General features: G+C 41.5%; 1 long non-coding RNA gene and 31 other non-coding genes across 32 annotated transcripts; 23 read left to right on the plus strand and 9 right to left on the minus strand.

Moving 5' to 3' along the window:
• Positions 1-15,225: 15,225 nt before the first annotated feature.
• On the plus strand, positions 15,226-15,298 carry trnav-cac (transfer RNA valine (anticodon CAC)). The gene has a single exon. It is a non-coding gene; the product is annotated as a tRNA-Val (tRNA).
• Positions 15,299-15,772: 474 nt separating this feature from the next.
• trnaq-uug (transfer RNA glutamine (anticodon UUG)) lies at positions 15,773-15,844 on the minus strand. Its single transcript has one exon. It is a non-coding gene; the product is annotated as a tRNA-Gln (tRNA).
• A 151-nt stretch (positions 15,845-15,995) lies between these two features.
• Positions 15,996-16,067, plus strand: trnad-guc (transfer RNA aspartic acid (anticodon GUC)). Its single transcript has one exon. It is a non-coding gene; the product is annotated as a tRNA-Asp (tRNA).
• Positions 16,068-16,648: 581 nt separating this feature from the next.
• On the plus strand, positions 16,649-16,721 carry trnav-aac (transfer RNA valine (anticodon AAC)). The gene has a single exon. It is a non-coding gene; the product is annotated as a tRNA-Val (tRNA).
• A 599-nt stretch (positions 16,722-17,320) lies between these two features.
• Positions 17,321-17,393, plus strand: trnav-cac (transfer RNA valine (anticodon CAC)). Its single transcript has one exon. It is a non-coding gene; the product is annotated as a tRNA-Val (tRNA).
• A 468-nt stretch (positions 17,394-17,861) lies between these two features.
• On the minus strand, positions 17,862-17,933 carry trnaq-uug (transfer RNA glutamine (anticodon UUG)). The gene has a single exon. It is a non-coding gene; the product is annotated as a tRNA-Gln (tRNA).
• A 151-nt stretch (positions 17,934-18,084) lies between these two features.
• Positions 18,085-18,156, plus strand: trnad-guc (transfer RNA aspartic acid (anticodon GUC)). The gene has a single exon. It is a non-coding gene; the product is annotated as a tRNA-Asp (tRNA).
• Positions 18,157-18,737: 581 nt separating this feature from the next.
• Positions 18,738-18,810, plus strand: trnav-aac (transfer RNA valine (anticodon AAC)). Its single transcript has one exon. It is a non-coding gene; the product is annotated as a tRNA-Val (tRNA).
• A 599-nt stretch (positions 18,811-19,409) lies between these two features.
• On the plus strand, positions 19,410-19,482 carry trnav-cac (transfer RNA valine (anticodon CAC)). Its single transcript has one exon. It is a non-coding gene; the product is annotated as a tRNA-Val (tRNA).
• Positions 19,483-19,950: 468 nt separating this feature from the next.
• trnaq-uug (transfer RNA glutamine (anticodon UUG)) lies at positions 19,951-20,022 on the minus strand. Its single transcript has one exon. It is a non-coding gene; the product is annotated as a tRNA-Gln (tRNA).
• Positions 20,023-20,173: 151 nt separating this feature from the next.
• Positions 20,174-20,245, plus strand: trnad-guc (transfer RNA aspartic acid (anticodon GUC)). Its single transcript has one exon. It is a non-coding gene; the product is annotated as a tRNA-Asp (tRNA).
• Positions 20,246-20,826: 581 nt separating this feature from the next.
• trnav-aac (transfer RNA valine (anticodon AAC)) lies at positions 20,827-20,899 on the plus strand. The gene has a single exon. It is a non-coding gene; the product is annotated as a tRNA-Val (tRNA).
• Positions 20,900-22,028: 1,129 nt separating this feature from the next.
• Positions 22,029-22,100, minus strand: trnaq-uug (transfer RNA glutamine (anticodon UUG)). The gene has a single exon. It is a non-coding gene; the product is annotated as a tRNA-Gln (tRNA).
• Positions 22,101-22,251: 151 nt separating this feature from the next.
• trnad-guc (transfer RNA aspartic acid (anticodon GUC)) lies at positions 22,252-22,323 on the plus strand. The gene has a single exon. It is a non-coding gene; the product is annotated as a tRNA-Asp (tRNA).
• Positions 22,324-22,904: 581 nt separating this feature from the next.
• On the plus strand, positions 22,905-22,977 carry trnav-aac (transfer RNA valine (anticodon AAC)). Its single transcript has one exon. It is a non-coding gene; the product is annotated as a tRNA-Val (tRNA).
• A 1,129-nt stretch (positions 22,978-24,106) lies between these two features.
• On the minus strand, positions 24,107-24,178 carry trnaq-uug (transfer RNA glutamine (anticodon UUG)). The gene has a single exon. It is a non-coding gene; the product is annotated as a tRNA-Gln (tRNA).
• A 151-nt stretch (positions 24,179-24,329) lies between these two features.
• trnad-guc (transfer RNA aspartic acid (anticodon GUC)) lies at positions 24,330-24,401 on the plus strand. Its single transcript has one exon. It is a non-coding gene; the product is annotated as a tRNA-Asp (tRNA).
• A 581-nt stretch (positions 24,402-24,982) lies between these two features.
• On the plus strand, positions 24,983-25,055 carry trnav-aac (transfer RNA valine (anticodon AAC)). Its single transcript has one exon. It is a non-coding gene; the product is annotated as a tRNA-Val (tRNA).
• Positions 25,056-26,184: 1,129 nt separating this feature from the next.
• trnaq-uug (transfer RNA glutamine (anticodon UUG)) lies at positions 26,185-26,256 on the minus strand. The gene has a single exon. It is a non-coding gene; the product is annotated as a tRNA-Gln (tRNA).
• Positions 26,257-26,407: 151 nt separating this feature from the next.
• Positions 26,408-26,479, plus strand: trnad-guc (transfer RNA aspartic acid (anticodon GUC)). Its single transcript has one exon. It is a non-coding gene; the product is annotated as a tRNA-Asp (tRNA).
• A 581-nt stretch (positions 26,480-27,060) lies between these two features.
• trnav-aac (transfer RNA valine (anticodon AAC)) lies at positions 27,061-27,133 on the plus strand. Its single transcript has one exon. It is a non-coding gene; the product is annotated as a tRNA-Val (tRNA).
• Positions 27,134-27,732: 599 nt separating this feature from the next.
• Positions 27,733-27,805, plus strand: trnav-cac (transfer RNA valine (anticodon CAC)). Its single transcript has one exon. It is a non-coding gene; the product is annotated as a tRNA-Val (tRNA).
• An 8,510-nt stretch (positions 27,806-36,315) lies between these two features.
• trnad-guc (transfer RNA aspartic acid (anticodon GUC)) lies at positions 36,316-36,387 on the plus strand. Its single transcript has one exon. It is a non-coding gene; the product is annotated as a tRNA-Asp (tRNA).
• A 581-nt stretch (positions 36,388-36,968) lies between these two features.
• trnav-aac (transfer RNA valine (anticodon AAC)) lies at positions 36,969-37,041 on the plus strand. Its single transcript has one exon. It is a non-coding gene; the product is annotated as a tRNA-Val (tRNA).
• Positions 37,042-38,170: 1,129 nt separating this feature from the next.
• Positions 38,171-38,242, minus strand: trnaq-uug (transfer RNA glutamine (anticodon UUG)). Its single transcript has one exon. It is a non-coding gene; the product is annotated as a tRNA-Gln (tRNA).
• A 151-nt stretch (positions 38,243-38,393) lies between these two features.
• trnad-guc (transfer RNA aspartic acid (anticodon GUC)) lies at positions 38,394-38,465 on the plus strand. The gene has a single exon. It is a non-coding gene; the product is annotated as a tRNA-Asp (tRNA).
• Positions 38,466-39,046: 581 nt separating this feature from the next.
• Positions 39,047-39,119, plus strand: trnav-aac (transfer RNA valine (anticodon AAC)). Its single transcript has one exon. It is a non-coding gene; the product is annotated as a tRNA-Val (tRNA).
• A 599-nt stretch (positions 39,120-39,718) lies between these two features.
• On the plus strand, positions 39,719-39,791 carry trnav-cac (transfer RNA valine (anticodon CAC)). Its single transcript has one exon. It is a non-coding gene; the product is annotated as a tRNA-Val (tRNA).
• Positions 39,792-40,259: 468 nt separating this feature from the next.
• On the minus strand, positions 40,260-40,331 carry trnaq-uug (transfer RNA glutamine (anticodon UUG)). Its single transcript has one exon. It is a non-coding gene; the product is annotated as a tRNA-Gln (tRNA).
• A 150-nt stretch (positions 40,332-40,481) lies between these two features.
• On the plus strand, positions 40,482-40,553 carry trnad-guc (transfer RNA aspartic acid (anticodon GUC)). The gene has a single exon. It is a non-coding gene; the product is annotated as a tRNA-Asp (tRNA).
• Positions 40,554-41,134: 581 nt separating this feature from the next.
• Positions 41,135-41,207, plus strand: trnav-aac (transfer RNA valine (anticodon AAC)). Its single transcript has one exon. It is a non-coding gene; the product is annotated as a tRNA-Val (tRNA).
• Positions 41,208-46,032: 4,825 nt separating this feature from the next.
• Positions 46,033-51,137, minus strand: LOC146378303 (uncharacterized). The gene is made up of 4 exons (XR_014801702.1): positions 50,807-51,137; positions 49,928-50,019; positions 47,862-47,952; positions 46,033-47,778 (listed from the first exon to the last, which is right to left on the minus strand). It is a non-coding gene; the product is annotated as an uncharacterized LOC146378303 (long non-coding RNA).
• Positions 51,138-60,948: the final 9,811 nt, after the last annotated feature.

Genomic DNA, 60,948 nt, shown 5'->3' on the forward strand with positions numbered 1-60,948 from the left:
TATTTCCAGTTAGAAGAATTCATAATTAAATCTACCAGAAGATAAAGTAGGTCAGCTGTAAGATGGGTTAGTGGGTGGGGGAAGGAAATCTGTTCCACTTCAAGATAATGGAAGTAATTTACAGCATTTTTTAACTGGAAATGACTGGAATAACCTAAAAAAAAGACACAAAAGAATCTGCACATGTAGTTGTCTGTGTCTATCCACTGGAAAGGCACAGAGTGCTACAGCGTGTGGTGCCAAAGCAGGAAGCCAAAGCTATTTTTTAAAATATAAATACACTTGATCTCCTTCAATGCCACTGCTAACCCCATTGAGGCAGAGAGGCAGCACAGCTCCAATGTTAAAAGAGGCTAATTACTCCCAGTATCTCCCACACTCCAGGGAGGCGAGGTCATGCAGAGGACAGGCATGTGAAACATTCCTACAGCCTGCTGCTGCTAGACCTCCCTCCCACCTCAGTCTTCCCCTGTCCTCCTTTCTTTATCCATCCTCCCCCGCGCCGCTTCTTCTCTCTTTCCTATGTCCCACTTAGCATCACTTACATTTTTTCTTACTGTCCATCTTCCCAATATTCATTTGTTTTCATTTGCATGTATTAAGCCATCCATCATTGATTATTGTGGCATAGGGCCAAGATACAATGATCTATTCACATTAAGTTAGCAGGCTATGACTCTATAGGCATTTATAATTATGCCATGTAACAACTGTGTTGAGAATATTAGTATCTGATGTAAAGCAAGTTTAATGTTAACCTGTTTACCATTTTAGTTTAACATGTAAGCATGGTAAGATTTGCTACACATCAATAAACACACAGTAGAGCTGAATCTGATAGCAATACAGATATTTAGCCATAAATCAGGGCACTTGATACATTTTTGCCAGATGATGGTGCTCTAAGACAAGCTGGGTATTGACCACATATATCTTAATACTACACACTGTATCTTAATGTGTGGATAGCACTACTCATAGAATACTATCTGCTCCAAATGTGCCAAATACCTAAACCAGTGGTGTCAAACTCATTTTAGCTCACAGTGAAACTATAAATACCGCCCTGCCAAAAAGTCACCACCAGGGTTTTAACGGGGCAAACAGTAAAGAGCTCTAGATTGGATAATTACTGTAGTGGCTGGCAACAGGTTATTTAACCAACTTCTCTTAAACAACCACACCTGAAGACAGATCCTGTAGTCATGGAAAAGATATTATTCTGTTTCAAAAGAGACAAATTATTGACTTGCATCAAGGAAGGAGGACAACTAAGGAAATTCTATCCAGTGCATTATTAAAGCATTTAAGGATAGTATAGTGAATCCATCTTTTTTAATTGTTTTTTTGTTTTTTTTAATGATTGTGAATAGAGCTCACTTTAAGGTCTGGTGAAATGAAATTTTGTGCAAAATGAGAAGTGCAACTCATGCATATGTTAAATAGAAAAGACAAAAGAGCCTTTCCGTATGGACAATATGAAGGGATCTGAAGTAATTCGGATTTAATAGCTATATAGTCCGAAGATACCAGTAGCAGTGAGGCTAATCTGGGGAAAAAAAAGGCTTTGGTTTACTAGTAAGCATACATGTTAGACTCATGAGCAATAGAAAATGTTAATGTGTTCTAATGAGTCCAGATTTACCCCGTTCCAGACTGATGGGTAAAATGTTCAAAACAGAAACTGATGGTGAGATTTCCAAATTGGTGAACAGAATTAATTTACATTACAATTTACACATAAAAATGCACAAAACTTTAACACATTATTATTATTTTTTTTTACCACTAAACAACAGTTTTGTTTTACATCTGCAAGAATTAAACAACTTTTATACCTTTAAAACATATTTTTCCTTCACTGTCGTTTTGCGAAATATATTGCTCCACCAGCGCCCAGGCCGTTATATTTCTTTCCAAAGAACATTGTCACAAGAGTCATGAAAGTTTTTATATTCTAGATCCCCATAAATGGGCAGGTCTTTTTATTTGAATCTTAGCCATGAATGACAATTGCAGTCAGCATACTGGATCGGTAGGAGTGGTACATAAATGTATCTCCAAGTTATTGTACAGTGCACCACTTGAGTGAATGTACTCAAAAACTCTGACAGCACATGTAGCCGTTCAAGGAGGTGTTGTATTCAGTATTGTGCCTTTTTGCAGCTTGGAATGCTTTCCCACAAAGTTAATAAAACCCATTTTGTGCATTTATGAGTCTCCAGCATTTAGTTCAGGATATTGCACCAAATGGCAAGTGGGCCCTAAATGACCAACAGTCAAACAGATCCTCAGCATTCCTTTTTGCATCTTTACAACCAGTTGTAAACCCTCACTTAAAAACTTAACACCACGGAGGGGTAATTTATTAGTGCAATATATCTCTTTATTTTTACTGTCGCACTAGATGACAGAGGCAAAGTCCTCTTTGAAGTTATATTTGACTTTCTACAAGGTTTTACTTGGTAAATACAAAACTATTCTCGCTGCTTGATCTGTGATTTCTGTGATTTTTATAATATGAAACATCTGTGCAATGTCTCTTCTTGTATATGGAGTATTTTTCACCTTCACTGGACAGTGCAGTATACAAGAAGAAGGAGGAAATAGAAGAAGAGAGAGCAGGAGAGACACACAGACTTGATGGCAGCCATGTGGCATAAGGTCACCTGCTCAGCCAGTGAGCTAAACTGACACAACATGAAAGAGCATGCTTTAACCCAAACTGCAAACCTTTCTCAGCCATAACCAAGTTGTGTTTATTGACTAAACCTAACCAACGAGTGCAAGTAAAAAGGAAGAGGAGGAAATGTCACATTGGGCACCCATAATTCAATTACATTTTTCAGTTCCAATCACAACCACAGTTGCCTCAAGGAACTTTGTATTGTAAGGTAAAGACAATATTGAAGAGAAAACCACAACAATCACATGACCTCCTAACAGCAACCACTTCCAGTGGGAATGAAAAACTCACTTTTAAAAGGAAGAAATCTCCAGCAGGCTTTGAAGAGTGATGCTCAGCCCTGGAGTACATGGCCCAATTTAATTTGCATTCATATCTTTTTTCTTTTCTTTTGAACAAAAAAATGTAATGCTGCAGTTGTCATGATCCTGAGTCCATGACTCAGTGATTTTGTGTTTGGTGTATTTATTTTTATTATTTTCATTATTATTTGTGGGCTGTTTTGGGATGGTTTGTGTTTTGGGATTTTAGAAACTGGGTTTCTGGGTTTGTGCTCCCTCTGTTGGTCCCTGGTGTTAGTGTTCCCCTGTCTCGTCAGGTTAATCAGGTCCAGCTGTGTCTCCCACCTGTCTGTGAATTCCCAGTATCCCTCTGTGTATTTATAGTGTGTGTTTGCCTCTGTTCCTCGTCGCGTCGTCTGTGTTCATCCTCTGTGTTACCCTGCGTACTCTGCGAATCCCCTGCGTGCTCTCCCTGCTGTCCTCCCTTCATGTTCAGGTTTGCTACTCTTTGGTTTAGTTTCTCCCAGTTTAGTCCATCCGTAGTTCTGTTTTGCCATCCCCACTTTATGTTTGGTAGTCTTAATAAACCACCCTCACATCTGAATAAGTGCTGCATTTGAGTCCTCCTTCCACACATCACACGGCTGCTGCCCAGTCGTGACAGCAGTTAAAGGAGGGATGAAAAACAGTACTGTCTGTTTTGTACATGTTATTAACCGTAGTAAACCGAATTCAGTTGTTAAAAGCAAGCATTTTAAAAGCTGTTTAAAGTAATTTTTAAAAGTTATGTAATAGAAGGAAGACTGCTGTACTCATAAATATACATAGACTGCTGTATAGTTATGTATTCCAATGATTTGACAAATAGATGGATAAATAAAACTTCATTGATCCCTCGGTTTGGTTCTTCTGGCAAATTCAGTAAATTTTCAGAAGCTTAGCATTAATCCATTAAATACGATGCTGTTGTTGGGCATCTCTGTTCTGCCTAATCACATTTTATGTATGTTGCTGGAGAGCGGCTAAAAACATTACACCTTATAATTTACTATTAATTTAAAGATCACAAATAGATCTTTCAAACTACATATAACCATTTAGCATTTGTACATCATCATCTTAATGTCTTTCTTCTCCTCCACCATTTCTCTTTTGCTTCCCTTATTTATTTCCAATATTGTGGCAAATGCTTCACGTTAGCAGATTAGATATGAGACTCTCCCATCTACGGATAGCTGACAACGAGCCAGCTAACAAACAACAGCTGCTTAAGTTGCCACATCAAAGAGGGCACGGCAAATTCTGTCATGGCCCGCAGGTGCCATTTAGGATGTGATGCCTTACAAGCTTATAACTGAACAGTAGCAAGTAGTGGCAGCTGATTAGGCAGTAAAACCTTTAAAATATTTAATGACACACAACACATTTTACTGATGACATTTGTTGGTGGCGGGGTGTGGTTTATAGCTCAGCTGCAGGGGAGAAATGGAGCAGCAGGTTGTGGTGTCAGAAGAGGCTGACTCACACACCTGACCTCCATACTTGAATCATGTCTTCCCTTTAAAGGATGTTGCTGGAACTGGAGGGGACAACAGTGTGGCAGCTGGAAAGTTGCTCAGACAGAGAGTGTAAAAATCTATAAACAATAGAACGCAAAGCAATTTGCAACGCCGTGTGTGTGGGTACTCATTCATGTCACAGTCGTATTGAGTGTTGCTAAATGGAAAATAGCTGATCACTGGACTTTAGCTCTAAACAGATGATCAAATTAGACATTAGGGAGATGTTTAGGGACGTTTAAAAGATTAAGACACTTTTCTCTGATTTGACGGTGGCCAACCATGTTTGATTTATTTATTCTTCAATGCTGGAAACAAACACACTAAATCCCATAAAAGCAACCTTACAATGTGATTACATCATGATTAGGAAAGTTAAGTTTAATAGATACATCAAACATTTCTAGTAATAAAACAAGCCAATGCATTGTGTAGCATATTTGTAGAGCAGTTTTCAAAAATAAGATTATACAAAGTGACTTATAAAACCTAAATGATTTCTTCTATAAAATATAAGGTAGATAAAGACAAAAGAGCCATTTTACTACAATTATTAAAATCAAATGAGTGTTGTTTGTGCAGTGTAGTGTAAATGTATGAATAATGAAGGAAAATATGATAAAATGTTACGTCAAAATGTCAAAAGGTTACTTTTGACTAATTATTTTTGTTTTGTTTTCAGATTTAAATTCCAGGTTCATTCAACTATTAAACTGCAACAGTGGCACTCCAGGTTAAATCTAGGAACAGACTACTTTTAAAAATGATATCATATATTTAAAAAGATTTAAATCCAACTCAAACAAACTCAAACTAATGGCTATTAATAGGTATATGACTAATCTAAGTTATTTAACTTTCCAATCATTTAGCCATAAAAAGAGTCAAAAGAAGAAAAAATAATTCCACATGGCTTATTGCTGCTTATTGATAAACCAAGAGATGTCACGTGGTTTCATTTATAAATAAATAAAACCTTTGAAAAAACAAAATCTAGGAGAATTTGTTTATCAGTCACAAGGCACACAGTTTTAAAGACAGGCTAAAAACATATGCAGTTACTACCATCAAGTTTTTTACTTAGTAAATCATTGTATTAATAAAGTATCCATGTGTCATTTACTTGACCTTTATCTACTAAATATATATTACAACAAAATTTCTTAACACAAACCATGTGTAAAATTTTGTCAAACATACTTATTCTTATCAAAATAGGGTGACCAGATTTGTTTGGCTCTGGTCACCTTAGAGATAATGTGACAGGTTCCTCATTTGAAAAATAAGTTATATTGATTAACTCATTTAGTCATAGTTGTCTTTGTCAAGGGAATGAATGTTGTACAAGTCGTTTGTGTCATGTTGACTGTCTCCTGTTTTCTGGGCTGAATCTTCCATTGCAGCTTGATGTCAGCTGGTTCCTCACTTGCTAGTTTTGCACTTAGCTAAGAAGGAATAAAATAATTGGCATTTTCTGGCAACATTTTCTTCTGTGTTAAATTCAATATAACCTCAAATCAGAGTTTTCTTCTATTGTTCCTACTTCTAAAAAACAATGGAGAAGAGAAAACAATTACCTGTTGGAGGACCTGGGTGTGAATAGTGTGATCTGTCAAGTTAGTGTCAGTTTGAATCCTTATTTTAACCACAGTTTTATGCACCACTCTATCTGAAGAATATAAAATATAAAATCACAAACAAGTCAGATGCACAGTAATTAAAACAAAAACAGAAGAAAAGCTTCTTTGGAGAAGGGAACAGTCACCTTCCTCGCAGATGAAAGCTTTCTTAAGAGCACAATCATCATCGGTCCATTGATGTTGAGAATATTCACACACACAAAAGTCGTTAAAGTCAGCGTTATTTGGTTTTCCAGAAGGCCAGTTTCTAAATAAGCTGCTGCTGTTATCAGACCAAGTCCACGGTTCTCTATAAAGACCAATCCACACTCCATTCGAAGGCGATTTTTTTTTTGAAAGACCTTTGTATTTTCAACAGAGCTCTCGATTGTAACCAAGTCAGTTAGTATGCTCTACAGTGAGCTTGTGCATCCAACCATATGTGCGCAAATATGACATACACATAGGAGTTTGTTGTCTCTGCAAAGGACAAAAGTAAAACCAGTGCCAACTTAGTGAAGAAACTGAATCAAATGCTGATCAATTAAAAGATGGGCTTTTCAATTACACAAATACAAACATAATAACTGCACAGAAGAGGAGAGATACATGTGCGCTTGTATGTTGTGACTGACAATGTGTTGGATATGGATTAATGGACAAGTTTGTATCTTGTTGTTTAATAGGTAAGCCAGTAGGTATAATCAATACAAATAATTCCTTACCTGTGTAACAAACAAAAGGGCTAAGAAGAAAACAGTTTTTATCAGACCATGTTCCATCAGAGTTCATAAACCCACAGTATTCAGAACTGAAAGAATTATCTGGCTCACGCCAAACTTCATAAACCGTTTTACTTGTTTGACCAGTTGCTGACCATCTCCAGGAGTTGCTATAATTTTTCAGTGTTCCCTTCCAGGCTTCGGGGTCATCTCTTAATCCGATCCATGCTGTAGTGGTTGATAAAGGAGGTCTGTTCAGTCTGTCGATGGTGGCCAGGTCTATGTATTTCTCTCTGCAGTAATTTTGAGCATCAGTCCAATTCATTGTCAAATTGACATAGTGGAAGTACCTTATGTGGTAGGAGGCAAGGCAAGGCATGGCAAGTTTATTTGTATAGCACAATTCAACAACAAGGTGATTCAAAGTGCTTTACAGAGACATTAGAAACAAAAACAAATAAAAAGCATGATTTAAAATTGATTAAAACAAGCAAACAAACAAACTAACTAATTAACAAACAAACAAACAAAACAGTATATAAAATCAAAACAGATAAAATCAGAACAGTAGATAAAATCAGTAGTTAAAATGTAAGTTTTGAAATTTAAGCTTAAGTGCGGATTTGGTGCTTTATTTAAATGCAGCTGAGAATAAGTGAGTCTTCAACCTGGATTTAAATAAACTGAGTGTTTCAGCTGATCTGAGGCTTTCTGGGAGTTTGTTCCAGAAATAAGGAGCATAAAAGCTGAATGCAGCTTCTCCGTGTCTGGTTCTGACTCTGGGAACTGATAAAAGACCGGATCCAGATGACCTGAGGGATCTGGAAGGTTCATACTGGGTCAGGAGGTCACTGATGTATTTTGGTCCTAAACCATTCAGAGCTTTATAGACCAGCATCAGAACTTTAAAGTCTACCTCTGACGGACAGGCAGCCAGTGTAAAGACCTCAGAGCTGGACTGATGTGGTCCACTTTTTTGGTCTTAGTGAGGACTCGAGCAGCAGAGTTCTGAATGAGCTATAGTTGTCTGACTGATTTTTTAGGTAGACCTGTAAAGATGCTGTTACAGTAATCAAGCCTACTAAAGATGAATGCATGGACTAGTTTTTCCAGGTCCTGTTGAGACATCAGATCTTTTATCCTTGAAATATTCTTGAGGTGATAGTAAGCTGATTTTGTTATTGTCTTAATAAGAGGAAGGTATGCAAAGTCCTGGGGAGTGATGACACAGTAACATAATTAGATTAAACATGTTCTGACAGAAATACGAGACACTCATCCTGAGAGACATGAATATCACATAATACTGAATAATATTAACATTTGGAAAAGCGGCAGCTAGTGGGGGTGCAGTAACAGGCCTGTAATATGCAGAGGAAAAAATATTTGCATTGAGATATTTTTCGTTTGAGTCAATATCAGGGATCAGGTGTAAACAATCAAAACCCATTGTGCACCATGAAGGGAGTCAGTTTTTTCATCTTGTTTGTTTTTTGCTTGCATATCAAAATGCTTTAGACAGGTCATTTAGATATGTACATGAAATCAAACATGACAGTGTCAGTAAATGAAAGACAAAAAAATTAAAATGTCTTGTATTGTTAACTGTGATTTGGGTGCATCTGTTGTTGCATCATTTGATAGTAGCAGACAGCTATCCGTGCCATTTAATCTGCTAAAATAATGTTTTTTTTGTCTCAGTATTTTATGCATTCAACACAACACATAAATCAAAAATTAACAGAATTCATAGTTTATCTGTTAAACTGGTGTAAATAAAAGTTTGGTTCTTACCAAAGAAGAGGAGAATGTGAGTTAGTTTTTGATCCATTTAGGGGAATTTCCTGGAAACCATAAGAAAAATTGACATAATAATAAAAATCTTGTGCCATATATTCAGTTTTATGTACCACTTTACAAGAAAAGCCATATTTATCTATTCAGCACTTCATCCATCACATACTGACTTACCAAGTCAGTGATAATTTATGATTTAGTAGTTTACCCAGTGAACCCAAGCCTCTGAATGTCCTCCTTCTTCATTAATATCTTCTGTGATCTTCCTCTTTTCCTCCTCCCAGGTCCATGTTCAACATCCTTTGTCTAGTATATGCACTATCACTACACACTTCCAAATGTAGCCATGCCACTCAAATTACATCTCGAAAAATATAAAAAAATATGTGGATTGCACAACCCTGGACATTATATTTCTTCATTGCCATTTAGTACTTGTACAGCTGCTGTTTTTGTTCTATATTTCTTCATATATTCTTATATATTTTCTATGTTGTGTATTTGTGTATTGTGTATTTTGTTGTACAGTTATTTTATTTTTAACTTTAATTTTTATATTTTATTTTATTCCTTCCTAGTTAAATTTACCCTTCATTTTAATTTTCATATTTATTTCCTATCCTATTCATAGTCTTTTTTTTAGGTCATGAGCAGTTGTCTAAGCATTTCACTGCATATCATACCGTGTATGACTGTGTATGTGACAAATAAAATTTGAATTTGAATTTGAAAACACTCAACCTGAGCTGTGCCTCTGTTCCTCTACACTCAGTTCTAATGATGAAAATCTTAACATCTTCAGTTCTTAAAACTTAAAAATACAGCAAATATCTTTAACTTCAATTGGCTTTTAATGTATCATTTAAAAAGATAAAAAAAACAATACATCTGTAGCGTCTATCACCGCCTTGTGAAAATGGCACAGGGTATTTTAACATCTCATTAATTCCCTTGAAATATTCACGCATATTAACTCACAACTTTAAAATCTACTAAACTCTTTGCAGTAAATACTGACGTCTGCCAACTTTCACTCACTTTGGCTGCAGGGTCAAACTATTTTAATATGCAAAATCTTACATTTCTGAAGTTTATTTAAGATGTTACTTTTTTTGGTTTAAAAGAAAAAAAACGGAACAGACAAATTACTTTTGAGCAGCTTCAATTGTCTTTAAATATTTTGTCACACTAAATCGTAAATAAATAAATAAATAAAAATGTTTAACTTTAGCTCTTTACAGCTTTATGCAAAAGGCTTCCAAAATACAAACTCCTGCTGAGAGCACACACTGTACTTGCCACTATTTGCATATGCAAAACCTGACCTTACTACAATTTATATATTGTGGTGTGTCTAATGTTATGTAACACTATCAATCATTGCACAGTGTTGCCTTTAAATTATTTTTGTTTAAACAGCTTGAATGCGTTTGCAGAAACACGGCAGATTTCATTGATGACAGATGTGTTTTGTAGTTGATATTGTTAATACATCTGTGGGTATGTGAAATATTTGATATGCTACACGCACGTTTTGATTCAAGCTGGTCATTTGTATGTCAAATGACATCTGGATGCTACATACACTGAATGTTTTTGTAATTTGGAAAAAGAAAACATTAAAATTGTCTTTTAATAAATCAACATTTTTATTTTTGAATACCAAACATTGTGAACCACGTTTCAGCATTTTTCTGTCAGTCAGTCAGACTAGAAATTAATTTTAGATGTATGCGCAACATAATTAATTTCAGCTAACAAAACACAATAAAGCATGTGTCATCTGTGTATGGGCTGTTGGTTTATGATGCAGATGATTACATTTTAATATAATTATGTGATGAATTGTGAGAATGCAATGAACAATGTAAATATTACAAGTTTTTGATGTTTTTTTTAAGTAAAAATGGTTGAAAATAGTAATAAAAACACATATCAGTAAATATTTATTTTTTTCTGAGATGTTATTAAAATTGCAAAAGGTATTTTAACCATCTCATATATTCTTTGAATTTATAAAACTATATTCACACCTCCAGTTGATTACTCTTGAGATTGTAACCCTTTGAAGTAAGGTCTTGCTAAATTTGTGGAGCAGACAATGATGCAATAAGTAATAATCGTGCAATCTACAATCAAATTATCTGTAACAATTTCAACAAGGGAAATAAAGATATACTCACAAATGCAGTAGTGAATTGTCAATGCAGAAGTCTCCCAAGACACAGACTCCAGCCTGTTCTGGCTAATAGACACTGCTCTTCCCATTATTTTCATATTCAAAGTATGTCCTAGCTAAAATTTTAATTTTCTGGTTCATGATGTAACATGATTTATCAGTCACTGTTAAATGTTGTAATTTCATTATTGACGTTTGAAAGGGTTAATTTCTGTGTGTTTGTTGAAAAATATATCAGATATGAATTATTATCATCATCATCATCATCAACTTTATTTATAAAGCACTTTAAAACAACCACAGCTGACACAAAGTGCTGTACATTGGAACTGTAAAATAAAATTACATGAGATATAAATAAAAAACAAATAAAAGAAGAGTGAAATCATTAATTAAATAACTACTTCAATTAAAAGAGAAAACTAAGTCTCACTGACGTTAAAAGCCAAGGAATAAAAGTGGGTTTTAAGACGTGATTTAAAACTGGACAGTGAAGGGGCCTCTCTAACGTGCATGGGCAAATTATTCCATAATTTTGGAGCCACAATAGAGAAGGCCCTGTCCCCTCTGAGCTTCCTCCTGGATCTCGGTACCTCCAGGAGCAGCTGGTCAGCTGACCTGAGAGACCGACAGGGTATGTGGGGATGAAGAAGCTCAGAGAGGTAAGGCGGAGCAAGACTGTGAAGGCATTTAAAAACAAACATAAGAATTTTAAAATTAACTCTAAAAGACACAGGCAGCCAGTGCAGGGAGGCTAGCACGGGGGTTATATGCTCTCTTTTTCGAGTTCCTGTTAGGAGTCGTGCAGCTGCATTTTGAACCAGCTGCAGACGTGAGAGCAATGACTGACTGACCCCCACATAAAGTGAGTTACAGTAGTCCAGGCGGGAAGAAATAAAAGCATGGATCACTGTTTCAAGGTGCTGCCTCGAAAGAAAAGATTTTACTCTTGCCAGTCGCCTTAAATGATAAAAACTGGACTTCACCACTGCTCTGATTTGGTTGTCCAATTTAAAATCACTGTCCAACTTAAAACCAAGGTCAGTAACAACAGATTTAAAATAGACTTCCAGGGATCCTAAAACAACAGAGGAGGACTCACAGGGACCACTGGGTCCAAACACCAACACTTCTGTTTTCTTTTCATTAAAATTTAAAAAGTTTAGAGCCAACCAAGCTTTAATGTCATCTAGACATGTCAAGAGAGGTTTTATGGAGATGCCATCCTTGTGTTTTAGTGGCAAATAAATTTGGCAGTCATCGGCATAACAATGAAATGAGATCCCATGCCTTCTAAGGATAGAACCCAGAGGCAGTAGATACAGTGAAAAGAGCAGTGGCCCTAAAATTGAGCCCTGTGGGACGCCGCATGACAGAGGAGCAGAAGACGATTCGTAACCGAGAAGGCTGACAGAGAAAGTTCTATCTGACAAATAAGACCTAAACCAATTAAGTGCAGTGCCACCAATACTCACTACATCATGTAATTGAGAAATTAGAATATTGTGGTCTACGGTGTCAAAGGCAGCAGTTAGGTCAAGCAAGACAAGAACAACATGGTTACCAGAATCACATGCCAGAAGGATGTCATTAAAAACCCTTAATAATGCAGATTCTGTGCTGTGAAGGGTTTTAAAACCTGATTGAAAAACCTCAAAGATTCCATTTTCATCTAGAAAATCTTTCAGTTGACTAAAAACAATTTTCTCTAAAACCTTGGAGACTAAAGGCAGCTTGGAAATAGGCCTATAGTTCGCTAAAACTGTGTGATCAAGGCCAGGTTTCTTAAGCAGTGGCTGTACTACTGCATGTTTGAAATTTGCAGGAACCATACCAGAAGACAGACTGCTGTTAATAATGTCGAGGACATACTGTTGTATACTAGAAAAAATTTCTTTAAAGAATTGTGGAGGGACAGGATCCCGTGGGGAACCTGTGGGGTTAATATGGCGAACCACATCCTCTAAAGTGGAGAGGGTCACAAGCTCAAACTGAGTGAAAACAGCAGCGCAAGGGACAGAGACAGAGGGGTCAGAGTCAGGAGCTGTGATAAGAGCCCTGGTGGTGACAACCTTTTCAATAAAAAAGTTCAGAAAATCATTGCAGATCTCAGGAGAAACTTCCAAACAGACATTCAATGGAGTATTAAGAACAGTGTCAATGGTCCTAAACAACACACGTGGGTTATGACAGTTGGAAGAAATAATATTTGCAAAATATTCCCTTTTTGCCTCTTTAACAGTGTTCTGGTAACGATGCCAGCAGTCTTTTAGAATTTGAAATGATACATGCAGTTTATCCTTTTTCCATCTCCGTTCTGCTCGACGACATTCCCTCTTAACAGCACGACTGCTCTCATTAAACCAAGGCTCAGGTTTAGCCTTAGGCTGCCTGATTTTTAAAGGAGCCACAGAGTCCATGATTTTTTGACAGCAAGAATAAAACCAGGAATTTAGCTGTTCTGTATCAGAGGAAACAAAGTCAGAAGGGCCGCCGAGCTGATTAAAAGCAGCAGAAAACTGCGCAGCAGTGGCGGGGTTAATAACCCGACAGCACCAAGTAGCAGCGCCAGATTTAACTGCGGTATATGTCAAACCAACGTTGAATAACACAGGCATATGATCTGAGAGTGCACAGTCACAAATCTCCAAGTCAGTGACAGGCTTATCATTATTATTATTAATTATTTTAATCAAGGTCTTTTTATTGAAAGAGATTATTATACAATCACAACAACAAATTCAACATACAAGCAGAGGGGCATACTGCTTATAAACTGCCAGAGGGGAAAAAGAAAGGGGAGGGGGGTAGGCAGGGTGACAAAAAATGTGACATTTATAGATGCGCACAATTGTACAGAGGCAGCTATTGTCCATCTTTCCATTTGTCAATAAATGTCAGAAACAGTTGCCAGGTAGTGTAGAAGCTGGACGTTTGACGGAGAATCTAATCTTTTCCAGTTTAAGATACTGCATACCGTCTGTGATCCATTTTGAACATGAAGGAAGCGAGGAGTCTTTCCAATGTAACAGAACAAGTCTACTAGCTAACAGATTACAAAAGCTATCATTTTCAACTTATATTTGTTCCCCTGTGGGAAGGTACCAAATAGACCAATAAAGGGACATGGATCAAATGGCTTTCCTAAAATGTTTTGAAAGAGTAGAGAAAACTAATTGCCAAAACTGATGAAGCATTAAACATGTCCAGACTATATGTAAAAGGGTGGCTGGAGCCTACTTACAATTATCACAGGTAGGATCCAGATGTGGTTCTAAGTCTGGAGAATTTGGTCTTTGACCAGTGTAGTCGATGTACAATTTTAAAATGAATAACAGTATGACTTTGGCAAATTGAAGATGAATAAATCCTTATTACAATTTTCAGCCAATCATACCCTGAGATTTCAACATTTAAATCCTTTTCCCACTTTACTTTCAGATGATTAAGAGTGGTTGAGCTGTGTTGGATTAGTTTATTATAAATGTTACCAATAATTTGGTGCTGATCAAATGCGACTTTAAAAATATCATCTAGCATTGAGACAGGTGGACGAGAGGGGAAGCAATTCGTATGCGAGGATACAAAGTTTCGTAATTGTACATATCTTTAAAAAAAAATTGATTTGGGTATGGTAAACCTGTTTACCAGCTGCTCAAAAGAGGCAAATTTGTTGCTTATATAAAGGTCTTGTATTAACATAATACCATTTTTACACCAAACCTGAAAGCCTCCACCTGACAAGGAGGGAGCAAGCATATGGTTTCTAGTAATTGGTGTAAAAAGAGAAAGACGATCTTAACATGAAATTTCCCACTCGTGGGACTAATAAAGGTATCTTATCTTATCTTAACTGATTCCAAAAACGAATTGAGTTTATCACAACTGGATTAGAAGTATAATGAGAGACTGACCTAACTGAAGGGAGTTTGCCACACAGCAATGCTGGCAGAGACACCTGTCCACAGGATAAGTTCTCTAGCCAGCATGGAACAACTAAATGATCAATGACATGCATCCACTGGAGCAGTAGCCTTGGCAACAGGTTCATTTTAATTATATATTAATCCTCCCGCAGAGGAAGAGGGATAATAAGTTCAAGCAATGGATGACCTTTAGGCAACAGTTCTGCTGCTCGAGGTTCTGGGCTTCTTAGGGCAGCATATGTCGAGCTGCGCTTGCTTCAGAGAACTCCTAAATGTCAAAAGTTTAAGTGAGCCTAACATCGAGACTATAGTTCAGATTCCTTGCTAGCGAGCGTCTGTCTCTTCTCCATGGTTCCTTCCGTTCAAGGGCATGATAGTAACCTGCCATCAGATTTGTCAGATTGGCCAGATTACTGATTGAGACACATTCCTAAGCCAAGCAAGCCATCGCTCGCTGTTTCCGTAGTGTAGTGGTTATCGCATTCGCCTCACACGCGAAAGGTCCCCGGTCCGAAACTGGGCGGAAACATGGGTCTTTTACTTCTTTGGTCACAAGGGAATTGATGTTCACTGTTTAGACAACTCTGCTTGTCCAGCATTTTCTCTGTTTTACTTGCGTCCCTATTGAGAAATAAGACTCCTAGTTTTGTCTTCTATAGGTTGTGTGCTAGCCAAGCAAAGGATATCAAAGAGCTTGTCAACCAGAAGCTCAGAGCCTTCAGTGGTGGCAACAGAGTTAGAAGTGAGAAGAGTACAAGGGCAATTGTTGCCTTGAGTCACGGTGGCCAATGAAAGATACAGCAGGACGCTGAAGTGGAAAGTGCAGTAGAAGAACATGAGCGAGGTTTGGTGCGGCATGAAGACCACGCGCAAATGGGATCAGCCAACAGAAGAGGAGTGGAATTGACTGGGCCACTAACTTGTTCTTTAAGTCATTAGACTCTCATGCTAGCTTGTGCTAATGCTAATGCAACTGTGGCGAAAAGGGCCAGAAAGCCAAATGAGGCTCCACTGAGACTTGAACTCAGATCATTGGATTCAAAGTCCAGAGTGCTAACCGTTACACCATGGAACCCTGCTGAAAGCAGAAAAAAGTTCTCTGTCAAACACCCATAAAACTGTAGTTCCTGGTAAAGTGATGGGGATTTTTACATGGCCGACGACAGTTTGCGTGTTGTACCTGCTGCGAATCCCACCTTGACGTGACCCCGACAGAGGCTTGCAGGTCCTCGTTAGTATAGTGGACAGTATCTCCGCCTGTCACGCGGAAGACCGGGGTTCGATTCCCCGACGGGGAGTGAGCAGTCTCCTTCTCTGCTCTGCCTTTTACCTGGGATGACCACACACCCGTTAATCGCACGCTACGTGCATTTTTTTGCACAGAGTCCATCATTCAAAAAGACCCTGTGGAATTTCTCCACCAGATCCTAGTCGATCTAACAATCTAGTCCTATAATGGGTTTGAAAAAACATCAATTCCACCTGTGCACTCACAAGTCAAAAATGTCTTCTAGGCAAGAGCTCCCATGAGAAGAGAAGCTAGTCCAAGAGAACTCTGCTTGTCCAGCGTTTTCTCTGCTTTACTTGCGTCCCTATTAACAAATAAGTCTCGTGTGTTTGTCTTCTGTAGGTTGTGTGCTAGCCTGACAAAGAACATCAAAGAGCTTGTCAACAAGAAGATCAGCTCCCATTTGAAGAGATGCTATCTCGAGATCACAATTTGGATTGTCAATATAACCATAAATGGGGGAATGCTTGAAAAATGACACAAATGGGAGTTCCCCGCTTCTCACTAGTCCTACATGATCTGTCATAAAAGTCCTCAAATTTAAGAAGGCATCGAATTGCCCCTCTAATGACGAGAGGGCATGCACGCTCCGTTTCCGTAGTGTAGCGGTTATCACGTTCGTCTAACACGCGAAAGGTCCCTGGTCCGAAACCAGGCGGAAACATGCTTCTTTGTTTCCCGATACAAAAGTGTCTGCCTGCAGGCATTGCTTTCTCTTATGGGGTTGTACTGCTGTTTGGGACACAGAGGAGAGAAAGTACTCAAATCTTGTACAGGGCTCTGACGCTTGTAACCTTTGGATGCTCATGTTGCTAAAAAGTTGTCTATAGCCCAAATTTCAGGAAATTTCACACAAATCAACATGTCTCCAGTCACCATATTTACTGAAGATGCAGGCACAGACTAAGCTCTTGGAAATGAGTGTCTCTAGCTGGCCTGCCCAGGACTTGGGCCTATTTTCAGCCAATGCACAACGCGATCAACCGCATGGCCTCTTTAGGCAACAGTTCTGCTGCTCGAGGTTCTGGGCTTCTTAGGGCAGCATATGTCGAGCTGCGCTTGCTTCAGAGAACTCCTAAATGTCAAAAGTTTAAGTGAGCCTAACATCGAGACTATAGTTCAGATTCCTTGCTAGCGAGCGTCTGTCTCTTCTCCATGGTTCCTTCCGTTCAAGGGCATGATAGTAACCTGCCATCAGATTTGTCAGATTGGCCAGATTACTGATTGAGACACATTCCAAAGCCAAGCAAGCCATCGCTCACCGTTTCCGTAGTGTAGTGGTTATCACATTCGCCTCACACGCGAAAGGTCCCCGGTCCGAAACCGGGCGGAAACATGGGTCTTTTGCTTCTTTGTTCAGAAGGGAATTGATGTTCACTGTTTAGACAACTCTGCTTGTCCAGCATTTTCTCTGTTTTACTTGCGTCCCTATTGAGAAATAAGACTCCTAGTTTTGTCTTCTATAGGTTGTGTGCTAGCCAAGCAAAGGACATCAAAGAGCTTGTCAACCAGAAGCTCAGAGCCTTCAGTGGTGGCAACAGAGTTAGAAGTGAGAAGAGTACAAGGGCAATTGTTGCCTTGAGTCACGGTGGCCAATGAAAGATACAGCAGGACGCTGAAGTGGAAAGTGCAGTACAAGAGCATGAGCGAGGCTTGGTGCGGCATGAAGACCACGCGCAGATGGGATCAGCCAACAGAAGAGGAGTGGAATTGACTGGGCCACTAACTTGTTCTTTAAGTCATTAGACTCTCATGCTAGCTTGTGCTAATGCAACTGTGGAGCAAAGGGCCAGAAAGCCAAATGAGGCTCCACTGAGACTTGAACTCAGATCACTGGATTCAAAGTCCAGAGTGCTAACCGTTACACCATGGAACCCTGCTGAAAGCAGAAAAAAGTTCTCTGTCAAACACCCATAAAACTGTAGTTCCTGGTAAAGTGATGGGGATTTTTACATGGCCGACGACAGTTTGCGTGTTGTACCTGCTGCGAATCCCACCTTGACGTGACCCCGACAGAGGCTTGCAGGTCCTCGTTAGTATAGTGGACAGTATCTCCGCCTGTCACGCGGAAGACCGGGGTTCGATTCCCCGACGGGGAGTGAGCAGTCTCCTTCTCTGCTCTGCCTTTTACCTGGGATGACCACACACTCGTTAATCGCACGCTACGTGCATTTTTTTGCACAGAGTCCATCATTCAAAAAGACCCTGTGGAATTTCTCCACCAGATCCTAGTCGATCTAACAATCTAGTCCTATAATGGGTTTGAAAAAACATCAATTCCACCTGTGCACTCACAAGTCAAAAATGTCTTCTAGGCAAGAGCTCCCATGAGAAGAGAAGCTAGTCCAAGAGAACTCTGCTTGTCCAGCGTTTTCTCTGCTTTACTTGCGTCCCTATTAACAAATAAGTCTCGTGTGTTTGTCTTCTGTAGGTTGTGTGCTAGTCTAACAAAGAACATCAAAGAGCTTGTCAACAAGAAGATCAGCTCCCATTTGAAGAGATGCTATCTCGAGATCACAATTTGGATTGTCAATATAACCATAAATGGGGGAATGCTTGAAAAATGACACAAATGGGAGTTCCCCGCTTCTCACTAGTCCTACATGATCTGTCATAAAAGTCCTCAAATTTAAGAAGGCATCGAATTGCCCCTCTAATGACGAGAGGGCATGCAAGCTCCGTTTCCGTAGTGTAGCGGTTATCACGTTCGCCTAACACGCGAAAGGTCCCTGGTCCGAAACCAGGCGGAAACATGCTTCTTTGTTCCCCGATACAAAAGTGTCTGCCTGCAGGCATTGCTTTCTCTTATGGGGTTGTACTGCTGTTTGGGACACAGAGGAGAGAAAGTACTCAAATCTTGTACAGGGCTCTGATGCTTGTAACCTTTGGATGCTCATGTTGCTAAAAAGTTGTCTATAGCCCAAATTTCAGGAAATTTCACACAAATCAACATGTCTCCAGTCACCATATTTACTGAAGATGCAGGCACAGACTAAGCTCTTGGAAATGAGTGTCTCTAGCTGGCCTGCCCAGGACTTGGGCCTATTTTCAGCCAATGCACAACGCGATCAACCGCATGGCCTCTTTAGGCAACAGTTCTGCTGCTCGAGGTTCTGGGCTTCTTAGGGCAGCATATGTCGAGCTGCGCTTGCTTCAGAGAACTCCTAAATGTCAAAAGTTTAAGTGAGCCTAACATCGAGACTATAGTTCAGATTCCTTGCTAGCGAGCGTCTGTCTCTTCTCCATGGTTCCTTCCGTTCAAGGGCATGATAGTAACCTGCCATCAGATTTGTCAGATTGGCCAGATTACTGATTGAGACACATTCCAAAGCCAAGCAAGCCATCGCTCACCGTTTCCGTAGTGTAGTGGTTATCACATTCGCCTCACACGCGAAAGGTCCCCGGTCCGAAACCGGGCGGAAACATGGGTCTTTTGCTTCTTTGTTCAGAAGGGAATTGACGTTCACTGTTTAGACAACTCTGCTTGTCCAGCATTTTCTCTGTTTTACTTGCGTCCCTATTGAGAAATAAGACTCCTAGTTTTGTCTTCTATAGGTTGTGTGCTAGCCAAGCAAAGGACATCAAAGAGCTTGTCAACCAGAAGCTCAGAGCCTTCAGTGGTGGCAACAGAGTTAGAAGTGAGAAGAGTACAAGGGCAATTGTTGCCTTGAGTCACGGTGGCCAATGAAAGATACAGCAGGACGCTGAAGTGGAAAGTGCAGTACAAGAGCATGAGCGAGGTTTGGTGCGGCATGAAGACCACGTGCAGATGGGATCAGCCAACAGAAGAGGAGTGGAATTGACTGGGCCACTAACTTGTTCTTTAAGTCATTAGACTCTCATGCTAGCTTGTGCTAATGCAACTGTGGAGCAAAGGGCCAGAAAGCCAAATGAGGCTCCACTGAGACTTGAACTCAGATCACTGGATTCAAAGTCCAGAGTGCTAACCGTTACACCATGGAACCCTGCTGAAAGCAGAAAAAAGTTCTCTGTCAAACACCCATAAAACTGTAGTTCCTGGTAAAGTGATGGGGATTTTTACATGGCCGACGACAGTTTGCGTGTCGTACCTGCTGCGAATCCCACCTTGACGTGACCCCGACAGAGGCTTGCAGGTCCTCGTTAGTATAGTGGACAGTATCTCCGCCTGTCACGCGGAAGACCGGGGTTCGATTCCCCGACGGGGAGTGAGCAGTCTCCTTCTCTGCTCTGCCTTTTACCTGGGATGACCACACACCCGTTAATCGCACGCTACGTGCATTTTTTTGCACAGAGTCCATCATTCAAAAAGACCCTGTGGAATTTCTCCACCAGATCCTAGTCGATCTAACAATCTAGTCCTATAATGGGTTTGAAAAAACATCAATTCCACCTGTGCACTCACAAGTCAAAAATGTCTTCTAGGCAAGAGCTCCCATGAGAAGAGAAGCTAGTCCAAGAGAACTCTGCTTGTCCAGCGTTTTCTCTGCTTTACTTGCGTCCCTATTAACAAATAAGTCTCGTGTGTTTGTCTTCTGTAGGTTGTGTGCTAGCCTGACAAAGACCATCAAAGAGCTTGTCAACAAGAAGATCAGCTCCCATTTGAAGAGATGCTATCTCGAGATCACAATTTGGATTGTCAATATAACCATAAATGGGGGAATGCTTGAAAAATGACACAAATGGGAGTTCCCCGCTTCTCACTAGTCCTACATGATCTGTCATAAAAGTCCTCAAATTTAAGAAGGCATCGAATTGCCCCTCTAATGACGAGAGGGCATGCATGCTCCGTTTCCGTAGTGTAGCGGTTATCACGTTCGCCTAACACGCGAAAGGTCCCTGGTCCGAAACCAGGCGGAAACATGCTTCTTTGTTTCCCGATACAAAAGTGTCTGCCTGCAGGCATTGCTTTCTCTTATGGGGTTGTACTGCTGTTTGGGACACAGAGGAGAGAAAGTACTCAAATCTTGTACAGGGCTCTGACGCTTGTAACCTTTGGATGCTCATGTTGCTAAAAAGTTGTCTATAGCCCAAATTTCAGGAAATTTCACACAAATCAACATGTCTCCAGTCACCATATTTACTGAAGATGCAGGCACAGACTAAGCTCTTGGAAATGAGTGTCTCTAGCTGGCCTGCCCAGGACTTGGGCCTATTTTCAGCCAATGCACAACGCGATCAACCGCATGGCCTCTTTAGGCAACAGTTCTGCTGCTCGAGGTTCTGGGCTTCTTAGGGCAGCATATGTCGAGCTGCGCTTGCTTCAGAGAACTCCTAAATGTCAAAAGTTTAAGTGAGCCTAACATCGAGACTATAGTTCAGATTCCTTGCTAGCGAGCGTCTGTCTCTTCTCCATGGTTCCTTCCGTTCAAGGGCATGATAGTAACCTGCCATCAGATTTGTCAGATTGGCCAGATTACTGATTGAGACACATTCCAAAGCCAAGCAAGCCATCGCTCACCGTTTCCGTAGTGTTGTGGTTATCACATTCGCCTCACACGCGAAAGGTCCCCGGGCGGAAACATGGGTCTTTTGCTTCTTTGTTCAGAAGGGAATTGACGTTCACTGTTTAGACAACTCTGCTTGTCCAGCATTTTCTCTGTTTTACTTGCGTCCCTATTGAGAAATAAGACTCCTAGTTTTGTCTTCTATAGGTTGTGTGCTAGCCAAGCAAAGGACATCAAAGAGCTTGTCAACCAGAAGCTCAGAGCCTTCAGTGGTGGCAACAGAGTTAGAAGTGAGAAGAGTACAAGGGCAATTGTTGCCTTGAGTCACGGTGGCCAATGAAAGATACAGCAGGACGCTGAAGTGGAAAGTGCAGTACAAGAGCATGAGCGAGGTTTGGTGCGGCATGAAGACCACGCGCAGATGGGATCAGCCAACAGAAGAGGAGTGGAATTGACTGGGCCACTAACTTGTTCTTTAAGTCATTAGACTCTCATGCTAGCTTGTGCTAATGCAACTGTGGAGCAAAGGGCCAGAAAGCCAAATGAGGCTCCACTGAGACTTGAACTCAGATCACTGGATTCAAAGTCCAGAGTGCTAACCGTTACACCATGGAACCCTGCTGAAAGCAGAAAAAAGTTCTCTGTCAAACACCCATAAAACTGTAGTTCCTGGTAAAGTGATGGGGATTTTTACATGGCCGACGACAGTTTGCGTGTTGTACCTGCTGCGAATCCCACCTTGACGTGACCCCGACAGAGGCTTGCAGGTCCTCGTTAGTATAGTGGACAGTATCTCCGCCTGTCACGCGGAAGACCGGGGTTCGATTCCCCGACGGGGAGTGAGCAGTCTCCTTCTCTGCTCTGCCTTTTACCTGGGATGACCACACACCCGTTAATCGCACGCTACGTGCATTTTTTTGCACAGAGTCCATCATTCAAAAAGACCCTGTGGAATTTCTCCACCAGATCCTAGTCGATCTAACAATCTAGTCCTATAATGGGTTTGAAAAAACATCAATTCCACCTGTGCACTCACAAGTCAAAAATGTCTTCTAGGCAAGAGCTCCCATGAGAAGAGAAGCTAGTCCAAGAGAACTCTGCTTGTCCAGCGTTTTCTCTGCTTTACTTGCGTCCCTATTAACAAATAAGTCTCGTGTGTTTGTCTTCTGTAGGTTGTGTGCTAGCCTGACAAAGAACATCAAAGAGCTTGTCAACAAGAAGATCAGCTCCCATTTGAAGAGATGCTATCTCGAGATCACAATTTGGATTGTCAATATAACCATAAATGGGGGAATGCTTGAAAAATGACACAAATGGGAGTTCCCCGCTTCTCACTAGTCCTACATGATCTGTCATAAAAGTCCTCAAATTTAAGAAGGCATCGAATTGCCCCTCTAATGACGAGAGGGCATGCACGCTCCGTTTCCGTAGTGTAGCGGTTATCACGTTCGCCTAACACGCGAAAGGTCCCTGGTCCGAAACCAGGCGGAAACATGCTTCTTTGTTTCCCGATACAAAAGTGTCTGCCTGCAGGCATTGCTTTCTCTTATGGGGTTGTACTGCTGTTTGGGACACAGAGGAGAGAAAGTACTCAAATCTTGTACAGGGCTCTGACGCTTGTAACCTTTGGATGCTCATGTTGCTAAAAAGTTGTCTATAGCCCAAATTTCAGGAAATTTCACACAAATCAACATGTCTCCAGTCACCATATTTACTGAAGATGCAGGCACAGACTAAGCTCTTGGAAATGAGTGTCTCTAGCTGGCCTGCCCAGGACTTGGGCCTATTTTCAGCCAATGCACAACGCGATCAACCGCATGGCCTCTTTAGGCAACAGTTCTGCTGCTCGAGGTTCTGGGCTTCTTAGGGCAGCATATGTCGAGCTGCGCTTGCTTCAGAGAACTCCTAAATGTCAAAAGTTTAAGTGAGCCTAACATCGAGACTATAGTTCAGATTCCTTGCTAGCGAGCGTCTGTCTCTTCTCCATGGTTCCTTCCGTTCAAGGGCATGATAGTAACCTGCCATCAGATTTGTCAGATTGGCCAGATTACTGATTGAGACACATTCCAAAGCCAAGCAAGCCATCGCTCACCGTTTCCGTAGTGTAGTGGTTATCACATTCGCCTCACACGCGAAAGGTCCCCGGGCGGAAACATGGGTCTTTTGCTTCTTTGTTCAGAAGGGAATTGACGTTCACTGTTTAGACAACTCTGCTTGTCCAGCATTTTCTCTGTTTTACTTGCGTCCCTATTGAGAAATAAGACTCCTAGTTTTGTCTTCTATAGGTTGTGTGCTAGCCAAGCAAAGGACATCAAAGAGCTTGTCAACCAGAAGCTCAGAGCCTTCAGTGGTGGCAACAGAGTTAGAAGTGAGAAGAGTACAAGGGCAATTGTTGCCTTGAGTCACGGTGGCCAATGAAAGATACAGCAGGACGCTGAAGTGGAAAGTGCAGTACAAGAGCATGAGCGAGGTTTGGTGCGGCATGAAGACCACGCGCAGATGGGATCAGCCAACAGAAGAGGAGTGGAATTGACTGGGCCACTAACTTGTTCTTTAAGTCATTAGACTCTCATGCTAGCTTGTGCTAATGCAACTGTGGAGCAAAGGGCCAGAAAGCCAAATGAGGCTCCACTGAGACTTGAACTCAGATCACTGGATTCAAAGTCCAGAGTGCTAACCGTTACACCATGGAACCCTGCTGAAAGCAGAAAAAAGTTCTCTGTCAAACACCCATAAAACTGTAGTTCCTGGTAAAGTGATGGGGATTTTTACATGGCCGACGACAGTTTGCGTGTCGTACCTGCTGCGAATCCCACCTTGACGTGACCCCGACAGAGGCTTGCAGGTCCTCGTTAGTATAGTGGACAGTATCTCCGCCTGTCACGCGGAAGACCGGGGTTCGATTCCCCGACGGGGAGTGAGCAGTCTCCTTCTCTGCTCTGCCTTTTACCTGGGATGACCACACACCCGTTAATCGCACGCTACGTGCATTTTTTTGCACAGAGTCCATCATTCAAAAAGACCCTGTGGAATTTCTCCACCAGATCCTAGTCGATCTAACAATCTAGTCCTATAATGGGTTTGAAAAAACATCAATTCCACCTGTGCACTCACAAGTCAAAAATGTCTTCTAGGCAAGAGCTCCCATGAGAAGAGAAGCTAGTCCAAGAGAACTCTGCTTGTCCAGCGTTTTCTCTGCTTTACTTGCGTCCCTATTAACAAATAAGTCTCGTGTGTTTGTCTTCTGTAGGTTGTGTGCTAGCCTGACAAAGAACATCAAAGAGCTTGTCAACAAGAAGATCAGCTCCCATTTGAAGAGATGCTATCTCGAGATCACAATTTGGATTGTCAATATAACCATAAATGGGGGAATGCTTGAAAAATGACACAAATGGGAGTTCCCCGCTTCTCACTAGTCCTACATGATCTGTCATAAAAGTCCTCAAATTTAAGAAGGCATCGAATTGCCCCTCTAATGACGAGAGGGCATGCACGCTCCGTTTCCGTAGTGTAGCGGTTATCACGTTCGCCTAACACGCGAAAGGTCCCTGGTCCGAAACCAGGCGGAAACATGCTTCTTTGTTTCCCGATACAAAAGTGTCTGCCTGCAGGCATTGCTTTCTCTTATGGGGTTGTACTGCTGTTTGGGACACAGAGGAGAGAAAGTACTCAAATCTTGTACAGGGCTCTGACGCTTGTAACCTTTGGATGCTCATGTTGCTAAAAAGTTGTCTATAGCCCAAATTTCAGGAAATTTCACACAAATCAACATGTCTCCAGTCACCATATTTACTGAAGATGCAGGCACAGACTAAGCTCTTGGAAATGAGTGTCTCTAGCTGGCCTGCCCAGGACTTGGGCCTATTTTCAGCCAATGCACAACGCGATCAACCGCATGGCCTCTTTAGGCAACAGTTCTGCTGCTCGAGGTTCTGGGCTTCTTAGGGCAGCATATGTCGAGCTGCGCTTGCTTCAGAGAACTCCTAAATGTCAAAAGTTTAAGTGAGCCTAACATCGAGACTATAGTTCAGATTCCTTGCTAGCGAGCGTCTGTCTCTTCTCCATGGTTCCTTCCGTTCAAGGGCATGATAGTAACCTGCCATCAGATTTGTCAGATTGGCCAGATTACTGATTGAGACACATTCCAAAGCCAAGCAAGCCATCGCTCACCGTTTCCGTAGTGTAGTGGTTATCACATTCGCCTCACACGCGAAAGGTCCCCGGGCGGAAACATGGGTCTTTTGCTTCTTTGTTCAGAAGGAAATTGACGTTCACTGTTTAGACAACTCTGCTTGTCCAGCATTTTCTCTGTTTTACTTGCGTCCCTATTGAGAAATAAGACTCCTAGTTTTGTCTTCTATAGGTTGTGTGCTAGCCAAGCAAAGGACATCAAAGAGCTTGTCAACCAGAAGCTCAGAGCCTTCAGTGGTGGCAACAGAGTTAGAAGTGAGAAGAGTACAAGGGCAATTGTTGCCTTGAGTCACGGTGGCCAATGAAAGATACAGCAGGACGCTGAAGTGGAAAGTGCAGTACAAGAGCATGAGCGAGGTTTGGTGCAGCATGAAGACCACGCGCAGATGGGATCAGCCAACAGAAGAGGAGTGGAATTGACTGGGCCACTAACTTGTTCTTTAAGTCATTAGACTCTCATGCTAGCTTGTGCTAATGCAACTGTGGAGCAAAGGGCCAGAAAGCCAAATGAGGCTCCACTGAGACTTGAACTCAGATCACTGGATTCAAAGTCCAGAGTGCTAACCGTTACACCATGGAACCCTGCTGAAAGCAGAAAAAAGTTCTCTGTCAAACACCCATAAAACTGTAGTTCCTGGTAAAGTGATGGGGATTTTTACATGGCCGACGACAGTTTGCGTGTCGTACCTGCTGCGAATCCCACCTTGACGTGACCCCGACAGAGGCTTGCAGGTCCTCGTTAGTATAGTGGACAGTATCTCCGCCTGTCACGCGGAAGACCGGGGTTCGATTCCCCGACGGGGAGTGAGCAGTCTCCTTCTCTGCTCTGCCTTTTACCTGGGATGACCACACACCCGTTAATCGCACGCTACGTGCATTTTTTTGCACAGAGTCCATCATTCAAAAAGACCCTGTGGAATTTCTCCACCAGATCCTAGTCGATCTAACAATCTAGTCCTATAATGGGTTTGAAAAAACATCAATTCCACCTGTGCACTCACAAGTCAAAAATGTCTTCTAGGCAAGAGCTCCCATGAGAAGAGAAGCTAGTCCAAGAGAACTCTGCTTGTCCAGCGTTTTCTCTGCTTTACTTGCGTCCCTATTAACAAATAAGTCTCGTGTGTTTGTCTTCTGTAGGTTGTGTGCTAGCCTGACAAAGAACATCAAAGAGCTTGTCAACAAGAAGATCAGCTCCCATTTGAAGAGATGCTATCTCGAGATCACAATTTGGATTGTCAATATAACCATAAATGGGGGAATGCTTGAAAAATGACACAAATGGGAGTTCCCCGCTTCTCACTAGTCCTACATGATCTGTCATAAAAGTCCTCAAATTTAAGAAGGCATCGAATTGCCCCTCTAATGACGAGAGGGCATGCACGCTCCGTTTCCGTAGTGTAGCGGTTATCACGTTCGCCTAACACGCGAAAGGTCCCTGGTCCGAAACCAGGCGGAAACATGCTTCTTTGTTTCCCGATACAAAAGTGTCTGCCTGCAGGCATTGCTTTCTCTTATGGGGTTGTACTGCTGTTTGGGACACAGAGGAGAGAAAGTACTCAAATCTTGTACAGGGCTCTGACGCTTGTAACCTTTGGATGCTCATGTTGCTAAAAAGTTGTCTATAGCCCAAATTTCAGGAAATTTCACACAAATCAACATGTCTCCAGTCACCATATTTACTGAAGATGCAGGCACAGACTAAGCTCTTGGAAATGAGTGTCTCTAGCTGGCCTGCCCAGGACTTGGGCCTATTTTCAGCCAATGCACAACGCGATCAACCGCATGGCCTCTTTAGGCAACAGTTCTGCTGCTCGAGGTTCTGGGCTTCTTAGGGCAGCATATGTCGAGCTGCGCTTGCTTCAGAGAACTCCTAAATGTCAAAAGTTTAAGTGAGCCTAACATCGAGACTATAGTTCAGATTCCTTGCTAGCGAGCGTCTGTCTCTTCTCCATGGTTCCTTCCGTTCAAGGGCATGATAGTAACCTGCCATCAGATTTGTCAGATTGGCCAGATTACTGATTGAGACACATTCCAAAGCCAAGCAAGCCATCGCTCACCGTTTCCGTAGTGTAGTGGTTATCACATTCGCCTCACACGCGAAAGGTCCCCGGTCCGAAACCGGGCGGAAACATGGGTCTTTTGCTTCTTTGTTCAGAAGGGAATTGACGTTCACTGTTTAGACAACTCTGCTTGTCCAGCATTTTCTCTGTTTTACTTGCGTCCCTATTGAGAAATAAGACTCCTAGTTTTGTCTTCTATAGGTTGTGTGCTAGCCAAGCAAAGGACATCAAAGAGCTTGTCAACCAGAAGCTCAGAGCCTTCAGTGGTGGCAACAGAGTTAGAAGTGAGAAGAGTACAAGGGCAATTGTTGCCTTGAGTCACGGTGGCCAATGAAAGATACAGCAGGACGCTGAAGTGGAAAGTGCAGTACAAGAGCATGAGCGAGGTTTGGTGCGGCATGAAGACCACGCGCAGATGGGATCAGCCAACAGAAGAGGAGTGGAATTGACTGGGCCACTAACTTGTTCTTTAAGTCATTAGACTCTCATGCTAGCTTGTGCTAATGCAACTGTGGAGCAAAGGGCCAGAAAGCCAAATGAGGCTCCACTGAGACTTGAACTCAGATCACTGGATTCAAAGTCCAGAGTGCTAACCGTTTGATAAGAGATTTTTTAGTTTTGTGATTATTGTTTAGTTGTAGCTTCATTTAAGATAGGAGAGCTCGTGAGTTGGAACCAGATGTGTAGAGGAATGCGGTGACATACATACTACATCCTGAGTTAACGGTCACCCCCCTCTCTCACTCTCCTTTTAAGGAAATGTTTAAGTTTCTATACATACCAAGCTATCTCCTATTTCAACAGACAAGCTAAAGGTTTCTCCTATTATGGAAACGTTTTTGTATACTGAACATACCACTCCTACTTCCTTGAAAGCTCACTTGGAGTATAAATAAAGAATGCGCTGAGAGCCCTGGGCGGTTTTTCTGTCACATCTGTTGTGCGCACTTTGACAGCAGAGCAGATCGGACTGACCGCCCATGCGCATGTAAAAATTAGATATCTGAGTGTGACTTCATTTGCCTTTCTAATAACTTTTCTCTTCACATTTTCTTGGTCCTCCGAGCCGGATAGGAAGCATCGGCCGCTGTGTCCTGCCGTCGTGGAAAGCTGCACTGAAATCTGTCCTCTAGGTAGGAGTGAAAAAGTCCAGGGACGCTAAAATTCGATTCCTGGCCAGTGTTTTATCAAGTGGTCCACGACGCTGGGATCCAGTGGCTGACTTTCAACATAGCCAGAGAATCTTGGGAAGGTAAAGGAAGTCACTCATTTACACTCGCGTAAAACGAACTTTGGTCTCACCCGCCGAAAGGGTGTAATTAGTCTAATCCACTGCACGGATTTGTAAAAGCGCTGGGGTGATCCACCGAACGGATTTTCAAAATAAACGCGTTGGGGTGATCCACCGAACGGATTTTCAAAGTAAAAGCGTTGGGGTAATCCACCGAACGGATTTTCAAAATAAAAGCGTTGGACTGATCCGCCGAAAGGATTTTCAAAATAAAAGCTTTAGGACTGGCCTTCCGAAAAGGTCTGCGCGATTGTGTGAAATGTCTGTTTAAATGTTTGTGTTTTCTGTGTGTTGAGAGTGAATTGATTTAAACAGCACAAATACGCTGCTGAATCACTCTCATTGTTATTGTCATTTTATTTCCTGTCAGTAGCTGAAGTACTGGTGACAAAAGAGAACGGTTGAGTTCCGCCTCACAAAACTGACACCGCTCCACTAATTAGAGTGGAGTAGAAGGGCGTAGTCAGTAACCACTCTTTAAGTCTAATACCAGAGAAGGCTCTGCAGTTCTGTTTTAATGGGTAATCAGCCCACTAAGTTTACTGTTGACGAACAGTGGTTAGGAAAAAAGTGTCCAGGCGCCGGACAAATTAGTGTGCAAAGATGGAGAAATTCTAAAAAGACTAAATGAGAATGTAGCCCATCTGCATTAATACAACTTAAAGAAGCATTACTGAAAGAAATAGGAGAGACAAAATAAAGAAAGAAAGAAGGAAAACGCACGTAAAAATTAGAATATTTCCAAGCATGGAAGAGAGAGGCAGATAGACGATGTGAGAATAAACAAAAGAAACAAGAAAAGAAGAAAGAAAAGGCAGAGGTATTAGACCCCCCACCATATGCTCCACTCGCTGCTGCGAGGCCGACCCCCACTTTTGCTGCTGTGAAACCAGCCCCCACTTCCGCTGCTGCGACCCCCCTTAAACAATCCTGTGATCCGTTCAGACCTCAACCTGGTCCTTATGCAGAGGCACAAAACATGTTAGATAAAATAGCACTAGGTGAAAATCCACAGGAAAAAAAAAAAAGAAAAAAGAAAAAATAGGAAAAGATCGCTACGGACGAGATATGGGAGGTGATGTTGATCCACCTGGTCCTCCCGGCATTTTTCCCATGATAGCAGTACTAAACCCCAGATACGGCCATCCCGCAGGGGAAGGTGGAGAAGGTGGAGAGGTAACAGACAGGGACAGAGGAGGATTTAGAGGAAAGGGCCAGAGATATGTAGGACAGACAGACTTACGCGAAAGAAGTGAAGAAAGAGATAATACGTGCTGGAATTGTGGCAAGGAAGGGCATTTCGCCAGAGATTGCAGACATAAAACAGACAAACGGCAATATTCAAATGAATGACTAAATGAGAAAAAGCCAAATGAAAATGATAAAAGTGACGCAGAAGTATTTACTGTCTATCAATTAGTGTCTGAAGTAAAAGGCAAACCTACACTGACAGTATATGTTAATAGCAAACCAGTGCAGATGTTATGTGATACAGGAGTATGTAAAACCGTTTTGAACAGAAGACCACAGGAAGTACAATTCTCAGAAGATACTCTAATAGTAAAATCAGCATCAGGTCACACTACAGTGCAGTGACTGACAAAACCCTTGTTAAGTGAAAACTAGAGATCAAAATAGTTTAAAGTAGTTTAAAAAGGTTGGAAACAGACCCCACCGAATAGATATAAATATAAGAAGTACAAAAATAAAATAAATAAAGACAAAATTATATTAGAACTTATTTTTACCGTATTGAAACTAATAATAGGAAGGATAACAACCTGTAAGCTGATATTAACAATGAAACATAGTTGGCATGACGATCATGCCCAGAATGTATAAAATCAATAAAAGGAAATAATTCACATGAAAACCTTTTAAATAAAATAGAGAGATGCATAAGGTACATTAGGGCTGTGTCATTGTTCAGCCAAGGAAAGTGTGTGAAAAGGTGAATGTCTCCAGCTTGGGAAAGGGTGAAACTGCAGATCACCCGAAGCCCTTGATGGATACAAAATAAAATATAAAATATATAATAATAAATTGCTTGGTTCGTCACGCAACAGAGAGAATGAATGTGACTGAAGGTTGGATCTGAGATGAGACAAACAGAAGACCAGTCTAAGAAGTAGGCACAAACCTGTTCAGAGAAAAAGCAAATTTGTACAGACTGGATGAATTCTAAATTATCTGTTTGCTGAGTAAGATGATCCTAACTATTAAATTGGCTCAGTAGTAGTATAGTGGTATACACTAATAAAATATTGTAGTATACTATTGTCATAATATAGAAAGACAAAGATGATAATATTAATAATGACATAATATTAATAATGAGAAGCAACCTAGTCAGTTATGATGTGAGGTGGATGATTGTTATGAAGTAATCTGCATCAAGCTTAAGGTTTGCTCAAACTCAGTATAATGACACATGAGATGAAGAAAATAAAGAAACTATCTAAACTAATTACGTGCATAGAGGCACTTGACCTGCTTAAACATCTGTCATTTATCCTGGATAAAACATTACTGAGATATAGAGCACACCTATAATAACAACTAATAAGCCAAACCCTGTAGACAACAGCTAAAGCTACAGGATTGAGAAGTTGAATTAAATATGTGGACACCGCTAAGTTGATGAGCATGTTACACATTTTCTTTTATTTTTATTTATTTGTTTTTAGAGCAGAAGCTGCATTAAAAGCCAACACACGCAGCTGTCTGTGAGCTCAGTTTTTCCCTCACACTTCTGCTCTGTTTCAGTAGCAGCATTTTTCTTTTGTGTCCTGACTCATGTATGTTTTTTGTTTTTGTTTGATTATTTTATTTTGTTGATTTGGAAGCGAATTTGTGACCATACTTGTGGATCACAGTGACACATAGTGATTAGGCATAGGATTTACAAATGCCTAGTTTTAGAACTGTGAGCAATTCAAAGTTTAAAAATATATATATAAAAAAACCCTAACTTCAAAGTTTGAAATGTGTGAGATGGGTGAGATGGGTGGATTCTTTGAAAAACTAGAAATTATCTAAAAATGCATTAAGTGAAAATGTAATGTTGCATCTATAGAGAAGACAGAAGAAGCATTCAGTTATTTAAAAATAGGCATTACAGACAGATACAGTTTTAGCACTGCCTGACTATGATAAGCCTTTCTACTTACGTGTAGATAGAGGAGCAGGTTATATGAAAGCTGTGATAACACAGGTATTTGGAGAAAAATAACACCTGTTAACATTCCTGGTGAAATTTAGACTCGTGTAAATTAGACTCTGTAGCGTCAGGCCTGCCTGCATATGCAAGGCTATGCAGCCGCAGCAGAGGCAGTAAAAGAGTCGGCTGCACGTATGCAGTCATATGTGCATATGAATTGCACGTAGGCCAAAATATAAATATATACACTGACAGCATGTTTGTTTTTTCAGCAGTGCACCACTTTGCCAAAATTTGGCATAACAGAGGTATGGTCACCTCTACGGATAACCCCGTGCAACACGGCAGCTTATTCAAAATCTTATTGGAAGTGATTAGCTTGCCAAAACAATTGGCACTTTGTAAATGTGCAGCACATCAAAAAGACAATTTTATTGTCACAAAAGGAAATAATTTTGCAGATCAAACAGCAAAGCAGGCTGCACAACAAACGATAACGCTTCTAACATCCGAACATTGTACACAAATACCACTTGATGTACTAAAAACCGAACAAAAAGCTGCAACAATCACTGAACAGAACAAGTGGCTGAAATGTGGAGCACAACTGAAAGATGACTTAATGGTCTGTGATGGAAAACCAATATTACCAGAGTCGTTACACAGGACAGCGGCTGTAGTGACACATGAAGTAATACATGTGTCAACAGGAGGGAAATATAGTATAGATAAATAATACTTTTACACTATAAATTTTGAAACTTCAGCGAAAAATTTGTAAGAACATGCCTATTCTGTCAAAAACACAACTCACAAGGAAACTTAAGACCTAAGAGAGGCCAGTTCTCCACACCATCCACATGGATTTTATTGAATTGAATGAATGTCAAGGATTAAAATATGCCTTAGTGATCATAGATGTGTTTTCAAACTGACCAGAGATATATCCAGTGAAAGCAGAGGCAATCTTCATTGCAAAATGTTTATGTAATCATTTTATTCCAACATATGGTATCCCTTCTCTGATAAGATCAGACAATGGGACACATTTTGTCAATGATGTGATCAGTAAGGTCTCTGAAGCACTAGGATTCAGCATAAGAAATCATTGTGCTTATCATCTATGGAGTGCAGGGTTAGTAGAGAGAACTAACGGCACCATAAAACAGAGACTCAGAAAATGTCTGAAATAGATAAAAATGCAAAGAGTTTAGTTTATTTAAAAGGCAGTGTGTGTGAGAGGATTATGAAATTATTGTGTGAATGACGTTACATTTTAGATTAGAAGTTAGTAGAATTACAGAGGGTTTGTAGACTGTAAATACAAAATGAGTTTGATTAGCCTGTAGAAACACAAAAGAGAGTAACAGGAAGTGTGTGTGTGACAGGAACTTTGCATGCCCATATAAGGAGTGAGCACCCAGAGAGAAAAACAGAAGAGACAGACTCTAGCCAGATGAAGCAAATGGAGGCTTTAAGAAAAGAAATGAAAATGATATTAATGGTATGGTTTAGTGTGTCAATATAGGTCACAAATAAATAAAGGTGGACTTTTCTCAACCTAGAATTTTGAGCATAGCAGCAAAACCATAGATTAACATAATTGGGAGAAAACAAGCCAAAGTTTGGCTTAAAATTTTATAGCTTGACCTCCCACTTGTCCCGATCCTGAAAAGAAGCTCAAAGGACAGTCAATCTCCTGATGAAGACCAACAGAATATCGTGGAATTGAAGAATTAACAGCAGGCTGGTAAGAACAGTGTGACATGACTGTTTAAAGGCACTGAATGTGATATTTTGCCTGGCTGGGACTTAATCTAAAAGGAAGAAACAGAGAAGAAACAGATTGTGTTTGCTGGAGATTTAAGACAACAAAGGACACTTTGAGAAGGGTACAGGGGCCAGTGGGAAGGTGAAGCCCAGAGGAGTATAATTGGGTTGAAATTGAAGCCTGAACTTATGATGGTGTTTAGAGATGTCCACCAGATCACAATAAAGAGGTAAACAAAAATAGAAAACACACATATATAAATTGTTACATGTGAAATTATTTTTGGAAAGAATCAGAAGTAAGATAGTTTGAATCAGACCTCAGTGAAAAGATGCATGAATTGATGAAAGTGAACCAATAGATAAATCTGTTAGAAAGACAACTTTAGTAGAAAGAATGGCAAAACTAGTAGAAAATAGGGATATTGTTTTGAACTGCCGTGCGACGCTTCTCAAGTCTCTTGCAGATTAAAACCAGGCGATTGGGTCCTTATATGAGTACTCCAGAGAAAGAATTGGAACCCATCCCGGTGGGAAGGTCCATACCAAGTACTCCTAACGACGCCAACAGCTTGCAAAAACGCTGAGAGGCCCTCTTGGATCCACCAGAGCCATTGCAAAAATGGAAGTGAGTGACAGCACAACCTAAAGACACCACCATCCTGACTCTTTGGTGATCTACAAGTGAAGGGAGGGCTGATTGGGTATATCCCGCCTTCTACTTCTCGCCTGTAGTCTACTCACCAGAGTAAATCGGTGTGTCTGGTCATCATGAAGATTATTCTGCTTACCACCTTGGCCCTGCTGCTTACAGCATGGACCCTGATGCACTTAAAGGATCAAGAAGCCAACATGCATAGAAGAGCATGGACATATGACAACTCACACCTGGCTGAAGTGACACAGGACCACATCCATCCCTGGATGAACAACGCCTGGTATAGATACATATATAATCGCAAAGAAGACAAAGATTGTTATATATGCTCACACATGCCTGCTACAACACAGCATGCTACATTATATGGCAGACTTATGAACATGATTCAAGTGACATGCGCAGCAAGCTTTGCCAGTTTAGGTTATCAATATTTAGGAATTGTCCTAAACCACAGCGACCCCCTGACTATTGGATTATAGTTTTGGACTGTTTTTAAATGCATCGACCAGCATCAACAATGAGCAAAATCAGGAAATTGATGCCATAAGAATAACTGTTATGCAACACCGAGTTGCCCTGGACATGACCATGGCAGAAAAGCGCGGACTGTGTTTTGTTTAATATAACTTGTTGTACATATATTCCAGACAATGTGCATTCTGATAATATGACAAATGCTCTACAATTACTTAGAAACGTTAAACAGGCACAGGTAACCGATTGGGCAAATTCACAAAGTAATTGGTGGAATTGGTTTATGAGCGGCTCATGGAGAACACTGATGTTTAAGGTTTTAATGTTTATTGGCCTAATACTTATCATGTTTTGTATCTTTACTACACGCATTATCCCCTGTGTAAGAGGAATGGTATCAAGAATGATATCTCAATCTCTTGTTGCATATGTCACTGTGCCAGACGAGGAAGAAGGAGAAGACGATGAGTATGAAACTAATGTGATGAATGATTATGTTTGAATGATACACATTTTATGACGACCAGACCGAAAGCACTCACAATGTAGGGTCTGTGTCTGAAACACATTGATGTATTTGCTTAAAATCGCTATAAACAGGAGGGAATGATAAGAGATTTTTTAGTTTTGTGATTATTGTTTAGTTGTAGCTTCATTTAAGATAGGAGAGCTCGTGAGTTGGAACCAGATGTGTAGAGGAATGCGGTGAGATACATACTACATCCTGAGTTAACGGTCACCCCCCTCTCTCACTCTCCTTTTAAGGAAATGTTTAAGTTTCTATACATACCAAGCTATCTCCTATTTCAACAGACAAGCTAAAGGTTTCTCCTATTATGGAAACGTTTTTGTATACTGAACATACCACTCCTACTTCCTTGAAAGCTCACTTGGAGTATAAATAAAGAATGCGCTGAGAGCCCTGGGCGGTTTTTCTGTCACATCTGTTGTGCGCACTTTGACAGCAGAGCAGATCGGACTGACCGCCCATGCGCATGTAAAAATTAGATATCTGAGTGTGACTTCATTTGCCTTTCTAATAACTTTTCTCTTCACACCGTTACACCGTGGAACGCTACTGAAAGCAGAAAAAAGTTCTCTGTCAAACACCCATAAAACTGTAGTTCCTGGTAAAGTGATGGGGATTTTTACATGGCCGACGACAGTTTGCGTGTCATGCCTGCTGCGAATCCCACCTTGACGTGACCCAACAGAGGCTTGCAGGTCCTCGTTAGTATAGTGGACAGTATCTCCGCCTGTCACGCGGAAGACCGGGGTTCGATTCCCCGACGGGGAGTGAGCAGTCTCCTTCTCTGCTCTGCCTTTTACCTGGGATGACCACACACCCGTTAATCGCACGCTACGTGCATTTTTTTGCACAGAGTCCATCATTCAAAAAGACCCTGTGGAATTTCTCCACCAGATCCTAGTCGATCTAACAATCTAGTCCTATAATGGGTTTGAAAAAACATCAATTCCACCTGTGCACTCACAAGTCAAAAATGTCTTCTAGGCAAGAGCTCCCATGAGAAGAGAAGCTAGTCCAAGAGAACTCTGCTTGTCCAGCGTTTTCTCTGCTTTACTTGCGTCCCTATTAACAAATAAGTCTCGTGTGTTTGTCTTCTGTAGGTTGTGTGCTAGCCTGACAAAGAACATCAAAGAGCTTGTCAACAAGAAGATCAGCTCCCATTTGAAGAGATGCTATCTCGAGATCACAATTTGGATTGTCAATATAACCATAAATGGGGGAATGCTTGAAAAATGACACAAATGGGAGTTCCCCGCTTCTCACTAGTCCTACATGATCTGTCATAAAAGTCCTCAAATTTAAGAAGGCATCGAATTGCTCCTCTAATGACGAGAGGGCGTGCACGCTCCGTTTCCGTAGTGTAGCGGTTATCACGTTCGCCTAACACGCGAAAGGTCCCTGGTCCGAAACCAGGCGGAAACGTGCTTCTTTGTTTCCCGATACAAAAGTGTCTGCCTGCAGGCATTGCTTTCTCTTATGGGGTTGTACTGCTGTTTGGGACACAGAGGAGAGAAAGTACTCAAATCTTGTACAGGGCTCTGACGCTTGTAACCTTTGGATGCTCATGTTGCTAAAAAGTTGTCTATAGCCCAAATTTCAGGAAATTTCACACAAATCAACATGTCTCCAGTCACCATATTTACTGAAGATGCAGGCACAGACTAAGCTCTTGGAAATGAGTGTCTCTAGCTGGCCTGCCCAGGACTTGGGCCTATTTTCAGCCAATGCACAACGCGATCAACCGCATGGCCTCTTTAGGCAACAGTTCTGCTGCTCGAGGTTCTGGGCTTCTTAGGGCAGCATATGTCGAGCTGCGCTTGCTTCAGAGAACTCCTAAATGTCAAAAGTTTAAGTGAGCCTAACATCGAGACTATAGTTCAGATTCCTTGCTAGCGAGCGTCTGTCTCTTCTCCATGGTTCCTTCCGTTCAAGGGCATGATAGTAACCTGCCATCAGATTTGTCAGATTGGCCAGATTACTGATTGAGACACATTCCAAAGCCAAGCAAGCCATCGCTCACCGTTTCCGTAGTGTAGTGGTTATCACATTCGCCTCACACGCGAAAGGTCCCCGGGCGGAAACATGGGTCTTTTGCTTCTTTGTTCAGAAGGGAATTGACGTTCACTGTTTAGACAACTCTGCTTGTCCAGCATTTTCTCTGTTTTACTTGCGTCCTTATTGAGAAATAAGACTCCTAGTTTTGTCTTCTATAGGTTGTGTGCTAGCCAAGCAAAGGACATCAAAGAGCTTGTCAACCAGAAGCTCAGAGCCTTCAGTGGTGGCAACAGAGTTAGAAGTGAGAAGAGTACAAGGGCAATTGTTGCCTTGAGTCACGGTGGCCAATGAAAGATACAGCAGGACGCTGAAGTGGAAAGTGCAGTACAAGAGCATGAGCGAGGTTTGGTGCGGCATGAAGACCACGCGCAGATGGGATCAGCCAACAGAAGAGGAGTGGAATTGACTGGGCCACTAACTTGTTCTTTAAGTCATTAGACTCTCATGCTAGCTTGTGCTAATGCAACTGTGGAGCAAAGGGCCAGAAAGCCAAATGAGGCTCCACTGAGACTTGAACTCAGATCACTGGATTCAAAGTCCAGAGTGCTAACCGTTACACCATGGAACCCTGCTGAAAGCAGAAAAAAGTTCTCTGTCAAACACCCATAAAACTGTAGTTCCTGGTAAAGTGATGGGGATTTTTACATGGCCGACGACAGTTTGCGTGTCGTACCTGCTGCGAATCCCACCTTGACGTGACCCCGACAGAGGCTTACAGGTCCTCGTTAGTATAGTGGACAGTATCTCCGCCTGTCACGCGGAAGACCGGGGTTCGATTCCCCGACGGGGAGTGAGCAGTCGCCTTCTCTGCTCTGCCTTTTACCTGGGATGACCACACACCCGTTAATCGCACGCTACGTGCATTTTTTTGCACAGAGTCCATCATTCAAAAAGACCCTGTGGAATTTCTCCACCAGATCCTAGTCGATCTAACAATCTAGTCCTATAATGGGTTTGAAAAAACATCAATTCCACCTGTGCACTCACAAGTCAAAAATGTCTTCTAGGCAAGAGCTCCCATGAGAAGAGAAGCTAGTCCAAGAGAACTCTGCTTGTCCAGCGTTTTCTCTGCTTTACTTGCGTCCCTATTAACAAATAAGTCTCGTGTGTTTGTCTTCTGTAGGTTGTGTGCTAGCCTGACAAAGAACATCAAAGAGCTTGTCAACAAGAAGATCAGCTCCCATTTGAAGAGATGCTATCTCGAGATCACAATTTGGATTGTCAATATAACCATAAATGGGGGAATGCTTGAAAAATGACACAAATGGGAGTTCCCCGCTTCTCACTAGTCCTACATGATCTGTCATAAAAGTCCTCAAATTTAAGAAGGCATCGAATTGCCCCTCTAATGATGAGAGGGCATGCACGCTCCTCTTCCGTAGTGTAGCGGTTATCACGTTCGCCTAACACGCGAAAGGTCCCTGGTCCGAAACCAGGCGGAAACATGCTTCTTTGTTTCCCGATACAAAAGTGTCTGCCTGCAGGCATTGCTTTCTCTTATGGGGTTGTATTGCTGTTTGGGACACAGAGGAGAGAAAGTACTCAAATCTTGTACAGGGCTCTGACGCTTGTAACCTTTGGATGCTCATGTTGCTAAAAAGTTGTCTATAGCCCAAATTTCAGGAAATTTCACACAAATCAACATGTCTCCAGTCACCATATTTACTGAAGATGCAGGCACAGACTAAGCTCTTGGAAATGAGTGTCTCTAGCTGGCCTGCCCAGGACTTGGGCCTATTTTCAGCCAATGCACAACGCGATCAACCGCATGGCCTCTTTAGGCAACAGTTCTGCTGCTCGAGGTTCTGGGCTTCTTAGGGCAGCATATGTCGAGCTGCGCTTGCTTCAGAGAACTCCTAAATGTCAAAAGTTTAAGTGAGCCTAACATCGAGACTATAGTTCAGATTCCTTGCTAGCGAGCGTCTGTCTCTTCTCCATGATTCCTTCCGTTCAAGGGCATGATAGTAACCTGCCATCAGATTTGTCAGATTGGCCAGATTACTGATTGAGACACATTCCAAAGCCAAGCAAGCCATCGCTCACCATTTCCGTAGTGTAGTGGTTATCACATTCGCCTCACACGCGAAAGGTCCCCGGTCCGAAACCGGGCGGAAACATGGGTCTTTTGCTTCTTTGTTCAGAAGGGAATTGACGTTCACTGTTTAGACAACTCTGCTTGTCCAGCATTTTCTCTGTTTTACTTGCGTCCCTATTGAGAAATAAGACTCCTAGTTTTGTCTTCTATAGGTTGTGTGCTAGCCAAGCAAAGGACATCAAAGAGCTTGTCAACCAGAAGCTCAGAGCCTTCAGTGGTGGCAACAGAGTTAGAAGTGAGAAGAGTACAAGGGCAATTGTTGCCTTGAGTCACGGTGGCCAATGAAAGATACAGCAGGACGCTGAAGTGGAAAGTGCAGTACAAGAGCATGAGCGAGGTTTGGTGCGGCATGAAGACCACGCGCAGATGGGATCAGCCAACAGAAGAGGAGTGAAATTGACTGGGCCACTAACTTGTTCTTTAAGTCATTAGACTCTCATGCTAGCTTGTGCTAATGCAACTGTGGAGCAAAGGGCCAGAAAGCCAAATGAGGCTCCACTGAGACTTGAACTCAGATCACTGGATTCAAAGTCCAGAGTGCTAACCGTTACACCATGGAACCCTGCTGAAAGCAGAAAAAAGTTCTCTGTCAAACACCCATAAAACTGTAGTTCCTGGTAAAGTGATGGGGATTTTTACATGGCCGACGACAGTTTGCGTGTCGTACCTGCTGCGAATCCCACCTTGACGTGACCCAACAGAGGCTTGCAGGTCCTCGTTAGTATAGTGGACAGTATCTCCGCCTGTCACGCGGAAGACCGGGGTTCGATTCCCCGACGGGGAGTGAGCAGTCTCCTTCTCTGCTCTGCCTTTTACCTGGGATGACCACACACCCGTTAATCGCACGCTACGTGCATTTTTTTGCACAGAGTCCATCATTCAAAAAGACCCTGTGGAATTTCTCCACCAGATCCTAGTCGATCTAACAATCTAGTCCTATAATGGGTTTGAAAAAACATCAATTCCACCTGTGCACTCACAAGTCAAAAATGTCTTCTAGGCAAGAGCTCCCATGAGAAGAGAAGCTAGTCCAAGAGAACTCTGCTTGTCCAGCGTTTTCTCTGCTTTACTTTCGTCCCTATTAACAAATAAGTCTCGTGTGTTTGTCTTCTGTAGGTTGTGTGCTAGCCTGACAAAGAACATCAAAGAGCTTGTCAACAAGAAGATCAGCTCCCATTTGAAGAGATGCTATCTCGAGATCACAATTTGGATTGTCAATATAACCATAAATGGGGGAATGCTTGAAAAATGACACAAATGGGAGTTCCCCGCTTCTCACTAGTCCTACATGATCTGTCATAAAAGTCCTCAAATTTAAGAAGGCATCGAATTGCCCCTCTAATGACGAGCGGGCATGCACGCTCCGTTTCCGTAGTGTAGCGGTTATCACGTTCGCCTAACATGCGAAAGGTCCCTGGGCCGAAACCAGGCGGAAACATGCTTCTTTGTTTCCCGATACAAAAGTGTCTGCCTGCAGGCATTGCTTTCTCTTATGGGGTTGTACTGCTGTTTGGGACACAGAGGAGAGAAAGTACTCAAATCTTGTACAGGGCTCTGACGCTTGTAACCTTTGGATGCTCATGTTGCTAAAAAGTTGTCTATAGCCCAAATTTCCGGGCGGAAACATGGGTCTTTTGCTTGTTTGTTCAGAAGGGAATTGATGTTCACTGTTTAGACAACTCTGCTTGTCCAGCATTTTCTCTGTTTTACTTGCGTCCCTATTGAGAAATAAGTCTCCTATTAGTCTCCAACAGAAGTGGAGATGAATTTACTGGGCCACTAGCTTGTTCTTTAATAAACATCTCAAGTAGTGTAATCGGTTATTTTTCCAGCCTTAACAAGATTAACAATGTAATTGCACTGTCCACCAAACCTTCCGTCCTGCAAAGCACCACATCATCTGGGACTGGCTATAAAGTAGAGTCAGCCAGTAGTGGAACTTCATCCGACAGTTTCAGTCCATAAGTCGATCTTTTTCACGTATAACATTCCCTTCTCCGGATCCAGAAACTCCTTACTCTCACCCCTGAAAGATGTATGGCATCTGGCTTTAAACATTATTCCATATTGGTCATCTGGACACCCTTGAGGTAGGTCCCTCACATCGTTAAAAGCAGAGCAAGCTTTGGCAGTGCTTGTGGTGTAATCAGGAAAACCACTGGTTTCCCCTTGTATTGCAACGGGCCTTGCTTCCGGGTTCCCCTTGTATTGCAACGGGCCTTGCTTCCGGGGCCCCCATAGCACATTGAAGCAGTCTTGGTAGTAATGGACTTTAACAATTATAACTTGGGGTTTCCCGCTGGATCTTCGCAGAGCAAGGCCTCTATGTGAGTGGTCCACCAGTCTGACGACCTTATCCCACCATCATCAATTAAAAGCATAGACAAATTGTAAAAACTACTTTTTACTATGTTATTGATATTTCTCTGGTAAACGTAATTGAAATCTATAATTTTGCCAACTGAGACATTCCACCTTAGCTTTTATTTATCCTAGTGAGTGTCAGAACCACTATTCAGGATGAAACAAAGACCCATTAGCACATCAGGAAGATGTTGACAACTGGTTGTGTACTTAGTGAGTACATCAGGCAGCAGAAACCTGAGAAAGGAGAGGAACCACCATGGAAGGACAGGCTTCTGGACGGCTTCTGGACAGCATGTATCACCACCAAATATAGGAAGTGGCTGATGTTGAGAAAGACTGAAAGACCGCACAGGAACAAAAGTAACGGCGTTACTTTTTGCAGTAACGAGTAATCTAACTAATTACTATTCCTATTGTTACAACGCCGTTACAATTACCAACAAGAAAATGCGGTTACTATTACTATTACTACTATTACTATTACTATTTTTCAACAAACAGAAGGTTGAAGCTGTGTTCAGCTTACCGCATCTTATATCAGTTGCACGGAAGTAGCTGACTATGTAAGTAATCTGGACGCTACAGCTTTAAGCACCTGCGCGCGCTCCCAAGGACGGTAATCACGATCGCTGTCTAGCACAACACCTGGAGCTAAGGGGGCAAAACAATCGCATGAGTGCTGCTGTTTGACTGAGGAAAAATAAAGTAGTTGTGGTAAGCCAATCACATGACCACTTAAAGACAAAGCAAGAAGGTGATATATACCAGTTTTTAAATTGTGTTGATAAGCCACGTAAAACCAGAGTCATGATAAACAATATATATGCGGCGTTTTTACCGCATTTACTGTCTAAGGACAGCGCTAGCAAGCACTCTCTGCTTATGAGAGAAAAAAAAACCAGGAAGTTTTAGGAGTGATGGCGAGAGAGAGAGAGAGAGTTTTGAGATGTGAGAGATTTGTGACCTTTAGCGTGTTTGGAGTGTGTAGTTAATGTGTTATCTTGTGTAGTTAGTGTCTATTGTTGTGGATAGTTTTGTGTTGTGCGTCAGAACAATGAGGCGACTGCTGTCTCCAGGTAGAAAAAGGAGTGATACACCTGCTGCTGTCAGACCTGCAGGTATCAGGCTGTGATGTTCTCCTTTATAGTGGACAGAAATCATTTTTTTGGAGTGGCACAAATAATTTGTGTGGCATCTTATTGAATGCAGAACAGCTGATTGTTCTGTAAATAGTTTTACAATGGTTATTTTAAAAAGGGTAAAAGGTAAACGGATGCAAATAACTTTGTTTGCAAAACTTGTGCATATGATTTTAAAATTGACAATTTATATTTTTATTTACAGTTATGAAATATGATTCATTAAACATGTTTGTGATTTTAGATCAGTTGTGTTGATACAGTATGTCAAAATGAAAATATAACTGTAAATTCAGACACGTGAGGTTGTGCCGAAAAGAATGATACCAAACAAGACAAAGTAAATAGTTTTTAAAGGTAAAATGTAGAGGGAAAATCAAAAGTAGTTAAAAATGGCCAATTATACCCTGGACCCCAGAGGGTTAAACATTTTTTTTAAAGTAACGCAATAGCTACTTTTCAAGTAATTAATTACTTTTGGAATATTGTAACTCAGTTACTACTTTTTTGAAGAAGTAACTAGTAACTATAATTAATTACTTTTTCAAAGTAACTTGCCCAACACTGCTGAGGACTACCACAACCACACACAAGATCCCAGTTGCAGGCTGTGCAAAAATGCCCTTGAGGTAATTCAGCAGATAACAGTAGGGTGGAAGATGTTAGCAAGCAGGACACATGGAACGCCATAACCAGGTCATACTCATACTCAAAACAACTAAAACAAGATAAAATCCCGTGGCACTTGTAACAGTCACAATGGTTTGGTGTCTCTTTAAGTTGTTTAGTTGAGTTAGCCTGGCTAGCTTGTACAATTAGATTTTCCAAAATAAAATGGTTTGAAAATGATAAAATGACACAGCAGTACTGAGAGGAAGTAGAATTTGGAAAAAGAAAAAAAAAAGGAGAAAAACTTGATAAGCAACAAAAATTGGACTTTGTTATAGTGCAAATATTCAAATCTGTAATTTGAACTTGCTGAATGATAAAATGCTATGATGCGTAAAGACACAAAAGTATTTCCAAAAAGGTTTGTTTTTTAACAAACCCTGGAAATTTTATTTTAAAAATGTATTTCCATGTATTTCCTTTGTATTTCCATGTTTGTGCGATATTCTTGGCACAATCTACACAGACCTCAGTTTACAGGTTGTTGAACCTCTGGGGACATCTGTTTGTGGAGGGCAGTAAGGGAAGAGAAATTGTCTCATGATGTTAGGACCTTCAGCGCGAAAAAGGATACCTTTTGAAGGTACTGCATGTAAATGATGAAAGTCTGATGACAAAACACAATTAATAAAATCTCCCAAATTCAAATTTGGAGCTGTTCCAGAAGAGGGTCCTGACAAATGAGGGCTTTGTCTCTCATTCTAGTTTTAAATATCCTGGAAACTACATATAAGCTTGCAGTCTGATTGCATTTATTTGTGTATGTGATTCAACTCTTGAGCGATCGTGGCCCAAAAGGTGAGCGGTCGCCTTATTATCGGAAGATTGCTGGTTCGAGCCCTGGCTTGGACAGTCTCAGTTGTTGTGTACTTGGGTAAGACACTTCACCCGTTGCCTACTGGTGGTAGTCAGAGGGCCTGGTGGTGCCAGTGTCCGGCAGCCTCGCCTCTGTCAGTGCGCCCCAGGATGGCTGTGGCTACATTGTAGCTTGCCATCACCAGTGTGTGGATGACTGAATGTGTAAAGTGCTTTGGGGTCCTTAGGGACTATTAAAGCGCTATACAGACCATTTATTTATACGGCAGTAAAAGAAAGTTAAAAAAAATTGTTTGTTTGTTTATTATTACAATAAAAATGAGAGTTTGAACTATAAAGAATTGAATAACAGCAATGAGGTAAATGTGGAAACATCCTTTGTTTTTATTTCATAAGTCAAGCAAGTAGTTTTTTTTTTCTCTACCTGAAGTCTAGTGACCTCACCTGGAAATTAATGTTTACGTTCACCTATATAACTATATGAGTCTAGTTTGGATTGCATGGCTCAAAAACTAATTACATATTTTTATAAATAGGCTGTATCTGTCTTTAGTTTTGACAAATGCAAAGGAATAAATTACAACTAGTAAAAATCTGTAATTTTATTGAGTGAGCTGACCTGGAGTGAGCACTCCACCCTTTTGGATCCTTATCTGAACTCCCAGTCGAGTGACCAGACCCAAGAACAGATTTTTATAATGTTGTGTTTATTCTGTACTATGTATTTAGTTTTAACAACAACTAAAAATTGGTATTGTTACAGAGTGACTTTACTTGTCTTGTGTGAGGGACTAAGCTCATAATACACACATACAGGAGAATTTATTTTCAGATTTCCTAAAATAAATAAGAAAATAAATAAACAATACAACTTAATTTGATAATCCTTTCATAAAACAGGTTATAGTATTTAAGAGGGAAAAATAGTGCTTACTAAATGAAAGAGAAAATAAATAGATTCATAGTGGCAAATGTTAGAGGACACTCACAAAACAAATCCTTGAAATGTTCCTTCTGAGTGTCAAACACATTCCTAATTGTGTAGATCAGAATTCCCTACAAAGCTGAATACAGTGGCTTGCAAAAGTATTTGGCCCCCTTGAACTTTTCCACATTTTGTCACATTACAGCCACAAACATGAATCAATTTTATTGGAATTTCATGTGAAAGACCAACACCTAGTGGTGTACACGTGAGAAGTGCAACGAAAATCATACATGATTCCAAACATTTTTTACAAATAAATAACTAAAAAGTAGGGTGTTCATAATTATTCAGCCCCCTGAGTCAATACTTTGTAGAACCACCTTTTGCTGCAATTACAGCTGCCAGTCTTTTAGGGTATGTCTGTACCAGCTTTGCACATCTAGAGACTGAAATCCTTGCCCATTCTTCTTTGCAAAACAGCTCCAGCTCAGTCAGATTAGATGGACAGCATTTGTGAACAGCAGTTTTCAGATCTTGCCACAGATTCTCGATTGGATTTAGATCTGGACTTTGACTGGGCCATTCTAACACAAGGATATGTTTTGTTTTAAACCATTCCATTGTTGCCCTGTCTTTCTGTCGTTGTCCTGCTGGAAGGTGAATCTCCACCCCAGTCCCAAGTCTTTTGCAGACTGCAAGAGGTTATCTTCCAAGGTTGCCCTCTATTTGGCTCCATCTTCCCATCAACTCTGACCAGCTTTCCTGTCCCCGCTGAAGAAGAGCATGATGCTGCCACCACCATATTTGACAGTGGGGATGGTGTGTTCAGAGTGATGTGCTGTTAGTTTTCCGCCACACTTAACGTTTTGCATTTTGGCCAAAAAGTTCCATTTTGGTCTCATCTGACCAGAGCACCTTCTTCCACATGTTTGCTGTGTCCCCCACATGGCTTGTGGCAAACTGCAAACGGGACTTCTTATGGTTTTCTGTTAACAATGGCTTTCTTCTTGCCACTCTTCCATAAAGGCCAACTTTGTGCAGTGCACGACTAATAGTTGTCCTATGGACAGATTCCCCCACCTGAGCTGTAGATCTCTGCAGCTCGTCCAGAGTCACCATGGGCCTCTTGGCTGCATTTCTGATCAGCGCTCTCCTTGTTCAGCCTGTGAGTTTAGGTGGACGACCTTGTCTTGGTAGGTTTACAGTTGTGCCATACTCCCTCCATTTCTGAATGATCGCTTGAACAGTGCTCCGTGGGATGTTCAAGGCTTGGGAAATCTTTATGTAGCCTAAGCCTGCTTTAAATTTCTCGATAACTTTATCCCTGACCTGTCTGGTGTGTTCTTTGGACTTCATGGTGTTGCTGCTCCTAATATTCTCTTAGACATCCTCTGAGGCCGTCTCAGAGCAGCTGTATTTGTACTGACATTAGATTACACACAGGTGCACTCTATTTAGTCATTAGCACTCATCAGGCAATGTCTATGGGCAACTGACTGCACTCAGACCAAAGAGGGCTGAAGAATTACGCACACCCCACTTTTCAGTTATTTATTTGTAAAAAATGTTTGGAATCATGTATGATTTTCGTTCCACTTCTCACATGTACACCACTTTGTGTTGGTCTTTCACGTGGAATTCCAATAAAATTGATTCATGTTTGTGGCTGTAATGTGACAAAATGTGGTAAAAGTTCAAGGGGGCCGGATACTTTTGCAAGTCACTGAGTCTCAGTAATCCAATTAACAGACTCATCAGACTTGTCTCCTAATGGGCACTTTGCAAGCAACTGAGATACACCAGCAGGTTTAACAAAACAGCATTATTTGAATAAAATGGATCCCAAATGTATTGCTTCATTGTTGCACATGTGGTGTCAAATATACTACCTTTAAATACAAAACTGAAATGAGAAAAGTTGAATGTTTAAAATTCAGACTTAATGCACAGAAAACATGCCGTTTTATACCTAGACTAATATAATTAACTAATGACAAATTTAAAGAGTGTACAATTTAAATTAATCCTTTGAAAGAACAGTGTTGTAGCACACTCCTCTGGAAGTCAATCTCACACGTTCAAACAAGCATCTGAAATGAGATAAAAACCACTTAAATATTCAGAGAAAACTCATTCTGTTTGTGTGTGTGTGTGTGTGTGTGTGTGTGTGTACCATCAAGTTTCTTCCTGCTGTTCTGCACAGGCTTTTTTGTCCATGTCAGTTTGAAGTCAGTCACACCCTGCTTAGCGAGTGTTGCTTGCAGCTAAATAAGAAGAAAGAGGATGAATTATGTTAGATACCCTTACTGTAAGTCACCTCTGAAATACATTATTTCAGAAGTGGAGAAATTCCCCATGCTATGCGATTTTTTAACTATCATTGACAGTTAGAAAGGGTCCTAGCTGAATCTTAGTAAAATAAGCACAATAAAATGAGTAAACGTTTTTTGTTTTTTTTTCCCTACAAAAATAATATTATTTTAACTACAACCTGAGGAAGACTTGAAACAAACAAATTCTGACATCAAAAGACATGAGTTTGTCTTATTTAAGCTCTTAACACCCAAACTCTTCCATGACATTTCTCTTTGATATTTGGGCATGTTGGGACCTGCTGAAAGTAAAAAAAAATGAATTTCCAGATTTTGTTTTTTTAACTGTTTTTTGTTTCTGAGAAAAATTAGATGCACATATGAGGACATATGTTTAAAATTTCGATAGAACAGTGGCAGTATGATGTCCTGGTAAGTGGATATCAGGCCCTTGTAGAGCAGAATTTATTATTTTGGGTCAGACATCCCAAAATGTGATGTCCACATATGTGGACGCCAGGTCCTAGGAGGGTAATTGTCTATCTGATAGACTCCAATTTCCAGTGTCATTGCTACACAGCTTGATCTATCCATAAACCAGACTTTGCCCAATTAGTGAAATGTCTTAAAGATATAAAGGTGTGGATGATTTCCCACTTCTAAATTCAGATAAAACTTTTACCTAAAAATCTTAGAAATATAGAATCTACCAGATGCTTACTCTGTATGGCATCACTTTAGCGTCCACTATTGGAAATAGGCCTTTCAGACCTAACATTTCTCTCTCCCATTTTTTTTAATCTCACTTACTGAGTGCTGCAGGATTCTGTCTTGGACCTACACTATTCATTTATTTTGATGGCTTGGTACAAAATCTAAATGCATCTGTCCATTTTAGTGCAGATGATACAATTATTTATTGCTGTGCTTGTACCATGGTCGTGGTTTTCAAACAGTTACAGCTAGCTCTGAACACATGATTGTTCTGTAAATAGTTTTATATGTTTATTTAAAAAATGCCTTGGCAGCATTTTTAGGTAAACAGCTGCAAAAAAACTTTGCACAACTCAGTAACTTTTTTGAAGAAGTAACTATATAATTAATTGCCCAACATTGGTCATTATATACTGTATTTTGCAGACAGAGTTACAGGACTCTCTCCCAAACCACAGACTCATAATACAAGTCAGAGATTTACTTAAAAAAAAAAGTTGTCTTTTCAAAATTGGAGTTCAAGTTATTTTTACTTCCAAGAGTGTTAACGTACTACACAGGTCATGAAAGGATTCTTTTAAATTTTCATTGTAAGTGGGCTAAAGCAGTTAATTAAAAGTAGTCTAACATAAATGTAAATGTTGAGATTTGATTATTTTTAATAAACCATGTAACTTGGATGGATTCAATGCTGGCGTGATCACACTGCACACTTCTGCTGTTGCTCACAGTGGTCCAAGGCAGCGGTCCCCAACCTTTTTTGCGCCACGGACCGGTTTATGCCCGACAATATTTTCACGGACCGGCCTTTAAGGTGTCGCGGATAAATACAACAAAATAAAACTAGTACCGGTACCGGAAAAAAGAAAATTTATTCATAACACATGTGAAAAGACCCAGGAAAACCGAGTAAATGATAAAAACGATAACAAAATAACGCTGAAAACCGATAAAAACCCTGAAAACTATACATTTCACACCTGAGCCTCAACTCTCGCGGCCCGGTACCAAACGACTCACGGACCGGTACCGGTCCGAGGCCCGGGGGTTGGGGACCGCTGGTCCAAGGGACCGCTCAGGGAGTTTGTGTGTTCGCTCAGACACATGAAAAATTAGAGGGAACATTGGACACAACACTGGCTGAGAGAATGGAGAAAGCTCTCTTACTGGTAATAATAATCAAGTGAGGCTAACTTGTTAACACACACTATACCTGTTGCATCAGGGCAGCCTGGTTATCTGGATTTTCCAGGTCGACATCAGTTTGGATATTCATGCTCACCACTGTTTTCTTTGATTTGTAAACTACACAAAAACAAAACGTTTCCAAATAAATCATATGGAATTTGACAAGTACTTGGCTTAGAGGAAGTTATGAATAATATATAAGTATATTATTAGATTCAAATAGAATGTCTTAAACATTAACCAAAACCCTGTTAAAATATACAGAACACAGTCACAACATTAAGATGCCATGTTTGGAGAGATGCTATCACTATTAAGTGCACCTCTTTGACCTAAACGAATATCATAGCTTTTATTGTTCTTTTTTTTATATAAATTTGTCAAATTTTCTACTTGTCTTTGTGCTGCATGCGGATAAAGTGAATAATTTTTTTTTGGAAATATAAAGCTTAAGATATCTAGGTAATGTTTAGACTTGCTAATGCTGTAGATTTATTAATGGATTGAAATTATTTTTGCAACTAGCACTGATTTAATACACTTTTAAATTTTTTTAAAAAAAAGAAGCAAATGCTGCAGGTGCACTTTGTTATTTGTATTTTTGTGCTGCTGATGACTTTGTTATTTACATTTTTTAAAAATAGTTGTACTTTAACTGCTAAAGAAAAAAATCAAACTAGTTAAAGCCTTAGACTCAGCCTTTAGCAGATAGAGAATGTCACATGACCATCTTTGCCATTTATCAGGGGCAGAAAACAAGCAAAGAGGCAAAAATATTTCTAGAATTAAACAAAGAAGTATATTGTCTTCATTATATCTTGATTAGTGTGCAAGAAATATTTTCTGGTCATACCATCTCTGGAAATTCACTTGAGTGTTAAAACTAGGGAAATGTCATTCATACCTGCATAGCAGAAGAAAGGATATTGTTGAATGCATGGTTTGGTGGTCCAAGTTCCATCTTCCACCAATATAGCAGCGCAATCAAACTCATTGTTAGGTTGTCCTGTTTTCCAGTTCATGAATGTGCTGATTTGTTGAGTTTCTGACCAAACCCAGACTGGAGAAAAACTAAGGCCAATCCACATTTCTTTATCCACAACTCTGCTGACTTTATCAAATGTTTCCACATCAAGGATTTGTGCCAGCGTTGAATTTTTGTTTTCACATCTGATTTTGGCATCATTCCAAGTCACATATGTCTTATAAGTAATGTAATTGCTGCCTGTTTAAGAAACAAAAGTTATAGATCCCTTCAGTAACATTATACCTCTATTAATGATTTCATTTATGTTTTGAAAAATAGGCTATGCAGAAAAAAGCTGTGATTTAAATACACCATATAAATCATATGTCAGTACTGCATATATATAGTCTTCATATTTTCTTAATATTTATACTGAGTAGTTCAGGTTTTAGCTTCACTGGGAGCCTTATTCCAGTCTCAAACTAGAATATTTGAAAGTTGTATTTTTATGTTTATTATTTATTTCATGTTTTGAGCCTCATTCTGCTAAATTAGTACCAGGGGTCAGTTTAATCTACAGGAGTAAAATCTTACAACAAATGATCTCTTTATACCTACCATCAAAACAAATGAAGCCAAGCGTTTCTGTACATTTTACACTATACCATCCTCTGTAATCTGTGGACACACAATATCCAGGGCCAGTGTAGAGTCGCTGGCCAGGGCTCCAACTATAATATGTGGGTGGTCGTCCATCCAGCCAGGCCCAACCTATACCTCCTATATGAAGTCCGATCCAGGCTTTGCCGGTGTATACCCCGGCTCGAGTGTTCACCAGAGCAGTGTTGTTCTCTGGATAAGTAATTTGGGCAAGTCCAAGGTACTCCTTGATGCAGTAAGCATTGGCCTCATCCCAGGTCATATTCTCATTCACAAAGTAATAGATGTTTGGAAAGGAAGCAGTGGGGACACAGAAAGCTGAAGAAAGAAATGGATTTTTATTTGAGATTTTACTAAGAAATACTGTTTATTTATTCAGAATGCTTGTATACTTGGACTTCTATAGAATTTTACTTTCTGCAGTAAAAGAATTCCTTAAATAAGATTTCCTCAGTAGATCAGTGATGGTTCAACCTATTAATATGTGGACAGAAACCACTTTTCATTTGTACCTATGTCAGTGAATCTGAAAATTACTAAACTGATAGTCACCCAGATTCCAGATTAATTTAGTTAATTTGTTACTTTTATTTAATTTAATTATATATGCATTTTTGTTGGAGTAAAGTCATAATGCTGGAGCAACAGCTCGCCCTCAAATATGAATTAATAAAACTTGCTCCATATTTGGTCAGTTATTACCTCTCTTTTAAAAAATTCAAGGTAGAAACAATTCATATTTGAAAAAAACAGTGAATTATTATATGCTGAATGAGAAATTACCAAACTGCTGGAATCTTACCTGAAAGCAGGAGAAGGACTAGAAACACATCCATGATCACTCTGATTAACTGATTAACACTCTCTCTCTACATATATGTATGTGTATATATATATATATATATATATATATACATAGAGAGAGAGAGAGAGAGAGAGAGAGAATATAAGACAAGAACTTGCCACACTTCTTGACTTACCAAACACACACAGCTGCTCGTCACTGTGTGTTCTTTTCTCTTTGAGGTTGCTTTTATAATATGATGCAAATAAGTGGAAAGTTTAAAGTTAACTTGTGACACACCCTTGATGACACTGTGAGGCTTTCTCGTGACCGTCCCATATAAACTGTGCTAACCTTAGAGCTTACAACTCCTTACAACTTCCATGATTTCTTAGGAAATAATTATCTAGGTGGTTCATCATGTTGTTTATGAAGGCCCAACAGCAGCTGCCCTTCCTGAGGGTCCTCAGAAGGTACAAGCTGAACTCCAACCTGCTGCTGACCTTCTACCACTCATCCATTGAGAGCCTGCTAACTTACTACATCATGGTACACACACACACACACACACACACACACAATTTTTCCCCATTTCCTCTATGAATCACTACTGTGCAATACCTAATTCTATGTGAAATTACATAACACTATCTGTTACATATTACTGTTACATATATTTGTACATTTTATATATTTTTCCTCTGCGCTATACAAATACAGTCCATTTACCATTTTTTACCATTTAATACTGTCAATATGTGTATAGTGCTGCAGAACTGTGCTCTGTATCTCATTGTACAACTGTATAGCGACAATAAAGGCATTCTATCTTCTATTCATATCTATTAAGATATGTGTTCAAAGCACAATGTGACACTAACATAAGTCACATTTTGTGTTTATATTGAGTTTTACCAAAGTAAATTACATCAGTGGTAAACTTACATTGTAATTTTTTCATTGTTTGTTTTTCAGGTCATGAATCAGGTCGATTTTCTTTCCACACACTGAAAAAACATTTGGGTAAATTGCAAGGTTGTGCTGATGTGCATGCAAACCTCCACTAATGATTCATTCAAATGTTCAGACCACATAATGTCAACCTGTAAAAAATCTATTAAAAATCCATATTACCTTACCGAAGACAATGTTTGCTCTCTCCACTCTCGAATGTCGACTTTCTTTTGTTTTTTGTGTTTTCTGTTCTTTTTGCACCGGACAAGTGTTGTGCACTGTTAACATACATGAGACAGGCACTACTAGACATCGGCAACTCACACAATCATCTGGATTCTACTATTTTCTTACCACCTGAGCTTTCAGCTTTACCACTGGAGCTTTCAGCCATCGTTCTCCCCGGCAGCCACCGCAAACGCCACCACTCCCAGAAAGGCCACAAAGCACCGAGTCCAAGTGAGCCACCCTACCCCAGGAGAGTGCTTCGGAGACGGCGACACAAACGAGGCAAGGCTAAAAGCTCGGGCTAGCCGACCACCACTACCCAGCCTCTTATTGGCCAACGTGCGATCCCTGGAAAACAAACTCAACGAAATACGAGCCAGGATCACAACACAGAGGGAGATAAGAGAATGCTGCGCTCTTATTTTCACCAAGACCTGGCTCTCAGATAAAGTCCCGGAATGCACCGTCCAGCTGCAGACTCACTCTGTACACATAGGAGACCAGACCACAGGAGTTCTCAGCTGTATTTTTGGCCATTGTTTACATCCTGCCGCGAGCTGACTCCATGAAGTCATCAGTGCATTAGAGACATTTAGATGCTGCTTTTATTGTTGCTGGTGACTTCAATAAGTGCAATTTGCGGACTGTACTCCCAAAATATCACCAACACATGGCCATTCATACCCGTGACAAGAACACCTTGGATCACGTTTACAGCAACATACACGGTTCATACAGGGCGGCACCACATCCCCACTTTGGACAGTCTTACCACATCTCTCTGTTCATGTACCCGGCTTACAGACAGAAGCTGAAACAATCAACCCTGTCATCAAACCTGTTAAACTCTGGACCCCAGAGACTGAGCCCATCCTACAGGACTATTTTGCTCGAACAGACTGGGATGTGTTTCAAACTGTAGCCACCGTGGAGAACTGCTCTGTCAACATACAGGACTATGCTGAGTATGTGACTGGGTACATCAGCACCTGTGTTGACAATATTGTGCCCACCACACAAATCAGAAGGTTCCCCAAGCAGAAGCCCTACATCAACAGTCAGGTACGACCCATGCTGCGTACTCGCTCTCTTGCACTCAGATTAGGCAATGAGACGGAGTACAAAGCTGCGAAGTATCAGAATCAGAAGACTTTATTTATCCCCAAGGGGCAATTAACAAACAATATTGAACATTGAAGATAATAATAAATGCACAGAATATACAGTATATACAGTTTTAAAATTACACAGTTTTAAAATTAAAGTGACTAAAGGTGAATAAATAACTGCAAGTGACTAAAAGTGAATAAAGTGTCAGTAGTGTAAGAAGAGGGTAGTTTATGTTTCTGGTGTGGGAAACGTTCTTACAAGCTGGAGTTAAAAACCAGAGTGGCTTTGGGGACAGAGGTGGCTATCCTCCTCTCAGTCCTGCGGGAAATGCAGCAGAGGCGTCGCCCTAAGGGGAGCCATTGAAATGTGAGAGGGGTCGTTGATGATTTTGGCTGCCTGTCTAAGGGCCTGTTGGCTGAAAACCTGTGCCAGAGTTCTGACAGGCAGTCCAATGATTTTAGAGCACACTGATGCAGTGTGCTGCAGTCTCTTCCTGTTCTGAAGGCTGAGGGAGTGAACCAGCAGGTGATGGAGAAAGTCATGATGCTTTCCAGGAAGGCATAGTAAAAAGATGGGTGCGCTGACTCCAAAGGAGTTGAGTTTCCTAAGGAGGTATAGCCGTTGGTGGCACCCCCTGAGAATCTCCTCTGTGTTGGCAGAGAATTTCAGGAGGTTGTCAAAGATGGTCCCCAGGTATTTGTACTCCTCAACTACCTCCACTGGCTTCCTGTTGATGGTGGTGGTGACTGAAGCAGCCAGATCCCTCTGCCTACTGGAGAAGGTCACCATCTCTTTGGTTTTACTCACGTTCAATTCAAGTTTGGAGCTGTTACACCACTCTACAAACTCCTGCAGAGCGGGCCCATGGTGTTGTAAGGGGCCTGACAGCGGTGACAGCAGAACTGTGTCGTCAGCATATTTAACCTGGTGACAGTTGGGCTGTGTGGATCTGCAGTCATCGGTGTAAAGGATGAAGAGCAGGGGGGAGAGCACACAGCCCTGGGGGGGAGCCAGTGGAGGTGGAACGGAGACCGGAAAGAGACTTGTTGACCCGAACTTTCTGAGTCCTGTTGGTCAAAAAGTCTAATATCCACAGGATTAGCTGATCATCCAGGTAAAATCGGGTGGAAAGTTTAGTGGCCAGGATATGAGGCTGCAGAGTGTTGAACACTGATGAGAAATCAGCAAACAGAAGTCTGGCGGAGGAGTCAGGGAGCTCCAGATGTTTGTGGATGGAGTCCAAGATGAAGATTTTGGCATCATCAACACCTCTGCGTGCATGGTAAGCAAACTGGAGTGGGTCCATCAGGGGGTCAGTTGCTCTTACGATGTGCTGTTTTATGATCTTCTCCATGGCCTGAGTATGGACTGAGGAAAGCCATTACAGCAGCAAAGAGGCAGTACAGAGAGAAGCTGGATGGCTTCTATTCTTCTGCTGACCCCAGGCAGATGTGGCAATGCCTGCAGCACATCACAGAGTATAGGGCCACCACCAACATCATCAGCTCTCCAGGTGGTCTGCCGGATGATCTCATTGTGTTTTACACCAACTTTGAGACCCCCCCCCCTCCCAGACCCTCCAGACCTTCCAGAACCCCCACATCACCTGACCCTCCCCCCGACAGGGGGAACAAATCGTGGCAGGATCAGCCTGATATTATTTGTATCCCACTGTAACTTTACTGTATAAAGAGCTAACATCTCAAAAATGTAGTTAGTCATTACAACAAGTGTTTGTGAACTAAAAATCAAGAATGTGGGATACTGTTTGTCTGTGATTTGAAGAGCCCAGCACGTGCTTCCGACGCAGGGCAAACTAATTCTGTCGCAGAGACCTACCTCAGCAAAATATGAAATATGCTTCATCATATTTTCTAGGCTTTGGCTTAGAATGAAGTTGGTTTGGAAACTTATTTGGCGATACTTCATCTTCTGCTTTACGTTTCTGTGAACCTCTGCTTTCACCCTTACCTAACTTGGCATTTGTATATGGACAGCAAAGGAAGAATTTCATTGCACAGAGAAATGCTATTTCTTCTGTACACATGACAATAAACAGTTTGAATCTTGAATCAAATATGATAACCTGTCAGGATCCTGGGTCTCCTGACCCAGCGTTTTTAGTTCTTTGTGATTTTAGTATTTTTGTTGAGTACTCTATGGTTTCTATTTTTGATCCCTTGCCCCTCATGTTTCTCTGTGCCCTCTCTGTTCTGTGTAAAGTCCGTGTTTCTTGGTCTGTGTCTTCGCATGTTTGGAGTTTCTTGTGTTTTCTGTCACTCTGTATTGTGAATTATGTTCTCATGGTTGGTCTTTTGTTACTCCCTCCAGTCTAGTGTTCTTGTGTTCCAGGATTTCCCTCTGTGTATTATTTATCATCTCTAGTCTTTTGGTTCTTTGCCTTATGGTTATGTCTCTGTGTTTCTTAGTTGCTCTGTCTCCACCGTGTCAAGTTCGCGTCTCTCTTTTTGACTTGTGCAAAAAGGGGGGGAGAACATTATATATAATATATACATTAGATGAATGTGCAGTAGTAGCATATAAACAGCAAGCAGGTCAATTCTGTACATTAAGTGAATTAAATAAGAATAGGCAATCTGACTATTTTACAGAATAGACAATATGAAGATATTTAAAATTAAAGGAATTTGAAATGTAAATTGTGCCGGTGGGTTTAGAGTGTCTGGAAGGGAGTCCTGTCTCAGTCACGTGTGTGTGTGTGTGTGTGTGTGTGTGTGTGTGTGTGTGTGTGTGTGTGTGTGTGTGATTGCAGAAGTTGGAACAGTTTGTTGCCAGGATGGGACAGGTCCTTCAGTATCTGCGCTGCTCTAGTCCGGCATCTCCTGGTGTAGGTGTCCTGAAGCTGGGGGAGAGCAATCCCGTAGCAGCGTTCTGCTGTACGGATCACTCTCTGAAGTGCTTTTTGGTCCTTAACAAAGCTTTTCCCAAACCAGGATGTGATGTTCTGTGTGAGGATGCTCTCCACAGTGCCTGTATAGAAAATCCTGAGGATCTCTGGAGAGACTCTGAACTTCCTCATTTGTCGTAGTAGGTACAGGTGCTTGAGAAGATTTTCTCCCACTGGACCTCCTCAAATTTTAGTTTAATACTCCTGCTCTAAACCTAACCCTATAAGTTGGAGAAGGTGACAACAGACAAATAGTTTTTGATTTGTGTCAGTTAGGATGATCATTTTATTTATTTCCTGATGGACAAAACAATTTAATGAAAACAAAAATTAGTATTCTGATTGTCTCAGGTTAGTGTTGGGGTTGAGGTCCTTACCAATGACAACTTAGACCTCAAAAGATTAAACGTGACGAATTCCATCATAACCTACAACTGCCAACCAAAAGAAGCATGTAGCTCACTAACATTACAGCTCAACTGAAGGGAAGGCAATAAGCCTCTCATCTTGTGTAGATGCACTCTCAACCAGTATCGGGAAACTCTGTGGGGCTGTGTGGGCAGGGCCAACCCACATTTATCCCATGTAGGCTTCAAATTGTGAGGAAATAAACACAGTTACAGCAAGACTGCAGACACAAAACCCCGAGGCTTTCATTATTATATGGTAAATGGCATAGCGCTTTACTAGTCCCCGAGGACCCCAAAGCGCTTTACACATCCAGTCATCCACACACTGCTGATGGTAAGCTACATTGTAGCCACAGCCACCCTGGGGCACTGACAAAGGCGAGGCTGCCAAACACTGGCGCCACCGGGCCCTCTGACCACCACCAGTAGGCAACGGGTGAAGTGTCTTGCCCAAGGACACAACGACTCGAACCGGCAACCTTCCGATTACAAGGCGAACTCCCAACTCTTGAGCCACGATCGCCCTATATATCTGGAGACTTTAATCATGCCACACTGGATTCTACTCTGGCTGCTTTTCACCAGTTTGTGAATTGTCTCACAAGGAGCAACATGACAATTAACCTACTGTATGCCAATGTGAGAGATGCATACAGAGCCACCCCCTCCCCCCACTAGGGAAGTCAGACCACAACCTGGTTTACCTACAGCCACAATGCACACCCCTCGTCCAAAGGCAGCCTGTCACAACACGCTCCATCAGGAGATGGACCCCAGAAAAGGAGGATGCTCTGAGAGACTGCTATGACACCACAGACTGGGATGTGCTTCTGAGCCCACATGGTGAGGACATAGAGGGGGCGGCAAACTGTCTGACAGACTACCTCAACTTTTGTGTGGACACGGTCGCCCCTGCTAAGACGGTACGGTGTTATCCTAATAACAAACCGTGGGTAACACAGGAAGTCAAAACTGTCCTCAACATGAAAAAGAAGGCTTTCAGGAGCAAAGTGAAGGAGGAGATGAAAGCAACACAGCGGGTTTACTACAGAGCCCTCTCCCCACTCTCCTACCTCCCTTGCTTCCCCCCCTTCCTGACACTATGACAACCCCTTCCTCCAACCGCTCTCGCAACAGCAGGACATCTCCCCCCCTCCTTCCAATCATCTCCCAGTGTCACAGTGAATCAGGTCAGGAGACAACTAAGGAAGCTTCACCCCAGAAAGGCAGCAGGCCCAGACAAGGTGTGTCCAAGGATGCTAAAGGCGTGTGCTGCTGAACTTGGGGAGCCGCTACAACGAGTCTTCAACCTCAGTCTGCAACTGGGGAGAGTGCCCGCCCTATGGAAGACATCCTGCATCGTCCCAGTCCCCAAAAGGAACCGGCCCAATGAGCTGAATGACTTCCGACCGGTGGCACTGATGTCACATCTTATGAAGACTCTAGAGCGGCTCTTCCTCAACCTCCTCCAACCACAGGTACAACATGCCCAGGACCCACTACAGTTCGCATACAAGGCGGATGTTGGAGTGGAGGATGCCATCCTGTACCTCCTACATAGAGCCCACTCACACCTGGACAAGGGAAAAGGCACGGTCAGGATCCTGTTTCTTGACTTTTCCAGTGCCTTTAATACCATCCGGCCCTGTATGCTCCAGGAAAAACTGAACAGGATGCAGGTGGACCCCTGCCTGGTCACTTGGATCTCCAACTACCTCACTGACAGACCACAGTACGTCAGACTGAAGGACATCACATCTGACACTGTGGTCAGCAGCACAGGAGCACCACAGGGAACTGTGCTGTCCCCTCTTCACCCTGTACACCTCTGACTTCTGCTACAACTCTGAATTATGCCATATTCAGAAGTTTGCAGACGACACAGCCATCATGGGGTGTATCTGGGATGATCAGGAAGAGGAATACAGAAGTCTGGTGAGGAACTTCGTCACATGGAGTCACACAAACCACCTGCAACTCAACACCTCAAAGACCAAGGAACTGGTTGTGGACTTCGGGAGGTCCAGAGCAGGTCCACTGCCAGTTCAGATAGAGGGGGAGGAGGGGGAGGGGGAGGGGGAGGTGGTCAACAAGTACAAGTACCTCGGGCTGTGGGTGGACAACAAACTGGACTGGTCATGCAACACAGAGCACCTGTATAAAAAAGCCCAAAGCCGACTGTACTTCCTCAGGAGGCTGAGGTCTTTTAACATCTGCGGGAAGCTCCTGAGGATGTTTTACCAGTCAGTGGAGTACTTTTCTATGCTGTGGTGTGCTGGGGGAGCAGCACAGCAAAGAAGGACTCATCCAGGCTGGAAAAACTGATCAGGAAGGCTGGCTCTGTGGTCGGCATGAAGCTGGACACTCTGGTGACAGTGGCAGAGAAAAGGACACTAAAAAAATTGCTGGACATTATGGACAATGCTGGGCATCCTCTGTACACGGCCATAAACAACCAGAGGAGTCTGTTCAGTGACAGGTTGCTTCTCCCAAAGACAAGAACCAACAGACTTAAAAACTCCTTTGTCCCACACACCATCAAACTGTTTAACTCCTCTCTGGAGGGGAGAGGGAGGGGAAACAGGAGGACAAAGGAGGGGGGAACAACTAAGCTGTAGTGCCTTTTCACTGTGCAATACTTTTTGTTAATAGTCAACGGTGCAATAGACTTCAATACTTGAAATGTGCAATTCCCTTGTATTCTTATTCCTATTTATTCTATTTATCCCTTTCGTATATTTTATTTATATATGTCTCTGTATTTATATATGTGTATATATATAATATTCTGCTCACGTTCTGTAACTTCTGTCCGTGCTGTGCTATTGGAAACCGAATTTCCCAGAGGAACCCACCCGAGGGATTAATAAAGTTTTATCTTATCTTATCTCTTATCTAAATTGGGTGTACACACACAGCAGTTTTGTCCTTAGGGCCCTACATGGGTTTTGCCCTTTTGGTTCCTGAAGAGATCACTGTGTGTTGCCAACTGAAAAATCCAGATAATAACTGGGTCCCATAGCAG

This window comes from Perissodus microlepis, chromosome 11, assembly GCF_051167445.1.
Source record: "Perissodus microlepis isolate ML-2025 ecotype Zambia chromosome 11, ASM5116744v1, whole genome shotgun sequence".
Taxonomy (NCBI): Eukaryota; Metazoa; Chordata; class Actinopteri; order Cichliformes; family Cichlidae; genus Perissodus; species Perissodus microlepis.